General features: G+C 38.1%; 2 protein-coding genes across 6 annotated transcripts; one reads left to right on the forward strand and one right to left on the reverse strand.

Annotated features, from left to right (window-relative positions):
- Window positions 1–5,564: 5,564 nt before the first annotated feature.
- On the forward strand, window positions 5,565–11,903 carry LOC104593942 (Galactosyltransferase family protein). Its single transcript, XM_088888351.1, has 8 exons — window positions 5,565–6,038; window positions 6,334–6,398; window positions 6,505–6,698; window positions 8,836–9,093; window positions 9,225–9,312; window positions 9,817–9,942; window positions 10,386–10,495; window positions 11,566–11,903. Exons 1-8 carry the CDS (start codon window positions 5,721–5,723, stop codon window positions 11,724–11,726), a joined length of 1,320 nt encoding a protein of 439 aa, XP_088744477.1. The 5' UTR covers window positions 5,565–5,720; the 3' UTR covers window positions 11,727–11,903.
- On the reverse strand, window positions 6,651–57,832 carry LOC104593943 (ATP12 protein-like protein). Of its 5 annotated transcripts, XR_016076412.1 has the most exons (6): window positions 57,237–57,831; window positions 56,569–56,743; window positions 28,889–29,166; window positions 24,634–24,785; window positions 19,837–19,924; window positions 11,742–11,958 (listed from the first exon to the last, which is right to left on the reverse strand). XR_016076412.1 is itself a non-coding variant. In XM_019197164.2 (5 exons), the coding sequence occupies exons 1-4, from the start codon at window positions 57,702–57,704 to the stop codon at window positions 24,678–24,680; spliced, it is 1,029 nt and encodes a 342-aa protein (XP_019052709.1). In that variant the 5' UTR covers window positions 57,705–57,831; the 3' UTR covers window positions 6,651–6,673; window positions 24,634–24,677. The 5 variants fall into 5 exon arrangements, 4 of the variants coding, with proteins under 4 accessions (XP_019052709.1, XP_010252350.1, XP_088744478.1 ...); XM_019197164.2 differs by lacking the exons at window positions 11,742–11,958; window positions 19,837–19,924 and adding an exon at window positions 6,651–6,673; XM_010254048.3 differs by lacking the exon at window positions 19,837–19,924 and having other exon boundaries at window positions 57,237–57,830.
- Between the last annotated feature and the right edge of the window lie 14,257 nt (window positions 57,833–72,089).

Raw genomic sequence — 72,089 nt, forward strand, 5'->3', positions numbered from 1 at the left:
TTCTCATCAATGCCAAACATATACCTGGTAAGTTCTTCTCTATTTGAAAAGCCTGAGCTCAAAAGAGTGTAAAATGCTAGGACCACCCTGAGTAATGAGTACCCCTAATGAGGGGCTACTCCCTTTGCATATTCCCATGAACGAAAAAGTAAAGAAAAAAATAATAAATGACACTATCACTCTTAAAATCCATTCTGATTAATTAGGGATGGAAATTTCTACCCTACCTAGTGGCCCCGATAGGGTGGGATTTTTGCTTGAAGGACAGGTTTTGGGGTGAAGATGAGTTTTGAGATTCTACAACTCATACAGTATGGGTAGGGTATGATATTAGGCTAAACCCAATCTACACATTGTTGGAAAGCATACTTTATGTATTAAGTGTTGAATTTAATAATGTTTTAAATTTTATGTGAAGGATAATTGATAGCTTATGTGTTTTTACATATTTTAATCAAATAATTGGAAATTTTCTTGTTTTCTATGTTATTTTACTTATTTATTGCTTGTATATAATAAAAAATAATAAGTAATTAGATGTGGGTTCTAAACCCAATCCACCCCATCCTTGAATGTGGGAAGGGTAAGGTTGGGAAGGGTTTTGTATTTTCATGTGAAGGGAGGGTTTGTATTCTCAAAATCCAACCCACTATGAGTTTTGGGGTGGGTACTGGTTGAAAGGTTTAAGGAGGCAGGTAGGATCTAGAATATACAAAATCCTCCTTGAACCTGCTTCATTGCCATCCCTACATCAATCAACCCAAACCAAGATGACTCTCCACCTAGGGTGTACACGGATCGAATTCAAATTGAATCAGGCAATACCCAAATTCGAATCAATTCGAATTCAATTAATAAATTATTTTAGGTAATTAATAAATATATAAAATAAATATTTTATTTATATAAATATATAAATTATTTATATAATTTAATTATTATATATAAATTATAAAAAATTTAAATATTTTATATATTATGTATAAGAATAAAATAATCGGTTGAATTCTGATATTTATTGAATCAAATCAGATCATATCCAAATACAATTCCGATTAACTATTTAATATGAATAGAATATCCGAATTCAACCGATTAGATAATCGAATTATCTGAATTCTATTCAATTATATCGAATCTCAATTCGAAATTGGATTTTCAAATACGGTTGACACCCCTATCTCCACCACCGCTAGACTCCTCACAATTAGTAATCACTAATCAATATCAATTTTCCCTAATGGATCATTTATGACCTGACCCACTATCTAGATTATTGAACCCAAAAAGAAAGGGTATCTAAATTATCAAAATTGCATAAAAAATCAATATTAATTTCCGATCATTCTTGTGTTCTTATGATTGTGGTTAGGGGTGGATTCGAGCCAAGCCGAGCCGAATAGTACCAGGCTCAAGCTCGACTCGAGACTATTCTATAAGGCTCGAGCTCGAGCTTGAGCTCAGTTCGAGTCAAAAGTTCATAAGCTCGAATTCGGCTCGGCTCGGCTCGTTTTATATTATATAAAAATATTTTATTATATATTTTATAAAAATAAAAAATACATATAAAAAAATTATTTCATATTTAAAAAATTAATAATTATAATATTTTTATTATATATATTATTTTTTATAATTTTATTATATATATTAAATATCAAATATATATATATATATATATATATATATTGAGCCAGCTCGCGAGCCTCATGAGCTGAGTTCTAATAGGCTCGAGCTCAGCTAAAACCAAACTGAGCCGAGCTCGAGCAGCTCATGAAAAGCTCGACTCGTTGCCACCTCTATTTGTGGTTTCTATTATTATTATATCTTTCTATTAGGACAAATTTGTGGTTTTCTATTATATCTTTCTATTTCTTATTGCCATCAAATCTATATAATCATATTTCCATAAAAAACTAGAAATCTAGCAAAATTCCCCTTTCTCCTGTTTTTTTAGGGTATGGGTGATCGTGGGCTGGGCTAGATTTATCACTTATGATAAGAGCCTTAGCCCAGATATATTTAATATATAATAATTTATATTATATCACATATAACATATGTATAAAACATATGTCATGTTATAATCTATGTAAATATAGAATATTATATGTAATATATTAGATGTAAGAAAACTCATTAAGAAATTTTCCTCAATTTTATTTTATTTTTTCTTTTTTGGGCTTTTTAAGTTCACAAGTTCATTTCATTCATCAACTCCCGGTCTCCATAAAATGACAGCTGTGTTCACAAATGGGCCACATGTCTTGGATGCACCTGCAACTGCAAGGGTCAGGGGACCAGAATCTCGCCGGCATAGAAACCCTAATTCCGGCAACGGAACAGATGAAATTCCGGCCTTATGCTTCATGGGAAGGGTGGTTCAAATCTTCGTGCTCAAATGGGGTATAAATATAATAGGAGGCTTTCTACTAAAATGCGCTTATGAACTTTGAAAACCCTACTTATCCTGTCATCTTTAATACTAGTGTATCAACGACAGATCCAGAGTGATGTTCTTGTCAAGTCATCAGAACCACACATCTGGCATCTCAACCATGCCTGTGGGCCCACAGTAGTAGAAAGTAGAAACACCTCATATGAGGGAGGACACTTGCCTCATCGCTGCTTACTAAGCTCTGTATATAAATATAACCCATGGTTTTCAAAACCGGATCAGAAAAACCGGAAATCGGTCAGGCGATCGATTCTATTTTCAAAATTGTTATTTCGTCAAAAACTGTTGATTTGATTAGTAAATCACTGACCCAGGTGATCAAACCGTTAGAACCGTCTAACAGTTTGACCAATTTTTATTTTTTTTTTGTCAGAATGGACCATTCATTCGATTCAAACAATCAGACCATTCGACCCAGAAACCAGACTCTGACCGGTTTATTGTCCAATTCGATTTTAAAAACCTTGATATAACCATGGTTTTGAACGGATTGATTCTCTTCATATATGGCGCGTTTGTTGCGACATGAAAACCACATGATTTAACTGCCACTTCAAACGCTCTCAGCCGTTCTTCAAATGAGAGAGAGAGAGAATAAGGGTCTTGAGTCTTGTCTGAATAATCATTTATTGGAAGTTGTTTCAGTGGGAGTTCTTGCTTGAAGAAAGGTAACATCAAAATTGTGTCCATGTTTATCTATTTTTTTTTTCTCTTTAAACAATATTTGGATCCTTAGCTCGTTTTAGAATTTTAGAGCTTGAACAAGTTAGTATTTATCATCTCTGCATCTCTGCATCTCTGCATCTGAATGAACTGAAACAGGCTTTCTTTTTAAACTTCAGTTTTCAAAGGATTTCATGTCTGTGTTGTTATTATTATTATAATTACGAAGTGGACATGCAAGAAATACTAAAGTTAGCAAAATTAAATGAATCAATCAATCTTTGTGGACTATTTTGATCTAACTGATACTTGTGTCTTTTCCTGATACTGAAATTATAGTAATTATTCAGAGAAGTGGAAAAACAAGACATGTGAGTCAGAGTGAGAATGATAAGCTAAGGGCTACCCCAAAGAATATGTGAAGAGAGTTTTTTTCTTTATGTCATTTAGAGGAATACTCTAGCCCTATTGCCCTAAGGCCCTAAGGGCTACTTCTATATCAAGAGAGTTTTGTTAATACATGGGGTTCAGTGGTTATCCTTATGACCCTGTAAAGCATAAGTAAAAAAGTAACCTCTACCTATTTTCTAGGGTTGATTTGCTTTTGGAAGTAGGCTGCAAGGCTATAATTCAAGGAAAATGATACTGATAAGGCTCTGCATTTAAATCTTGGTTTGATGGACTCAAACAAGTTCTTCTGTCATCTCTGAAATGTAATCTTGCCTTAATGATACAATAAAAAATGGTTTGCTGAGCAACCCAAATGAGCATAGATGATCTTAAACCAAAAGCAGAGCTATAGGATCCAAATTTTGTTAGGGAAAGGAATTAATAAAGTATCCCTTTTGGTTATGATAGTTTAAAGTTTAAACCCTACTTTTAGTTAGAAGGAAAAAAAAAAAAGTGATATTTTCCTGAATAACCCCCCAATAAGCCTAAACGATCTTAACTCAAAAATAGAAGAAATCAATTAAGGTATCTTTTTTTGGGGGTGATTCTGATAGTTTTGACCCCACCTTTTAATTAGAAGGAAAATTGTGATGTTTTCCTGAATAACCCTAATTTGGGGTTCTGATAGTTTAATCTATACTTTTAATTAGAGGGAAACTAAAACAGTGATTTTTTTTCCTGAATAATCCTCACCAACCTACAAGATCATAAGCCCAAAATAGAGCCGGTAGATCCAAAATTTGCTCGGTGTCATTGTGGTTATGGCCCAACATGTGTGACCTAGAAATTATTGGGGCTCTTTGAATTAACCCATGGCACAATTCCAGGAACAAGGTGTAAATGAATTTGGATTAACTGAACACAATAGCTGTACAATGGGCTGTAGAAACAATGATAATGCCCCACGTCAGTAATAAAATATATGGACCCACGATGAGAAACTAAATAGTTGTGGGTCGAAACGTATTTTATTATTGGTGTGGGGAATTATCATTGGTTCCACAGCCTGCTAAACAGCCATTGTGTTCAGCTAATCCATACACAGTGTGAATAAGGTGACAATTTCTCTCCTCAATCACCAACTGGTCCAGCCTTTCTGGGTTTGTTCTAGCATTCACGTAAAGCCCGGGCTGCATTTACCATAAATCTTAGGGTAAATTACATATAGCCACCCTGTACCTAGTGGATGGTAACACTTACCTCCCCAAACTTTTGTTTTGCAACAAGGACCCCTGAGCTTCTAGATTCCAGCACTTTGCCCCCTAACCCATTAATGGGATTGATGGTGAAGGTAAAATTATTAAATTGCCCATATCAGCAACAAATATCAAAATGATGAAAATAACCATTCTAAAGCACAACTTGATATTATTCCCAAGTATTCTCAAGATGAACTTTATTGAAAGAATGTTGAGAGGCAACATGTAAGAATTAGGGTTAAAAAAAAACAGAATCAAAAGAGTAGTTTAGGGTTTTAAAAACATCTCAATCAAATATTTCAATAATTCATGTTAACTGATAGAATGATAACTATACGGGCAAAATGTTAGAACCCAAAAGTTGAAACAAAGTTCGGGGAGCTAAGTTTCATTGTCCCCTAAATACAGGGTGGCTGTCTGTAATTTAACCTAAATCTTGTGCTGCATTTTAACAGTCTTACCAAACAAATTCACAAATTCAACCAAACGAGTCTTGACCTTCGGGTCAAGAGATTTCCGACCCGACTAACCCGGCCCATTATTAATACCTATATGTTCTCCATACTCCAGAGTCCATATCTTTTTTCTTGAATACAGTAATTGCATGACAAGTCCTACTCTCACATGATATGTTCCACTGCACGTTTTGAGGTAACGATTTTGATGGCTATAAGGCCTTGAAAGCTAAACTTAACCACATTTTTCCTTTTTCTTCTCTGCCTTGTGTAAAAGACACATCTCTAAAGAATAATAGCTATATCCAGTTCTAAGCTATATTTGTTCTCTCTTATTTCCATCCACATTTTCATATACATTTTAAGAATGAAAAGTAAATATAAAATAAATGTACATACAAATAACTCTATGATGTTATAAATATGGACCCCTTAAGACTTGTGAACTCATCTTAGTTCAACTTTAACTCTTCTCTTGATTCTTATTCTTTCTTCATGAAAACCCTCATGAAGCTAGTTTGTGATAGGCCGCTGCAGCTGGAAAAGAAGCCGGCAGCCGGTGTCCGGCAATCGGTAGCAACAGTTTGGCCGTGGCAGCAGTTCGACGACGGGCCGAAGAAAATGCGGGTCAAGCCAATTCCTGGAAAGGCCATCTTTGTTCTCTGCATTGTGAGCTTTGTTGCAGGGTCACTCTTCACTAGCCGGACATGGGGCCGCAGCAGGTCAGAAAACAGAGAAAGGGTTCCAATGATCGTTGCAAATCATGTACAGAAACTCAGTACAGCCATGACACAAGATTGTGATAAAAAACCAGTAAGTCCATACTTTGTATTACCCATTCACCCTAGTCAATCTGTCTCGGGTTCAATCGAAATAACTATAAACATGACTCGTGGAATTCTACATTAAGAGTAACAATAAACCAGCTGAAGTGGCCGAACTGAATCACTGCTTAATGGGTGAAGCTGAAGTTTGGTTGGTTACTTCAGCCATTTCAGTGGTTGTTATCAAACAGACACTTGATCTTAGCACCACAGAAATAGTAAAATGCTTTGAGAGCTGGGTCTCAAAATCTCAACTTTTGTTTTCTGTAACATTTATCTACCAGAAATTGGTTGAAGGAAATTCTGGGGATATTATGGGAGAAGTCACAAGGACCCATCAAGCCATTCAGTGAGTACTTTAGACCATTTACTTCATGATTTGCAGTCTCTAATATTAATCTGACATCTGGTTTATATGATTCACGTTTTCTCTTTCAAATTAATCAAAAACACAGATCACTTGATAAAACAATTTCAACGTTGGAGATGGAACTAGCTGTGGCTCGTACCAGCCACATGAGTGGCCTGGGTTCACATGAAGGAGCAACCGGTCGCAGTTTACAGAAGGCATTTGTTGTGATTGGGATCAATACTGGCTTCAGCAGCAGGAAACGGAGAGACTCCCTTCGAGAAACATGGATGCCAAAAGGTCAGTTCATTCTCTTATGATCTTACTTCATTTACTCAGAATAAATTTGTTAATTAATCTTTTCCAAACTAAATATAACTTGGAATAACTAACCAATGCAACCTATTTCTCCAAAAGGAAAAGAAAGTAATTATATCAGTTTGACATCCAATATTAGTATCTGTTTTCACTAAAGGCCTCTGAAAATGACTTATTGCAATGATGAAGTTGAGCTGATTATTAATATACCCTCTTATATTTTATTCAAGGTTCAGAGTATCGACATGTATCGGTCCGTATCAGCCAATACATATCATTTTGGGAGCTCTCCAATATGCCCCTACAGAGGGTGTATTGGGGTTCTGACTGGTTCAGGGAATAGAGGAGCTTTAAACCAACCCCCCTGAACTGGTTTTGAAAAAAAATTAAAAAAAAAAGTACCAATATAGCCCGACACGCCCCTACCAGCGTATCGATATTTTGAACCTTGATTTTATTAGTTTATTATTTTATCCATTAAGATTGTATTTAATTGCAGTGCAATTTTATTTATATCAGTACAAATGCATGGGAGTGCAAATGAAAAGAATGCAAATTCTCGTTTGATTTTGTTTTGGGGTTTTACTTTACTTTTGCTTCATGTCTTAATTTACTTCATTTGTATTGCAATCAAACAAGATAAGCTTAAATTTAAAACAAAAATAAGTCAAAATTTATATTCAAATCATTTGCACTGTCATAATTTTGCATCACTATAAATTCATTTGGAAGGAGTACAAATACAAATATGTAAAGTGCAAAACCTTATAGTTTATATTATTTTGTATGTATTTTCACTGTGCATATTTGTATTTGTATTTGTACTCCTTCCAAACTGAACCTAAAAGAAAAAATATAAGTCATTCAATTTAGCCTCTTCAGTCGTTGCCAAATGCCCCCAACTTCATGGATTCTTGAGGGCACTTGAATGTAACATCCCTCCTATTAATAAATGAGTAACTGATTAAAAAAAAATGAATATAATTATTCATATTCCTTTTTCTCTTTGCCTAAGGCGGTGTCCATGTGTTTGTTTTCAATACAAATCTGAACCAGATACAAATTTTGCACCTATTTGAGTTTTGCATCCATTTGTTTATGACAATGATTGCACTCCTTGTTAATACAAAATTTGTACATTTTTATATTCGAGTAATCTGCCTAAGATGGGGAACTTGGTCCACATTCTGAAGTCAGTGACCCTTTTTTCTTGTAAAGTTCAATCCGAGGAGCCCATTTGTTTATTGGCCTAGAAAACTAGAAGACACCTCTTAGCTTAGCTATTATAATGAATCCCCTTGTTTACATCTTTCTAGCCATCAATAGTTTCTTGTTGGACTCATCTGCCTAAGATGGGGAACATTCATGGCCCACATTCTGAAGTTTATAACCCTTTTTTTCTGGTAAAGTTCAATACCAAAAGCCTATTTGTTTAATAGGCTCCAAGACTAAGGACACAAGATTGCATCCATAGATAATAGACTGAAATACTCAGAAGAAAGCCCAGTCCCCTTCTGAGTTGTTGAAAGAAGTCTGACATGCAAATTAGGTCCATTAACTACCCTGCCCATTCCATGAATCCATCTTTCTGTTGTTGATCAGCTTCATACTTAGGCCTCGTTCATTTTGCAGATTCTAGTAGGGGGGAAAGTCGGTCATGGGATTGTGATTCCCATTGGTCGAGTATCCCATGTTCTCTTTGACTTTGAGGACTTAGGTGGGACTCACAGTAAATATGTTTTTCCCAGGTATCACTTAACCGGGGAAGTGTTACCTTTCTCCCACTTGGGAAAGTTAATTCTCCCGAGCGGAGAGTAAATGCTCAAAATACAATATGCCAAAATTATCCATTAAAACAATATAATCCAAAAGACATGAATTTGGGCCCAAGAGTAAAAATGACAAAAGATAGAAAAATTAACCACTTACCCGGGAAAGTGGGTGAAACAAAAGAACATAGGAAAGTTGAGAAGTCTCGTTTACCTGAGTAAATTTAACAAAAAAAGAACAGGTAAGTCGGGTAAAAGGCCTCTTGGTAAACAAACAATGCCTTAAGGCACAACCAATCCAAAACTGGGCCCACACACACCAATCAATGACTCTCCATGCATGTATGCAGGAGCCGAACTTAAGAAGCTGGAGAAGGAGAAGGGAATGGTTATTCGGTTTGTAATTGGGCACAGTGCGACACCAGGAGGTGTACTTGACAAAGCAATTGATGCTGAGGATGCTGAATACAAAGACTTCCTTCGACTGAAGCATGTAGAGGGCTACCATGAGCTCTCCACGAAGACCAGGTTGTATTTCTCCACTGCTGTCTCCATCTGGGATGCTGATTTCTACGTCAAGGTAGATGATGACATTCATGTCAATTTGGGTAAGCTCTCTTCGTTCTCCTTTCCTTTCCTCCAGCATATATTCATTCATTCAACATGAAATCTTTTGGAAGGACTGAAATGCAACATTTTGTGGATAAGGCCATGGTTATGATTCTGGTGAGTTTTGTAGGAATGCTTGCAAGCAGACTAGCGCAATACAGATCCAAACCAAGAATATATATTGGGTGCATGAAGTCTGGACCGGTTCTTTCCCAAAAGTGAGTCAATACAAACAACCCATTTAGTTTTAAAAACTGACCTAGAAACAGAACCATTTTGGTCACCCTTTCCTGGATCAAACAATCCAACTGCCAAAACCGGACCCATAGCCATGACCGATTCCCAGGTCAACGTCTGATTCGTTCCGGTTTTCAAAACCATGCTAAATATTGAGAATTAGGACATGTGACCACTTTTGAAGGATAATACCCTTCCTAGAGCTGGCTCAATTCCTGAAAGTTGAAACTTAAGGCTATATTTGGTTTGAAGGAAAAAATAGGGAAAGGAAAGGAAAGATATGAAAACCTATGCAAGGTTTGTAAAGGCTTCCCTAACTTTCTTTTCCTTTCCCTACTTTTTTCCTTCAAACCAAACACAACCTAAGTGCATCACCCTTTTGAATGTGCATATTGATACTTTGAAGCTATCCCAAGCCAACCCACTTAGTGTTTGGTAATCTCATTGACATTGGCACCTGTTCTGAACTAAATAATAATGTGCAGGGGAGTGAAATATCACGAGCCAGAATTTTGGAAGTTTGGAGAAGAGGGGAACAAGTACTTCAGGCATGCCACGGGCCAAATCTATGCCATTTCCAAGGATCTTGCTGCTTATGTATCTATCAATGCGTAAGTTCCCCCCTGTAAACCTATCTTAAATCTTAGGAGATCACATCTCCGCCCCACAGCACATCCCTGTCATGTATTGGGAACATCTCCCAATGATGGCATCATCGGGACTGGTACTATCATCGAGAGATGTTCCAAATACACAGCGGGGATGTGCTGTAGGGCATTGTGGGGCAGAGATGTGAACTCAAATCTTAGTGCCCATTAGGGATTATGGTGGCTTTACCAGATGGGCCCATTCCAGACAGCCTACAAACCATGTTTGGTGAAAATCCCATAAAGCCCAACATAAGAAAGCCAAAAGTAAGAGGCTTTCTGCTGAAGCTTCTTTTAGTGGTTTCTCCAAAGCAGCTCAGTGAAAGCAGTTCAACCAAAGTTTCAACCCTCCCAAACGGATCCTTAGCTGTATATCTTTCTCACCTTCCTCTGATACTTTTTTGCAGACCCATTTTGCATAGATATGCCAACGAAGATGTTTCTCTGGGGTCATGGTTAATCGGCCTAGAAGTCGAACATATTGATGACCGTTCGATGTGTTGTGGGACCCCTCCAGGTATGGACAGTTCTAACAGTGTTTAAATTGAATTCCAAGCATGCTTTTTCTAATTGTCCATGGGAGCCTAGAAGCAACAAAGACACAAAGAAAGTTTATGCACTCACACATAAGAACCATCCTTGGGCACAGAAACAGAGTAAACATGTATGTAGTTATGTACTATGGGAAGTTTTCACTGTTCACCAATATGAGTTTTGATTTTTTTTTTCTTCCAAAAAATGCCACATCAGAAATTATTGAATATATGCTTTCTTAAAACAAAGCGAAAATGTTGAGTTTTCTACTAATACGTACAGTGCAAATACATACCAAAATAATACAAAATACAAGATTTTGTACTCCACATTTTTATTTGTACTTCCAAACTGAGGCTAAGGCACCATTTGAAAGGAATACAAATACAAATATGTAGAGTGCAAAACTTTGTGTTTTGTATTATTTTATATCTATTTGTACAGTACATATTTGTATTTGTACTCCTTCCAAATGGAGCTTAAGGCTCTATTTGGGAAGAGTGCAAATACAAATATGTTCAGTGCAAAACCTTGTATAGGGTATTTCTAAACCTTGTATATGTACTGCACATATTTGTATGTTGCACATTCTCCAAACTGAGCCAAAAGAAAAAAGTTTTCAATTTGATTTTAAATAAAAATAAACTTATTTCTAAAACTGGCAAAAGAGACACACACATCAACTAATATCCATTCAATCAGAATTTCTATCAGAAAATTGCACGCTTTCTGAAACATAAATATCAAAGCATGAGAGGAAATCATGCTAATCGCATTTCTAGTTTCAGTTTTAGAGAAAAGAAAATACAAAACCAAGAAAATGATTTTGTTTTAAGAAGATGATATTCCTAAGCCATTTGTAGGACCTAGTTTTCTCGAAATCACAATAAAAAAAAAAGAACAATTCATATGACAATATCCACTTAGCTTAGCATGTACTAAGAATAAGCACAAGAACATAGTACATAAAAGCATTTATATTTCTTCCTCTAAAGAAATGATCAATTAATTGAAGTTCTGTTTTACTTTTGCCTTTTAAATCACCTCCTGTAGACTGTGAATGGAAGACACAGGCAGGAAATGTATGTGTAGCATCCTTCGACTGGTCATGCAGTGGAGTATGCAAGTCTGTGGAGCGGATGAAAGATGTACACAATACATGTGGGGAAGGAGAGAGGGCCGTTTGGAATGTCGATATTTTCACAAAGAATTAGAGAGAGAGAGAGAGAGAGAGGCAAGTTTGCATGCTTTTATGTGTTTTAAAAGTACTGATCAAAATAAGGTTAGAGTTTATTTCTTCCATCCTTCTGCTTATTGCTTATAAAAGACTGTTGGAGGTTGAGCCACTAGCTTTTTTCTTAGTGAGCCAAACAAGGCTTTGGATTACAAAACTGTTGTTCCTCAAGATTTTGTCTTTTTCTTTTTTTGTCCTTGTCATGAACAGTGCTGCAAAGGAGAAAAGAACAAAGTAAAATGTTATACAAAAACCGAAACCAATGAAAAGATTTACGAGTAACGAGGACAAGGCAGAAGTATAAATTAAATTTTAACGAGTTAACCAAATAATGACCTCGTTCTGACCACTGTACATATAGAATTGTGGTTTGATTTGATTAGAAAACTAACTGGGTTGGAAATGGAATCAAAACTAACTGGTTTGAGAGATAAGATTTTTAACAAGTGAACCATTAATAACTTTATTATATTTAAATTAAAATTTTGTTTTTAACGATTTTTTCTTCACAAGGGGCAATGAGATATTTTAAAGATAATGGTTTTAATTTAGAATTGGATAACTAACAATTCCGAGGGGAAATGTTTAAGATAGGAGGAGACCCACAATCCGCATGACATTTTGTGTTCAGGCATCGCTGGCTACCTGTGAACAACATAAAACTATGGTTGCATTTGGATAAGATTCAAGATTTGTGCTTATTAAGTCTAAAAGCACAAAACCGACCATTTAACTAATATTTTATTGTTCTTTAATGTTAAAAATAAGTAACTAACTAGAAAGAATAAACTAGGATAAGGATTACCTAGTTAAGGAAAGACTAGGAAATCAGAGACTAACTCGGTTCAGTTCGGTTCGGTTTCGGTTTTTACATAAAAACCAAAACCAACTGAATTATCGGTTTATCCCTCTTCACAACCCGAAACCGACCGGTGGTGAAAAAAAAACGACCAAATTGGGTTGGGTCGGGCCGGTTTGGTCAGTTTGGCATTGTTTGTGAACAGCTCTACGTACCATCCCTTCAAAATGCAGGATGTACATTGATAGTTCTGTTTAAACTTGTTTTGATGGTAACCTTGAAGTCATTACAAGATTGTTAACCCCTTACCTTTTCACTTATACCACATGCAACAAACGTCCCTTCCTGTTTATAAGAAGAAAATACTTGAGAGAAGATAGAGGAGCCAGGCCACTCTACCTGAATCAAGAAGTATGGTAATACAAGGTCTTCAATGGAACCAGGCCACTAAAAAAGACCCATGCAATGCACAGAATAGTGTCCAAAGATCCCTATGCTCCACGAGGGAGTGGTTAGATTCAGTCAAGGTTAAAAGTATCAATATGATATATCCAATAGTGTTTCATATCAATTTTCAAGGCCACTGGCAGTCTATCTTTGTAGTTGTGTTATCTTAATGTTTTTAAATGATAAAAGACATCATATGGCAAAATGACAAATTGCCAGATCAAAATGATATCAAATCCTCTCTCTCTCTCTCTCGTAGGAGAGGAGTTTCCCTCAAAGAAAAACCCTAAGGTGAGCAGCATCTCACCACACTCCTTGTATAGCTACAGTAATTGCTAGATCATTTCCTCACATAAACTTGGCAGCTTCCTCGTATGATTTCTAAGCTCCCAAGAACCTTCTTGCTTGTTTCTAATCCATTCCACAAAAAATCACCTTCCAAGACTAGGTTGTGATAATTATGATTCGTTGCCATCTTTAGGCCTTAGAGTGCCTCCAACAATTCTGCTCATATGGAGGCCCTTATGACAATAGGCCTTCAGAGGCTAAAGATGTGTTCATTACCATCTCTCAACACCCCCAGTACAGAATTTCCAGGGTTGTTAAGGCTGCAAACATCAAAATTCAATTTAACTTGACCAGTCAATAGGTGGGACCCACATCATGGAAAGAAAGATCATCAATGAAGAGAAGTTGGCAACCACCTGCCACCCTCTACAAATATCAATAATAAACGCCAAAAAATATCCAATGGCTTCACCTGAGTGAGCAACCTTTATAGAGATGTATTTTTAATAATAGTCTCCTTTGAAAGGCTTTTATTCTTCTATTCTTTGAGTAATAAAAATCCTATTTTCCTTTCTGAAATTGTTTACTCTGATGTATGAGGGTCAATGGTCATACCATCTGCTTTCTATAGGAGGACTTTTTTTTTATACTTCTTAATACACATGGCTTCACTAGATGTGTTTTCATGATGAGGTATCCAAATTAATTTATCAATTTCATATGATGATGCTCACAAAAATCGATATTTGGATCAAAACATTCGAATCAAACAATGCTAAGGAATATATTGATAAGAGAATTGATGCATATTTATCAAATTATGGGCATTATACATCACAGCTCCTATGTTACAGCCATTAGAAGAATAGGGTTGCTAAGAGAAAGAATCATCACATTCTTGAAGTAGCCCACAATATCATATAATCCTCATGTTCTCATTTGTTTTTGGGGTAATATTGTGCTTCTTACTACTATTTATTAGATTAATAGGATTTCTTCTTATGTTCTTGAATATAAAACCCCCCATTAGTCTCTTGTATCCAATGGTGATCTATTTTCTATTCTGTCAAGTGTTTGGGTGCATTTGTTATGTCTATATCATGGTCCCCATTAAATCAAAGTTTGACCATAAGTCCAGGAAATGTGTTTTTCTTGGTTATCATTGCTTTGATCCTATCAGTGGTATCTTGTCCACCACCAGTCACTATTAAGATGATAGATTCCGGTACTCTTCCATCTTATACAACTCATTTAGCTGATCTCCCATTGCCCTCAAGAAAGGTAAATATCATTCTTCCAATGCCCATTGCATCCCCAAGTACATTTCCTATAACCTTTTGTCTCCTACATACAAGTCCTTTCTTGTTTCTATTTTTAACGAGTCTATACCAGAAATGTATTGAAAGCACCATGTATGTCTAAATGGAGGTATGCCATAAGAACTGAGATGGATGCATTGCAGAAAAACTAGATAAGGAATATTGTTAACCTACCTGATGGGAAGGAGCCAACTAGATGCAAATATATACTATAAAATACAAATCATATGGATTTATAGAGGTACAAAACCAAACTTGTAGCCAAGGGCAACTGCAGACATAGAGGGTGGATCATTTAGAGAACTTTGCTCCTATGGCTAAGATGAATTCAATGTGAGTGCTTTTCTCCCTTGAAACTTCCTATTCATGGCTACTTTACCAACTTGATGTGAACCCATCCAAGTCCAAAGCTCTGAATTCGTCCATGCTAAAGATAGGTCTTCCTATCTCATCTTCCTCAAAAATTTTGTCTTGGGGCCTTTAGTAGAAGATATTATTCGCCACTTTCTTTAGAGAAAGAAATTGCCTAATGACTAAATCACATTTCTTTCTTTCCTTTAATACATGTGTATTCTTTTCTTTTCTATTTCTTTCCTTCTTTTCACTTTGCTCTCTCCTTTCTTGGGGAGTTCACAGCTGTCATCACATCTATGCTTTTTCCACTTCTAATCAATGTTTTAAAAGGCATGGGAGGTGTACGCATGTAGGTGCAACTCCAAACAAAGGCACCCTCAAAACACCCTAAGGCATATGTCAAAGGTATTGATGCCTCTAAGGCGTGCGGATGTGGCGTACACCTCATTCACCTTTTGCATGAGGCGTGCTAGAGGCGTACTCCTCATGCATGCCTCATACAAAAAAAGGCAAAGAAAAAAGAAAAAAAAAAGGAAAGAAAGAAAAGGAAAGGAAATAAAATGAAAGAAAAGGGAAGGAATGAGAAGAAAAAAGAGAAAAGAAAGAAAAGAAAAGGGAAGGGATGGAAAGAGGAAGGAAAGAAATTTTGGGTTAGGGGCAGATGGCTCACTTGCCCCAACTTTGACAAGCCCCCCCTCCTCAACTAGTGTTGTGTATCTTCATTCTATGGAGATTCTGCAATGTTCTCAAGAAAGATTGGGAAGTAGCAGGTGGTTAGTGGAGATTCTGTAGTAAGGAAGCAGAAGGAGCAGTCCAAGTAGCAGGAATGCAGATTACAGGTCAAGCAGCAAAGGACTGTAGAATAGTCTGCAATGCTCTCAAGAATGATTGGGAGAAAAAGTCGACAGCCCCACCAAAAGACTGGAAGAGAATTGCTGAAGTGTTGTTAAAGAAGCTAAAGCTGAGCTGCACTATCATTTTAACCCCCTTTGACAAGCATAAGGAAGGCTCTTCTTGAGTCAGCAGGAGAGGAGATTGAACTCCATGCTGTGTGCTATCAACTGGATTTAGATTCAATGACTGTTTAAAAATGGACCCCGCATTCCAACTCCAGGGACTTGCATGCGAGAGACAATAATCATTCAGATCTTGGGTCTACCTTTTCGTCTTTGGACTTCAGAAGTATTTGATTCTATAGCTTCTCTGTGTAAGGCAAGAATGGATGGTTTTTTTTCCGTTAAAGATCTCCACTCAGCTGCAGTTTATCTGACTAATGTGAACCTGGAAGATATCCCCCATTCAATAAAGGTGCTGGTTGACAGAGCATTCTACTCAGCCTGGTTGGTAACAGCCACTGAAGTTGACTTGTGGAGAGACGGGAGTAGGAAGGAAGATGAGAAGGTAGAAGGAAAATTGTTATGTGGAAATTTGGGATTGACTCATTCAAATTTTGTCGAGGATTTCATTAATGTGACAAGCCTTGGGGAGAAGGAATTAAAAGGGAAGACACAAGCTACCAAATGGGAAGAATGAATAGGAGAAAAGGAAAAGGAGGCGTGTCACAGGTCCTATGCTCAGGTGCTGACAGATGCCTGTAGGCAAATGTTGGGTCAGCAATTTTCACCAAAGAAGTAACCAAACAGTCAAGGAGGTTAAATAGAGCTAAAAAGGGATTAAACTATCATGGAAGTCAGCTGGTTAGGGTGGAGGGCCACGTGGGCATGAGTAGAAAGGATGCTTGTTTAAATAAACTTTTGTTCTGTACTATGGTCAAAAACTGGTAGCCTGAACCACACCACACCCACATATGCGTTCTGCAAGGTGTTGGGTGTCGTGTGGTTCAGGCCACACCCTGTATTTTGATTCCAGGTATCTCATATACACAATGTGAGGTAATCTATGCCATCAATCAAGAGTGATATTTTTTGACGTTTTAAATTAATAATACAAATTGATTTAACATGTGATCAATTATTAACCATGACTAAACTCATTTATCAAAACAAAATTATTAACCATGACTAATACGAATTAATAAAAATTAGAATATGAATTGAAAAAACTAATATTGATTAAAAATTAAAGGTGATGGACCAACCCCTTTTAGGTTTGAGAATATGTGGCTACTTCAGCCAGGGATCACTGAGAAAATCAGAGAATGGTGGGAGCACTACAATCCTTCGGTAATTTGGGAGGGTATGAGATTCCACAAGAAATTGCAATATCTAAAATCTCAGATAAAAGAGTGGAACCTCTTGGAGTTTAGGAGATTGGAGGAAAGAAAGCAAAGTTTGATGGAGCGGATTGAGGATTTGAATACGAAAGAACATAGGGGATCTTTTGGAGAGGCTGACAAGGAGACTAGATGGAATCTGAGAAGGCAACTGGAGGACCTTTTGCATAAAGAGGAAATAAGTTGGAAACAAAAATTGATATGCAAATGGTTAAAAGAGGGAGACAAGAATACTAAATTCTTCCACTCTGTGGCAAATGGTAGGAGAAGAAAGAATTTTATTTCAAAATTGGAAGTTGAGGGTGCAGTTTTATCCGACCCGGTAGTGATATCCCAGGCCTTTGTAAATCACTTCAAATCCATCTTCAAAAGGCCTTTAAATGGAAGGGTTTGGATAGATGGACTAAAATGGCCGAATTTGGAAGAAGAGAGAAGGGAGTGGTTAGAGAGGAGTTTTGAATTGGAACAAGTAAAGGAAACAGTTTTCTCAATGGACAAATCAAAAGCTCCAAGCCCTAATGGCTTCACAATGGCTTTCTACCAAGACTATTGGGAAATTTTGATATAGGATCTGATGTCAATTTTTTATGAGTTTCATAGAAGGGGGGTAATTAAACCTGGGGTTGAATTCCACATTTATTACTTTGGTCCCAAAGAAGAAAGAGGCTTCACACCCAAGGGATTTTAGGCCAATCAGCTTGGTAAACAGTTTGTATAAAATAATTGCAAAAGTTCTACCTCTTAGGATTAAGAGAGTTCTCCCTTCTATTATTGCACCCAACCAATGTGCGTTTATGTAAAGACAGATCACTGATCAAATCCTAATTGCAAGTGAGAGTTTGGAGAGCTTTAGGAAATCAAAGAAGGGAGTGGTTTGCAAACTAGATCTAGAGAAGGCCTATGACCTAGTGGATTGGTCCTTTTTGCTAGAGGTGTTGAGATGTTTTGGGTTCGGGAACAAATGGTGCAAATGGATTTGAAGTTGTGTTAGAAGCTGCCATTATTCAATTTTGGTTAATGGAACTGTGGTTGACTTCTTCCCTGCCTTGAGAGGGATAAGACAAGGTGACCCCCCCTTTTTGGTTCACCCTGGTTGCAGATGTCCTAGAGAGACTAATTCAAAGAGCTAATTCAAGGAACTCATTGAGAGGCTGCAGAGTAGGAAGGCAGAAAGTTCCACTCACCCACTTGCAATTTGCAGATGATACTATCCTTTTTTGCGAAGGTGGGGACATAAATTGGATTAGAAGTTTAAAATTAGCAATACAACTCTTTGAGCAAATGTCTATCTTCAAACACTCGGTCATTCCTCTCCTTCCACAAGCACCAAATAAAGCCAAGGGCAGCAAATTCCAAAACACCTTACCTCTTCCACTAATGGCTCGAACATGCCAAGATGAAAACAAAGGAGCCTACATCAGGAGGGGTTACCCAAATCATTCCAAACAACTGCAGAGCATGAGATCACAGGCTGTAGGAAAAGCTACAAGAGACTGGGAGGTGCTCACTAGATTCCTCATCTGAACCACAGAGGTAGAAACAATTAACAAGGACCATACCTTTCTTCCTCAGCACATCAGCGGTAGGATTCTTTCCTTTTTAGAGCAACCCAAGCAAAGAAAATGGTCTTGGAGGGAGCTTTTGATTTCCAGATCCAAACCCAAGGGGGAGAGACAGCTTGGTCTTCGGCTAAGATATGAAGCAAAGAGTTAACAGTGAAGATACCAGATTTGTTGTGAGACCACCAAAGCTTATCTTCCTCTGAAGGATGGGGCTTGATCCTTTCCAGAGACAGCAGCAGGGAGCACAAAGTGTTCAAATCCCAATCATTCACATTTCTTCTCAACAAGGAATCCAAATAGTCTGACTTGACCTCACCTCCAAGCAAACACAAACTCTTGCATTTCTGTCTGTGCCTTGGGCCAGAGCAAAAATGGAGGGAAAGTCAACACGCATAAAGTTCACTGAACCTTTTTTGGGTAATTTACATCCAAGTACTTTCACACCAGTTGAAGAAGCCAATTCTGCAAATAGATAGAGGAATGCTATGACAATAGATGATAGAATACAGGGCTGGATTAAGGGGTGTCTTTTGAGATACAGAAGATGAGATATTAGCACTGTACTCGGGTCCTGTAGAGCAAGGAGACCCACTGACAGCAGAATTACTGGCTCTGCCTCAAGGGCTGAAATTTGCAAAGCAGTTTGGTTTTCAGTTGCAAGAAGTGGAAGGGGACTCTCAGCTGGTTATTTCCTGGACAAAATTTCACAGCCAAAACCCTTGGGTTTACAGGCACAGGATCAGGGAAATTGAAAGCCTAATAAGGTATTAAATGTTACTTTTTAATGGGTGAGAAGAATTGCAAATGGCATGGCAGATGCTTTAGCTAAACAGGGGGAAAATAGGCAGCAATTATTTTGAGCTAAATTGTCAGGCTGGGTATAAGGACTGCAGTTCTAGTTGTATTTGATTATCTCTATGGTTGTGGGTAACTTACCCCCAGACTTGTAACCTCAAGTTTGACATATTGCTTACTAAAATTTATCTTTACTGATAAAAAATTAAAAAAAAAAAAAAAAAAAACATAGATGATAGATACACTGAAAATTATGGATGTGAAACCTATCTACAGAGGTAACTGTAATATACCAGGCATTACATGTTATCCATATGGGGTGCTTTCAGCTGGAGAGATTCCTTCCCTAAATCTGTCCTACGAGTTTTGAAGGCCTGGCAGCTAGATGGAGCCACTGGACTTAATGAGAAGAGCACAATGATATGGATAATAACACAGTTATTTCTGCTGTATACAGTCTCAAAGCAATGAGAACATTTCCAAAGGCAGAGCAAATTTGATTGATGTGGTTGTAAACAGATTCAAAGGCACCTCGCGTTCATGGTTATCTACTCATAGTTTGTTTCAATATAAGTTTTTATATCGATACTTTATTTCAATAGGGCTCTGTTTTGTAAGGGGAAGGGTGGTTCATTGGTTAATCTTTTTTTGGTTTGTACAGGTCTTTGGTGTACAAAGGGTCTTTTGTATCCTTTGTTCAGTTCAATTCAATACAATACAATACTTGTTAAAAAAATAATAAGTTATCAATAAAAATTAGGGAAAAAAAAAGCAAACATAGAGAAAGAAAAGCGACCACTATATTCAATTAAAAATAATGCCAAATATAATCGATATTTAACCAAGAACGAAGACATAATTGCACTTGAAAATTATCATTGTATCTATGATACCCATATACCTGTACAAGAGTGCCAATATCATGTCAGATACTTCAAATTCTAGTGCAAATTCTGTTGGAAAGGGATGACGAGGATTATTCCTTGTGGAATCCGAGTCAGAATCTTTCCTATTTTTTTTAGTTATTTATTTCTTATTTAGGCTGTGATTATTTTCCTTTTTTAGGCTGTGATTTAGTTTCCTTTTTTCTTTAGGGTAAATTAGTGGGTTAGTTTCCTATAATAGCTCCTAGATTGATTCTTAGAAGTTGTATATATTTGTACAGATCTTCTCAATGAAATTAGAACAGAAATCTTCAACCATTTGTTTCTCTTTTCATGGTATCAGAGCCTGCGACGATGTCTGGAACGAGCCATTCTTCATCAACAGTGGACTCGACAGCAGTAGATTCAACCATGAATGCATCGAGATCCCTTGGAACCTCCTTCACCACCTCTGACATAAGCCATTCTCTGCAGATTACCCAACACAAATTAAATGGGTCCAATTTTCGTGAATGGTTTCAATCCGTTTTGTTAGTGATTCGAGGAAAAGGAAAAGTGGGTTATCTTACTGGTGAAATCCCTCCTCCAGCGAGCAGTGATGCGAGTTACAAGACATGGGAAGCTGAAAATTACATTGTCATGGTGTGGTTAATCAATTCCATGGAGCCGCAAATAGGACGCACGTATCTGTTTTACAAGAATGTTCACGAAATATGGAAGGCTATTCAGGAGATGTACTCAGATCTTGGAAACACGTCTCAGTGTTTTGAAATTCGTTCTCTCCTGCGGAACATAAGGCAAGGATCAATGTCAGTAACAGAGTACTACAATAGGCTGATTGATCTATGGCAAGAAATGGATTTGTTTTATACAATTCCATGGAAGTGTACTGATGATGGAATACTGTACAATCAAGTCCTTGAGAAAGATCGAGTATTTGATTTTCTTCAAGGACTCAATAAAGATCGAGTATTTGTCCAAACTTATTTCTCAATAAAGATCCTTCTACTTTCCATTGTGAGTCATGTGTTCTTGCGAAACAGTCCAAAAAAAATTATCCTATTCACAACTACAAACCTTCCAAACCGTTCCACCTTGTTCACAGTGATATTTGGGGAGCATCACGGGTTGTGGATTTAACAAGAGATGGTTCATCACCTTCATAGATGACCATACTCATGCTTGCTGGGTCTATCTCTTGAAGAACAAATCTGATGTCGGGTATGTGTTTCAGCAGTTCCATAAAATGATAAAGAATGTGTTCCAATGCAACATTCACATACTCCGCACAGATAATGGAGGAGAGTACTTTGCATAGATTCTTGGAGATTACCTCATTCAGAATGGCATATTTCATCAAAGCTCATGTACACCTACCCCACAACAAAATGGGGTTGCAGAACAAAAAAATCGTCATTTGTTGGAGGTAGCTCGATCACTCATGTTTGCTAGTGCTGTTCCACATCATTTTTGGGGAGAATCTGTATTAACTGCTGCCTATTTAATCAATAGACTTCCATCAAAACCCCTCAAATTTCGTACACCAATCAGTTGTCTCCAAAAAGAATTCCCTCATATTCGTTTACTCAACTATCTCCCACCAAAAATATTCGGGTGTTCTGTGTTTGTTCATAATACCAGTCCTACTCGAGGAAAACTTGATCCAAAGGCCATCAAATGTATCTTCATAGGATACTCTCCCACTAAAAAATGAAATAAATGTTACAATCCTGTCACAAAAAAATTATATGTATCCTATGATGTTACATTCCTGGAAGATCAATCCTTCTATTCCCATGATTCTCTTCAAGGGGAGAACTTAATTAAAGATAATCATTGGGATCCTTCGATATCTCTTCCTGTGTCTTTGCCCCAATCTCCATCAGTGTCCACTTTACCATCCTCTGAGTCTCCACCATTACCCCTACCAGATACAACCACAGGTCTCGGTCAAGGGGGAGAATCAGTCCAACAACAAAGTGAACTAATTGTTTACTCAAGGAGGCTCCGTGTTACTCAACAAAACCAATCATCGGAACCTATGGCGAATTCACCACAAGATTCACAAAGAGGTGCTGTTACAATTGATGATCTGGATGTTCCCATTGCTATAAGAAAGGGGGTAAGATCTTGTACTCAACATCCGATTTCAAATCATTTGTCATATTGTCGTTTATCTAACACTCACAGGGCATTTGTATCTCAACTGGATAATGTAACAATTCCTACAAATATATATGATGCCTTGAGAGATTCAAAATGGAAGGTTGCTGTTTTGGAAGAGATGAAGGCACTAAATGACAATAATACATGGGAAGTTGTAAACATGCCTGAAGGGAAGAAGTTAGTGGGCTGTAAGTGGATTTTTACGGTGTAAGTAGGCTTGGAAGGGAAAATAGAGAGATACAAGGCGCATTTGGTTGCTCAAGGGTATACACAAACATACGAGCTTGACTACGAAGAAACTTTTGCACCAGTTGCAAAATTGAACTCTATACAGGTTCTCTTGTCTATGGCAGCCAACTTGGATTGGGAATTGCACCAAATGGATGTTTCAAATGCTTTACTGAATGGAACTCTTGATGAAGAAGTCTACATGAAGTTGCCTCCTGGCTTCGAAGACAAAGAAAAACCAGGATCAGTGTGTGAATTGAAAGTCTCTGTATGGATTAAAACAATCTCCTAGGGCATGGTTCACTCGATTCAGCACAGTTATGAAAAGATTTGGATACACACAAGGATAGACAGGTCACACCCTATTCATAAAACAGTCAAGGGATGGAAAAAAATCAATCTTGATTGTGTATGTTGATGATATGGTAATCACGGGTGATGACAATGATGAGATTACGAATCTCAAGGGCCTACTACAATCTGAGTTCAAAGTTAAGGATCATGGAAAACTTTAGTATTTCCTTGGGATGGAAATTGCTAGAAGCAAAACTGGTATTTTCATTTCTCAAAGAAAATACATCCTAGATCTGTTGAAGGAAACCGGGAAGCTTGATTGTCGTCTAGCTAGCACTCCACTGGAGAAGAATTGGAAGCATAAGATCTCTGAGAATGATCCTCCAGCTAACAAAGAGAGATATCAACGTCTTGTGGAAAAACTAATCTATCTATCACTTACTAGGACCGATATTGCCTATAGTGTTAGCATAGTTAGTCAGTTTATGCATGCTCCAACCGAGAGACATCAGTGTGCTGTTGATCAGATCCTTAGATATTTGAAAGGAACTCCTGGCAAGGGTATATTGTTCAAGAAAAGTGATAACCAGTTAGTTGAGGGATTTGCAGATGCTGATTGGGTTGGTTCGGTTGAAGACAGTAAGTCTACTACAGGATATTGTACAAAGGTTTGGGGGAATGTTGTTACATGGCGAAGTAAGAAGCAAACTGTTGTGTCCAGAAGTAGTGCAGAAGCAGAATACAGGGCAATTGCACAAGGGATTTGTGAGTTAATATGGCTTGAACGACTACTGTCAGACTTAAATGTTCCACTTGATAGTCCAATGAAACTGTATAGTGACAGTAAGTCAGCAATAGCAATTGTACACAACCCTATTCAACATGATCGAATGAAGCATGTTGACAGAAATTTCATCAAATCAGAGATCGAAAGTGGAAAAATTTGTCTATCCTATGTGCCATCTGGATCACAGGAAGCAGACATCCTCACTAAACCATTACTTAGGGTCGGGTTTGAGACAAATGTATCCAAACTGGGAATGATTGATATACATTCACCAGCTTGAGGGGGAGTGTTGGAAAGGGATGACGAGGATTATTCCTTGTGGAATCCGAGTCAAAATCTTTCCTATTTTTTTTAGTTATTTATTTTCTTATTTAGGCTGTGATTATTTTCCTTTTTTTCTTTAGGCTAAATTAGTGGGTTAGTTTCCTAGAATAGCTCCTAGATTGATTCTTAGAAGTTGTATATATTTGTACAGATCTTCTCAATGAAATTAGAACAGAAATCTTCAACTATTTGTTTCTGTTTTCAAATTCCAGATCTGACACTGCCCTTGCTGTATCTGGGTAACATAGCTTTGCACTACTGAAACAGCTAAACCTTTGGTATATGAGAATCAGGAAATTTACTTATTATTCCAATTTCTCGATTGATACAGAAGTCATACTTCCTACATCACATGCTAAGATGCAGCTAAAGAGCTACAACAACCAAGAAAGGACATAAGTACAAACCTGAGAGCTAAGTTTAATTATATCAAGAACAGACAACAAAATTTTCAAGACCTCCGTGACAGTCCAAGGAACACTGCAGCAGATGCAATTTGCACCTTTAGATCAGCAATATCCACATCATGCCCACCTTCAACAAGCCCCCACCGATCAACCTACGTCAAATATGAAAGGAAGCTTACAACCAGATATCCTGATGTGTGTGTCTGTGGTCAAATATGCATGCATATGCATATATATAAAACTGATACTAAATGCACCGTACATCCTATCTGCTAGAAATATTAATATATGAATAAAATATATATATATGTGAATTTCTGCGTGTATATATTGTCATTATCATCAACATCGTAAGCCTTGTTCAAATGATATAGGATTGCCTACATGAATCCTGTTTGCCATTCCATTGTGTTCAGTACCATATCTATTGTTAAATTATGAGCCTTAAAATCATTTCACTATTTCAACTCATGCCCTTTTTGGTCTGTCCCTAGCTCTTCAGCCTGTTCAACTTGTAAGAATCAGTTCTATTTACTAGTGCTGTACATAATCTTCTTTGCACGTCATCAAACCATCTTAGTCTACATTGCCTCAGGTTCTCAACTATTAGAGTTACTCCCAAGTTCTTCAAATAAGTTCATTTCTGATCTTATCTTTTCTGGTTGTAGTGACAATGGGCCGAATGGGACTTAGTAGTTTTATTTCTTTTATGCTATGTTTTAAGTTTATGTTCTTTTAGTTATGGTCCTCTTTTTGTTTATTTTATTAGTTCTTTAGTGCTGGCTGTGGCCACCCTATTAAGGGAATCTAAGGAATTGTACTCCGTTTTTACATTAAGAAATAAAATATATCTTGAGAGGACTAGAGAGGGGATCGAACATCTTCTCTTCTCTCTTCCTCTTCTTCTTCCACAAGCTTTTGCTGAAACCTTTCATTCTTCTTTCTCTATTTTTCTGATTTACTGCAGGTGTCTTTCACAACTCTGGTTTTCCCATCCATAACGTTCATGTTTCTGCCACGTTCATTTTTTTGGACATGTTCTTCTGCCTAACATCTCATGTCACATGAGACTCAGGACGCAACCCTCCATTTTGCCCACCCTGCACTAATTCTATGGGTGATATCCTACTCAATTTCTCCCTTGTGGGTTATCAAACCAAAGTAATAAAAGGGGTCACATATTGATGCAATAGGGCTGAAACAAACTATCACAAGACAGAAAGAGAGAGAGAGAGAGAGAGAGAGAGAGGTTAGAGGAAGAGAAAGAGAGAAATCCCAAGGAATCACTCTAGGGTTTGTAGGAATTACTCCATACAGCAAACTTGCAAGAGAGCTCTAAAGAAATCTTCATTAGCTTCAAAAGGAAGAGAATACATCTATCTATAGAGTGACTTGTGAGGGCCAGAATATTGTTCACCATAATTACAAAAAGTCATTCCTTGTCTTGTGCATCAAGAAACATAATAACTTTCTCCCTACTAAGTACTAATGCAAATAAACTGAAAATTGAAAGAGAAGCACTACTAAGCTAGAGGAACAAGATGCTATAGCCCAAGCCCACATGGGACTGGTCAAATTGACGAAAATACCCCCGACCAGATCAGTCCAAGTCCCAAGAGTCTTCCCCGTGCCAAATCAGAACTTGTTTGTTGGCCTTCTTACGAGAATAGGTCTAATAGTGCCTGGACCGATCCCCATCACATATCTCTTGGTCTCCAAACCCAAGTGTACTCTGATTTCCATTCCTACTACTATTAGAATTACATCGCATATATTCTATTGCATCCTACTTGTTTTAGAACCTCTTTTCCTGAGGTATTTCTCTACAAATCAAACTTTGCATTTAATCCTTTTTTTAGTCTCGTCAATTAATACAATGTTATCAGCTAATAACACACACCATGGGAACATGTTTACTATGTAGAGAACAGTGTTTTAAAAAAGCAAGGGGTAATTTGTGCCTGAGGCACAAGGTGCAAGACAAGGCACGTGCCTTTCCGAAGCATGGCACAAAAATACAAAAAAAAAATGACAAAAAATTCAAAAAAAATGTAAAAAAATAAAAATAGCAAACATAATATTAATAAAAATGTAAACTTAAATTTTAAAATAAATATTTTAAAAAACCTATTATCTAAAATTAAAATACATAAACATAACATGTAAAGCATATTCAAATGAAAGTTTAAAAATAAAATCAAACATATAAAACATTTTCAAGCATGTAAAACCCACAATTTCTTTTTATCCTCAATTGCATTACTTCAAATAGCTAATGTGATGCAAAACATCTTGCATTCTTGATTCTATGGGCCGCCTTTGTACTAGGAGCCTCGAAGGCAAGCCCAAAAAAGTCCATGTTAGGCTCAAAAAAAACAAAAAGCGCAAAAAATAAAGAAGGCGCACGCCTAGGCTGAAGCAAAAGGTGCACCAGGCACGTGCCTTTTGAAAGTGCTGCACCTAGGGCCTAGGCGAGGTGCATTTTAAGGTATGTGCCTCACCTGAGCACCTGGGCGTGCCTTTCAAATCACTAGTAGGGAAGAGCTTTTTCTAGTCAAGTTGTTTAGTAGGCTTCCCTAAATGACCTAGGAATCTTCCATGCGGCACTCTTTTGTTTGGATCAGAGATTAAAAGGAATCTTCTTATTCCTTTACCCACCTTTTTTCACTCATGGAAAAGTTTTGACCCAGAAAGATGAAGCAGTTACCACCTATTCAAAATAGAACATCTTTTAGGGATAACTTTAAGGCTAAGTTTGGGAGTGCTTAAAAGTAATTGCTTATTCGAATAAGAACTTATTTTGGACTTGAACTGGGACCACACCAATAAGCACTTATTGGTGTTTGGGAAATAAGCCCAAAATAAGTGCTTATTCTAAGAATAACCGTTTATTCAAGAAGCCCAAAATTCCTACTTATATAGAAGTGTTTATACAATAAACACTTATTCAAAATTTTCCTTCCAAAACACTCCCTAATTATATTTCAAAATGCCAATATTGCCCTTTGCTTGAAGAACAAAGGATTTTCTCTATTTGGTGAGGCTTTCTTCTCTACTCTTCTTCTCACAAACTCCATAGCAGCAGCAGCACTACTCCAAGATCAAAGCTGAATCTCGTGCATCCACCATCCAGGTTGGTGAACATTCTTCTCTACTCTTTTTTTTTCATTTTCTCATCTTCAACCAAACAACCACTACATTTGCCCAGCTCTTTTACTCGTTCTTTTCTGTGAATACCAGTTTCTTCTTCCTAAACATTGGAGATTTTCCAAGCTCAAACCAAAAGCTCAAGCATCCAGGTTGGTAAACATTCTTCTTGATGCAGCACTCTTAAAATGAGGGTTAAATGTCTTTTTAAATGAACAAGTGTTTATCGGAGAAAAAGACCACCAAACACCCAATATGAAATAAGTGCTTACTTTTTAAAATGAGCACTTGAAAATTTTGGGTGCCAAACACAAATAAGTGCTTATTCGAATAAGCACTTATTTTTCAAATATTCACTCCTAAACTTGGCCTAAGTATGGGCCGCTATTATGGATTAGGCAAAACTCGTATACATGGTGAGTATATGGAAGATATGAACTATGAATTGAATATATAGCCAATTGAGTGGATCCAGTGTTTTAAAAGCACAAGGTGCAAAAAAAAAAAGCGCAAGGCGAGGTACGCACGCCTTTTTGAAGCAAGGTGCAAAAATACAAAAAAAAAATGTCAAAAAATTCAAAAAAATGCTAAAAAATTTAAAAAAAAAATCAAAAAACATTAAACATAATGCTAATAAAAAATATAAACTTAAATTTTAAAATAAATGTTTTAAAAAAAACCTATTACCTAAAATTAAAAATACATAAACATAACATGTAAAGTGTATTCAAATGAAAATTTAAAAATAAAAGTGAACATATAAAACATTTTCAAGCATGTAAAACCCACAATCTCTTTTTTTCCTCAATTGCATTGCTTCAAGCCTGAACAAGGCGCACGCCTGGGCTGAGGCACATTAGGCGCACGCCTGAAAGGGGTGCGCCTAGGACCTGGGCGAGGCGCATACCTTAAAATGCGCCTCACCTATGCGCCTAGGCGTGCCTTTTAAATCACTAGTGGGTCCTTCATCTAACGGTTGATCTAGATCATCTGCAAAATCCCTCAATGTGGTAAAAATAAGCATGGTCATTTAATAAATCTCCCCTACTTTACCTGGTTAAGAAACCTTTTATTATATGTATATAGAGAATGAGAGAGAAACAAAAACCTGCAAATCTTCTTCAAGTCTAATCAACTCAATGGCCTCCTCAATCTGCAACTTTCCACGAAAAATCCCAATAGAAATTATTAAAGAGTGTGATGCTGCAATCATTGCATCTATTGCAGCCAATTCACAGTCATCTGTGTTCTTCAGAACACTTTCTATTGCTTTCACGAGACCATCTACTTGCTTGCCACCAAAAAAGCTAGAATACACAACAGGCTTGAAACCAAATTCAGATTCCACCCAATTGAGTAAAGGATCAATTTTTTCCACCTGCCGTTCTGCAAATTAGAATGTAATCCAAGAAAAGGATAGCTGTAAGATCACTTAAGAACTCAGTAGAAACCTAAATCTAAAATTTGCAATTGGCAGAGATACTGTACACATCATTCAAGCTAAATGCCTGTGTCACGTCAAAATGTAATCTAGAGCTACAACAAGAATTCCATTACTAAGAATGTTTATTGGACAAAACATTAAAACATGACAACAAAACTAATATTGCTATCTCAGGATACTACAAAGCAATTCAGAATCAACTTGGAAAATCTGAGAAAGAAGCAGGACCAACATCCATGAAGACCAGTTTATGCTTAATCCATATATTCTTTCATGTGTTTAATTTCCATGATAGCTGTAAAGCAAAGATACACTCAATTTGGAACTTTCTGATAGTAAAGTAAAAAAACTTGAAATTGGCAGCAATGGGCACACCCATCTTTTTTCTTAAATGATGACAATAGAAGCTTCTATTAAAAATCAAAAACGACACAAACAAACAAACAAACAGCTTATCCTCCAAGAGAAGAGAAGACAAGACACAAAAGCAGCTTATGCAACAAAGTTGCCCATCCATAGAGTAAATTACAGGCAGCCACCCTGTATTTAGGGGGCAATGACACTTGGCCCCCCAAATTCTGTTCTGTGACAAAGACCCCCCATACTGGATTCCAGCACCTTGTCCAATACTCCATTAATTGGGTTGATTTGTGATGATAAAATGACAAAAATGGGCATGCTAAAGAATAGTATCTCTTTTGAACTAGGATACTGTGCTTCCAAACCCTTGTCAAAGAAGAAACAGAGTTCTTAAGATGAATGAGACACTCTGCTCTAGCATACCCATTTTTGTCATATTGACAGCTTTTGCTCTCAGCCTATTGAATCTCAAATAAGCAATTTAGTAATTTTTACCTTCACCATCAACTCCATTAACAGAGTAGGGGGCAAAGCGTTGGAATCCAGATGTTTAGGGTGATCTTTGTGACAAAAGTCAAAACAAAGTTCTGGGGGGCTAAGTGTCACCTCCCCCAAGGAAGAAAAAGCCCAAAACAAGATACACTCACTCTATCTATCTATCTATAAATAAAACATTGATGGAGTGTTTATAGGACTACTCCATGTATATGCAACCAAGGGCGCCCTAGAAGGACATTATAAGAAGTATCTACATCAATGACATTGAATAGGGTGTTCAAATAGCTCTCCAATTTTGACTTTTTAAAGAATGGTTCTCAACTCATTCTACCCTTTTTATTAAACCTTAGAATGATCAAATATGAAGGAGACAGTTGGCAAGGTGAAATACCCATGATTAATAATTTCTTCAAGGTCAAGAGGTTTACTGCATTTTCTGCAATCAATGTGTCACCTACTATGCCTGACATATACAAGAACAACTATGGTACTCTGTCCCAACCTGTAGATCTTCATCATCGAAAGAAACACATGCCATATATGAGGACACACCTTCAGAGAATTGGGTTGTAGTTCATCCCTAAATTGTTCAAGATTTAATTATGCCTGAATTAATGCTTTTCTCAACTCTAGAGAGAGTTGAAGGGCATTAATGGCATAGAGATATGTTTTAAGTGGGCAATAACATCATACTTGATATGTAATCTTATTCAACCCCCACCCAAAGAGCCATATATACTACATCGTATTAAGAATTACATAAGAGTCCCTTGAGGAGTAAAAGATTAAGAAGGAAAATACAAAAGAGCCCTTAGAGGGGCTGAAATAGAAATACAAAGAATATGAAAAGAAACAAGACTATGTATAGCAGGGACTATAGTAATACAGTACATCAGGTTTCTTCACACTCCCCCTCAAACTGATGCCGGAACATAAGCACCAATTTGCCCACAAGAAACAAATGTCTAGATCTTGTCATGCGCTTCATAAATATCAACGATTTGCAAGTCTGAAGCTACATGAGGAAGAAAGATGGAGCTAGCAAGAAACAAGTCTCAAATGAAGCGACAGCCCACTTCAATATGTTTAGCCCTCTCGTGGAACCCTGGATTGGATGCAATCTTTACGGCACTAGTGTTATCAGCATAGAAAGGAATAGGAATGGGAATATGGACACCAAGATCAACAAGGAGAGACTAGAGCCAAACTATCTCACTGCAGACAAAAGACATAGCCCTAGGCTCTTGTAGATGACTTAGAAATTGTCTATCGTTTTTTGCATACGAGGGAGTCTCCCATAAAGATACACCACCCTGAGGTAGATCGTCTGGTGTCAGGGCAACCTACCCAATTTGTGTCAACATAGGCCCTCAAGAGGATGAAGTAAAGAATATCCCTGAGGTAAAGTACCATGAACATAACGAATAATCTGATGTACAACAGTTATGTGGGGTTGACGAGGAGCTGAAGAAAATTGGCTCACAACCTGAACCGCATGAAAGATGTCTGGACGGGTCATGGTGAGATAAATGAGAGAACCAACAAGTTGTCGATATTGAGTAGCATCAGGAAGCAAGTTACCCTCTGTCTTAGACAAATCAACATTGAGCTCCAAAGGTGTATCAACCTGTTTGGAGGCATATTTCTGCTGACAAACAAAGTAGCCTCGATTATGTTGAATCTCCAATCCCAAGAAATAAGGGAACCCAAGTCTATCATATGAAAGGAATTATGAATTTGAGTTCCTGAATTCCATCATCATCATTTCCAAACAATAACATATCATTGACATATAGAAGAATTGTGATTCCTTGAGATCTTTGACAAATAAAGAGAAAGTGATCTGAAGTACTCTATTTATATCCTACACCAACAGCAACATCCCGAAATTTCTCAAACCATGCATGGGATTTGAGGCCATATAAGGACTTTTTCAACCAACAGACAAGGGAGGGATCACAACTGTATCCAAGTGGAGGTTTCATGTGCACCGTCTCCTTTAGTTCACCATAAAGAAAGGCATTCTTCACGTCTAGTTGATAAATAGACCATGAATGCATAGCAGAAAGAGCCAAGAGAACACGGAAAATAGTAATTTTGGCAACTACAGTGAATGTCTCTTCATAGCCAATATCATATTCCTGGGTATAACCCTAAACAACAAGATGAGCCTTGTACCGGTCTAATGAACCACCAAACTTCAACTTAACGGTGTAAATCCAACAACTCCCAATGACAGAAGCATTTGAAGGGGGAACCACTAGATCCCAAGTGTCATTCTCATGCAAGGCATGAATTTGCATCCATGGCTTCTCTCCAATGAGAACTGGTAATCACCTGCTTATACGAACAGGGAATATCTGTGGTAGATAACACAACAGACAAGGAACTATGGTTTGATAGAAAACCATAGAGATTAGAAGGTCTAGAAATACGAGAAGAACGATGAGGTACAATAGGAATGGAAACAAAATTTGAAGGAACATCACTTACAAAAGGATCAGAAGAGTGATTATCTGAACCGGTTGGAGGTGAGGTCGTAGGCATAGGATCTAGAGCACGTAGCTTTTTTGCAAGAGAAGACGAGAAAATCCTTCACACCAGCTAAAGATGAGACATCTTTTGAATCAAAATTCTACAAAACAGAGACAAATGGTGCAGATAACCTAGCAACAACAGCAAAAAAGGAAATATGCTCAAGAAAAACAACATTCCAAAAAACACGAATCCAATAGGCGGAAGGGTCATAGCAAAGAAATCCTTTGTGGTCTGGACTATAGCCTACAAAGATATACATGATAGATTGTGTAGATAACTTGGAACATTCACAGGATGGAAGATGAACAAAGCAAAGGCACCCAAAAACATAGAGAGTAGACAAGTTTGGAGTACAACCAAACAATTTCTGGAAGTGAGACATATTAGCTAGGACAGAGGAACATAATTAATTAAGAAAACAATCGTACTAGCACCCTTTACCCAAAAAGAAGGGGCAGGGGATTCTTTAAGTAAAGTTCTCACAACATTGAGCACATGTCCATTCTTACACTCAGCCACTCCATTTTGTTAACGTGTATCTAGGCAACTCCGTTGAATTTGTATACCATGATTCTTCATATAAGACAAAAAGTCTCCATCGATGTATTCTCCCCTTGAGTCTAATTTATGTCGAAATGTAGGATAGACCTCTAATTTATAGGGACTAGTGATCTCTTGAGGGAAAAAGGTGGGTCTGGATGGTGTCCCTTCCAAAGCATTGAGAGGATGATGGCACACCACCTTAATTTTAATAGAAGAAACCATTTGTACCTGTGGGATGAGGGAAAGCTTGAAGAGGTATTTCAGAAAGCGAGTCATTATCAATAAGGAAAGTTGAGTCATTATCCAAGGATGTGGGAGCTACTTTTAGAAGGATGGAAAATGTAATGGAAGATTCTTTGTCCAAGCAAGGGGTCGCAGGGAACAAGTGTTTTGGGCTGAACTGTGTGTAAGAGGGTGTATTCATATATCACAGTGGTAGTATCATAGGCTAACCATGGCCATTCACCAAGGAGCAACCATGGTCACTTCCTCATAAACTAACCGTGGTCCCTCACTATAGAATATAGGTGAAGGCTGAACTGTGCGACATTTGGTAAGATCGTAGAGGGAGTGGTAGTTGTAGTCTGTACAGGCTAACAAATGGTCCCCGCTCTACGACCTGGCGCATGTCCCTATTGAATCAACTTGGGCATTTGAGCGAGTAACTGCCTTTGGAAAATTTTGGAATCCTTTAGTACATGCATGTATAAGCTTTCCTCTTCTATAAATAGGTACTAGGTGCACTCTACGACCCGAAGCATGTCCCTATTGAACTAGGTACTATATATATTATACCATAGTTTTCAAGGCATCTAGGTGATTTTGGGCGACACTGGGGCACCTAGTCGCCTAGTTGCCTAGGCGATAAAAAATTTATAATATAAAAATCTAACTTTTGGCTAGTTCCCTAGTTTTATATACCATTCAGCATGTATGCTAATTGAAAAAATAGCAATTATTAAGAACATTAAATTTCCTCTAAAAATGTGGCAAATTATCACGTTTAAAAGATAAAAATCTTTTACATATATTAATTTCATTATTTTCAAAAACAATACTACTATAATAAGTATTTAATAGAGAAAATTCATATTAATTAGCAGCTAAAGATGGTTATCAACTTTATATGATAAATATTCAAGATGGAAAGTAAAATAGAAAAAAAAAACAAGGATGGAGTTTCTATTTTATTTAATTAGAGAGAGAGAGAGAATAGAAAAAATAACTTTATTATTCTATTCTTTCTTTCCTCTTTCTTTTCTTTCTTTCTTTCTTTTTCTCTTCTCAAAACCCTTTGTTCTTTTAAGTTTCAATAGTAAAACATTAAAACAAAGTATAATTGATATATATATATATAGCATATAATAAAATGTATTAACACATACATTAATAAGATACAACAATATAAATGATATTATAAAAGGCGCCCACCTTGTCATTTTTGTCGCCTAGGCGGGCGCCTAGTCGCCTAGAAGGGTGCCCAGTTGCTAAAAGTCAAGGCGTTTGGGCGAGGTGCCCAGCCAAGGGCACCTAGTCGCCTAGGCGATGCCTTGACAACTATGTATTATACTTATGGCAACTAGGTGCACTCTACAACCTGACGCATGTCCCTATTGAATCAACTTGGGCATTTGAGTGAGTAACTGCCTTTAGAATCCTTTAGTACATGCTTTCCTCTTCTATAAATAGGAGATATTATCCCTTACAACATTCTTCACTCTTCTGTTCTTTAGAAAATCCTAATCCCTCTTCATTATTCTCATCTCCTTCTCAACTTTAGAACCTAGACCATAGTTGTCAAGGCATTGCCTAGGCGACTAAGCGCTCTTGGCTGGGTGCCTTGCCCAAACGCCTTGACTTATGGCAACTAGGTGCACTTCTAGGCGACTAAGTGCTCACCTAAGCCCCAAAAGTGACAAGGCGGGGCACCTTATGTAATATCATTTATATTGATGTATCTTGTTAATGTGTGTTAATGCATTTTATTATATGCTATATAAATTATACTTTGTTTTAATGTTTTATTAAAATATCAAAGGGTTTTGAGGAGAGAAAAAGAAAAAAAGAAAGAATAGAAGTATAGAGAGGTTATTTTTTTCCTATTCTCTCTCTCTCTTCTATTAAATATAATAGAAATTTCATCCTTGTTTTTTTCCTATTTTACTTTCCATCTTGAATATTTATCATATAAAGTTAATTAACTTTCTTTAGCTGCTAATTGATATGAAATTGCTCTATTTGTCAAAGAGAGAGAAAGAGAGACTTTGGTGGGTGTGTCAAAAGTGACTGTCGACACCCTAAAGAAAGGTATTTATAATAATAAAAGGCAGAAGGACAAAACTGCCCTTAGTATACAAAAGATAGTGTACAACACAAACTACTGTACAAGAAATAAAATGAAAATACAAAAATAGCCCTCGGCTAACTCTCTTAATCTCTACACTCCCCCTCAAATTGATGCCTAGGAATAAGCATCAGTTTGTCCATGAGAAATATATGTCGAGCCGAGTCATTGCCATTGTCGATGTGTTTGCAAGTTGGAGACCGGAGGACACATGTGGAAGAGAAATAACACCTGCAAGAGGTAGATTGCGAATGAAGTGGCAATCTACTTAGATATGTTTTGTGCGCTCATGGAAGACAAGGTTGGATGCAAATTTGATTTCACTCACATTGTCTACAAAGAGAGGAATAGAGGTTAATGGCTCATTTAGAATGTCATGTGGGAGAGCTCGGATCTATGTAATCTCATTACATACCGAGGACATGGCTTTGTATTCAGCTTTAGTGGAAGATTTGGGTGCAGTGGATTGCATCTTGCACTTCCATGAAATGAGGGAGTTTCCAAAAAATACACACCAATCTGTAGTGGATCGTCGGGTGTTTGGGTATCTTGCCCAATCAGCATCCACATAGACAGTGATGCTAATGGAGGATGAAGAGGAGAAGAAGATGTCATGAGATAGAGTCCCCCTAACATTCCTAATAATCTGATGGACCGTAGATAAATGTGGTTGTCTTGGAGAGGACACAATCTGGCTCCAAGTTGGATTGCATAAGATATATCAGGTCGAGTCATGGTAAGATAGATCAGACTGCCTACTAGTTGACGATAGGGATTAGGATCTTCAAGGAGAGAACCATCATCTTTATTGAGTTTTAGATTTAATTCCAGAGGAGTATCAACTATCTTGGAGTCACTGAGGTTGGCCATTCTAACAAGGTCAATTGCATATTTATGTTGGTTGCAAAGTAACCCTGAGAATTATGGCTTATTTCAAGCCCAAAAAATAAGTCAGAGGACCCAGGTCCTTCATCTTGAAAGATTCACTGAGCAATTGTTTTAAAGTAGTAACTCCTGCATCATTTCCTGTAATAGTATATCATCAACATAGCGAAGTAGGACTGTCACCCCCTTCTCTTGATGTAAGGTAAAAAGGGAATGATCTGAAGAGCTCTAAATAAAGCCGACATTAGTTATAATATATCTGAATCTTTCAAACCAGGCTCTAGGATCTTGTTTGAGGCCATATAGAGATTTCTTTGAGTGACAAACGAGCTGAGGATTAGTGCAATATCCAGGAGGAGGTTTCATGTACATTGTTTCCTTCAATTCACCATGGAGGAATGCATTCTTTACATCCATCTGATGAATTGTCCACAGTTTGTTGTAGATATAACCAACAGAAGTTGTACAGTGGTTATCTTTGCTATAGGAGCAAAAGTCGCCTCATAATCTATCTCATACTCTTGTTTATAACCTTGTGCAACAAGCCTAGCCTTGTACCTATCTAGGCTTCCATCAAACTTCAATTTCGCAAAATAAACCTAGCGTCTCCTAATGAGAGAGGCTTTGGGTGGAGCTTTAACAAGGTTCTGGGTGTCATTCTCAAGAAGGGCTTGGATCTTAGAGTCCATGGCATCTTTCCAGTGAGGAACCGCTACGGATTGCTGGTAAGATTTGGGAATGTTTGTAGTGGATAAAATAGCAGAAAAAGAGCTATGGTTTGGTGAAAAACCATAGCGGTTAGGTGGGCGAGAAATTCTAGAGGAACGACGTAAAGTGGGTGCAATGGGTTCAGGTGGAGGACCAGATGAGCTAACATGGACAAATGGAGTGACTGGATCAATAGCTGACGGTAGAGAGGAGAGGGGCATTGAGATTGATGTAGACCGTTGCCTCCTGAAGTAAGTCAAAAGTTATTATAAGGTGATGTCGATGTACTTGGGAGTATCTGTAGAATCAAAGTTGTGCAACAAAGAGGTAGATGGAGCAGGAAATTTAACAACATGGTCAAAGAAAGACACATTCTCAAGAAAAAATACATTACAAGAGATCCGAATGTGATGGGCTGAGGGATCATAGCAAAGAAATCCCTTGTGATCAGGACTGTACCCCACAAAGGCACACAAAACTTCTTGTGCAGTTAGCTTTGTGCATTCATGGGGTGGAAGGTGAACAAAGTAGACTCAACCAAAGACTCTGAGCATAGAAAGGTTTGGAGGTTTGTGAAAAAGGGACTGAAAAGGTGAAGTGTTGTTTTGGACAGATGGTAGAAGACGGTTTATGAGATACACAACAATACTAGCCGCTTCCACCCAAAACTAGGAGGGTACATGGGAATCTTGCAGGAGGGTTCTAACTACACTCAAGATATGTCTATTCTTTCTTTCTGCCACCCCATTTTGTTGTGAGATACCATGACAGGATTTTTTGGATTGAATTTCTTGTTGTTTCAAGTAAGTTTGAAAATCCCCATCAAAATACTCTCCGCTTGAATTAGACCGTAGTACACATATCTTGGCATCAAACTGGGTAGCAACGTAAGCCTGAAATTGTTTGAATAGAGGATAAACTTCTGATTTCTTGTGGAGAAAATAAACCCAAGTAAACCGAGTGTAGTCATCAATAAAGGTTACAAAATGTTTGTATCCCAATCTAGAAATAACTGGAGACAACCATACATCACTATGTATTAAATAGAAAGGAACTGTAGCATGTTTAGAATGAGAAGGAAAAGGTAAAATATTGCTCTTGCATAAACCACAAGTAATGCATGCTTTATTAACATTTTTAAGAGAAACAATAGAAATCAGCAAACTACTAGAAGCAAACAAACGATTAGGTTTCTTAGAATAAGGGTGACCAAGGCGTTTATGCCACAAGTGTCAGTCATTATTTATAATTAAAAGACTCAAAATCAAAAGTAGTAGAAAGCAAACAAGAAGTAGAAATAGAATCAACATTCTTCTCAAACTCCAGAGCAAAAAGCCGACCCAGTCTAAGGCCCTTCCCCTTTACCTCCTCAGTTTGTTGGTCCCGTATTAAACAACCATTAGAGGAAAACAAAACAGCGTTACCATCTTCTATAAGTTAGTCAATCGAAATCAAATTGGTAGTTAACTGGGGTACAAGTAAGGTTTTGGGTCAATGAAAAGAATAAGACTTTGAGGTATATAAATGTAAATCATCACAACCAAGTATAGGTAATTTTTCACCATTTGCAGTGACAATGTGTTTATTAGGGGGCTGGGTCTTGGGATATTGACCAAAGGTGGCCCTCGTCATGTGGTTAGAGGCGCCATAGTCAATAATCCAAAGGTGATTGGTGAAGGGTAGTAGGTAGGAGACTTACTAGACAAACCAATTATAGAAAAGGTGGAAGAGATGACTGAGGACATGAGCGGCCGAATCTTTTCTTTAGACATACCACCAGAAGTATCATTCTGTCCAGCCACTGAAGTAATAGTAGAGGAGGCATTTCAGTTCTCTATGGAGGTCTGATGGGCTTTATAAGTTCCTTTCTTCTGATTTAACTCACCAACTTTTTGGGGTCGAGTGGGGCATTTTGTAATGATGTGTCTGGACTGTCTGCAATAGGTACAAGTGTTCTTCTTCTTGCAGTGTGAGACAACATGCCCAAACTCCTTGCATTCATAGCACTGTACTTGGGAAAAATCCTTCATTCCCTTAGGTTTTGTTGCCAGAAACACATCTGTGTTTGGATCCTTCCTTCCATCAAATGGTCTGTGTAACAAATCTGGTTTTTGCCCTCAAGGTTTCCCCAAGAATAGTATCTAGATCAGGAAGAGTTCCTCAGCTAAGGATATTGGATTTAACAATTTCAAATTCAGGTCTGAGATGCATTAAGAAGTGCATAATCTTCTTTCTATCGAAGTGATCTTTCATATACTTCACACAACAATATGATGGATCCTTTACCATATGTAGCTCGTACTCTGTCCAGAGATTAATGAATCCTGCATAGTATTCCTGAACTTTCCTTTCTCCTTGATAATATGAAAAGATATCAACTTCTATTTGGTATGGTCTAGAAGTGTTTGATTGTTGATATACTTTCTCAAGGTACTCATACATCTCATATGCAGTCCAGTATCCCCTCATAGGAATTGCAATGTCAGTTTCAACTGATCCTAGGATCCATGATGCAATTTTTTTGTATTATCAATCTTCCATTGATTAAGAACCTTAATATCCGAATCATTAGGTTTAATTACAGATCCATCCAGATATCCCCAAAGTCCCTTTGCCTTAACATGGAATTGAAAGTTAAACTTCCATAATGCATAGTTTGTACCATTGAACTTGATAGAGAGAACATCCATTGTTTCTGATGCCATTGAGGGATAAAGACAGCAATGCACACTTCCAAAAGAAAGATAGGCTTCAAGTTAGAAGGTAGAAAGAAGTACCTTTTAGTTGATGCCTAGAAAAGGAAACTGTAATGGTCTGCTGAACCCAGAAGTAGATCAAAACCCTTCTAGATCAAAGCCGATCCAAACCAAACCAAGTGAATCAATAGATCTCCTCTGGGCAACACCAAATCTAAATTTTCAGGTTGATCTGATGTTTCTACAAACACAAAGAGATCCAAGGAGAAAAAGTTTTCTGATGGCACAACAGTCCAGAAAACTAGTATGTAAAGTTTTGATCGAATCATCCCTAGAAAAGGGATTCAAGGGCACTTGAGGGCTTCCCAAATAGTGTTAGGGAGTCCTCAAGAGAACAGTAAAAACACAGATTGAAATGAAGCTTTATGCAGATCAGATTGTGACCTGTTCTGATACCATGTCAGAGTCAGATCGAGAAAGAGAGAGACAAACACTTTGGTGGGTGTGTCAAATGTAATTGTCGACACCCTAAAGAAAGATATTTATATTAATAAAAGGTAAAGGACAAAACTGCCCTTGGTATACAAAAGATAGTGTACAACAGAAACTACTGCACAGGAAAGAAAGTTAGAGTACAAAAATAGCCCTTGGTTAACTCTCTTTATCTCTACACTATTAAATATTTATTGTAGTATTGTTTTTGAAAAATAATGAAATTGATATATGTAAAATATTTAATGTGATGATTTTCCACATTTTTAGAAAAAAAAATAAAGAGAATTGCTATTTTTTCAATTAATATGCATGGTGGATAGTATATAAAACTAGAGAACTAGCCAAAAGTTAGTTCTTTATATTATAAAATTCTTATTGTCTAGGGGATTAGGTGACTAAGCGCCCCATTGCCACCTAGAATCGCTTAGATGCCTTGAAAACTGTGGCCTGGACCATAATTCCCATAGCCTTACACTGTGATTGTTCTGTATTGGATATTGTTTTGGGTGGATGGGTTACTTTCCAGCCTATTATATTCTCTCTCTCCGTCTCTCTGTCTCTCTCTTTGATCAGCAGCACAAAAAAGAGCAAATCATTAGAAATTAAAAGAGGGCAATACAACAAGAAGTTGTGAAAAAAACCAGAAAACCCAAAACATCCAAAACCACCCAGAAAGATTACAATTGTACCCAAAACATAAGTTATCTGTGAACCTCTTGCTTGGCTAGGCCATCTACCAAACTATTTTCAGATCTTCTCAGCCAACTCATTTGAATAGTCACCCCTCTCCCCTTTTCAACCATCCCACAACTACTTTTGAGTCACCTTCAACGATCAGCCTTCCAAGTTCCAAATTCCAATACCCATTTCTTTGGCCTTTTTGACCCCCAAAATTGTTGCTAAGAGTTTTGCTCTAACCACATCACCTTGCTCAATTGGGCCTGAATGCAATGCATGTATATTACCTTCTTCGTCCCTAATTACCCCTCCAATTCTTGAGGGACCCGGATTGCCTGCACAATGCCATCACAATTCAACTTCATCCATCCACTAATTGGGGGTGACAAATCCTTATTGAAGTACCCATGAGGAGAATGCGTACTGCCTATGAGATGTAAGCATACTTGGAGAAAATATATTATCAATGCAATATATCAAGACAATATTAGATTGAGGCTGAGATTTTTGCTTATTATCAGGGATAGGAAGATTCAAGAATATTATGCTGGTTTCCTTGATTTGTGGGCAGAATATGAACTTGTCCACATAGAACCCTTAGACTCAGCAGAAAATGTCAAGTATCTTTAAAAACATTTTGAGAAGAGGAAGGTGAATCATTTTCTTATGAGATTGAGACTTGAATATGAAACAATCAAGTCTAACATATTGAGTAGAGGAACTCTTCCAGCTTTAGATTTAGTGATGGGTGAACTTTTGAGGGAAGGGACTAGACTTCTTACTACTGTAAGTATTGATGGGAAATCAATGAATTCTGGAGTTGATATTTGCATTTGTTGTTCAAGGGAGTAACAAACCTGTTGCTAAAGACTTCTCAAAGACTCAGTGTTACGAATGTAAAGGATTTGGACACATTGCCTCTCACTGCAAGAAAAAGAATGTTTGCATGTATTATAAACAACATGGGCACATAATTCCAGACTGTCTGGTTAGGCAATCTAAGGGTACTCAGAAAAAGAACTAGCCACGTGCATATCAAGTATTCGAGGGACAAACCGTTGACATCTCTTCTAGCAAGGATCATTCTTCTGCTAAGGGTGAACCGTCTGCATCCATGGATGAGGAAAAAATTTGACAAATGTTATCCTCTGCTATTTCCTCTACCTTTTTTGCTATCGGCCTATCTGGTGAGTTTTTTGGTTATTGTTCTTCTCAGTCTCATTTGGATCATTGATTTAGGAGCAACTAATCATATGACTGGTGCTTACCCCAAACCCCCAAATAACACTTCTAAGACCAACCATAGACATCATTATGGCCAATGGTGAAAAACTGAATATCATTGGTTGTAATGAGTCTAGTGACATGTCCCTTAAGTTTTCACCTAATGCCTCCTTTCTCCTTGTGAATAAACCCTAGTTGATTCTAGGTCAAAGTAGAGAAGAAGAAAGAAGAAAGAAAAGAGAAAGAAAAAGAAGAAGGAGAGAAGAAGAGTATTCGGCCAGACTAGAAGAGAGAATATAAAAAATCACTCTCCTAGCTGACCCACATGAATTTTATTCATAAAACTTAGAGTTACAAGAAAGACAATTTTGTCCCTCATAGAAGATGGGACACATAACTTAAACTCAGATACAATAGACCTTTCACTTTCAAGAAGATACACCAGAATGACCAAAATATCCCTGACTCGAGCATTCTAACACTCCCCCTCAAGCTGGAGAGTATATATCATATAGTCCCAGCTTGTTACAAATGTAATCTATTCTTCCCCGAGACAATCCTTTTGTGAAGAGATCTGCCCACTGATTTCCTGAGCTCACATGAGATGTAGTTATTACCCCACTTACCACTTTCTCTCTCACAAAGTGACAATCCACCTCAATATGTTTAGTTCTTTCATGGAAGACGGGATTGGATGAGATGTAAACAGTAGCTTGGTTATCACAGTATAGTTTCATGGGTTTGTCAATTGAGAAACCCATCTCCTATAGTAAGTTCTTCAGCCATACTAGTTCACATGTGGTATGGGCCATAGCCCTATACTCTGCTTTTGCACTACTTCTTGCCACCACTGTTTGCTTCTTGCTCTTCCAAGTTACAAGATTGCCACCCAGGAAGGTACAATACCCTATGGTTGACCTCCTGTCTGATATAGAGCCAGTCCAATCAGCATCTGTGTACCCTACTATCACAAGAGTTCCTCCCTTTTGGTATAACAAACCACGACCTAGAGCACCCTTTAGGTACCTAACAATTCTCAAAACAGCTTCCCAATGAGGAACCCGGGGATGTTGCGTAAACTGACTTACCACACTCACAGTAAATGATATATTTGGTTGGGTAATGGTCAGGTAGTTCAACTTTCCCACCAACCTTTTGTATCTTCCAGGATCATCAAACTCTTCACCTGCATCCACACTTAACTTGGCATTGAGTTCCATAGGAGTCTCTGCTGGTTTAGCACCTAACAACCCTACTTCTTCAAGTAGATCAAGAACATATTTTCTCTGACATAGGTTGATCCCCTGTTTTGACCTCGCAACCTCTATTCCTAGGAAATACTTTAGCTTCCCCAGATCTTTCGTATTGAAGTGATCCTGTAAGAATTTTTTCAGCTGTCACTTCCATTGCTGTCACTTCCAGTTATGACAATATCATCCACATACACGACTAGCAAGATTTTCCCATCCTTTGAGTTATGGCTGAACAGAAAATGATCAACCTGGCACTGTTTCATTCCAAAGGCCTTCACCACTTCACTGAACCTGCCAAACCATGCACGTGGAGATTGTTTCAGTCCATAGAACGCCTTTTTGAGCCTGCACACCTTACTAGCCTCCCCTTGAGCAACAAGCCCTGGTGGTTGCTTCATATACACCTCCACAACAAGATCACCATGTAGGAAGGCATTTTTTATGTCAAGTTGTGCGAGAGGCCAATCATACATAGTAGCTAATGAGATTAACACCCGAACTAAACCAATTTTAGCCACAGGAGAGAATGTCTCCGTATAGTCCACACCATATAACTGAGAATAGACTTTGGCCACTAACCGTGCCTTCAATCGTTCCACACTGCCATCAGGAAGATGCTTCACTGTATAGACCCATTTACACCCAACAGTGTGCTTACCACCTAGGGAGGTAAGGGCTTCCTGTACAGTCTTGGGAATGGGAACCGATGAGAGTAATGATATAAACTTGCAATGAGAAGTAGAAAAGTGAGCAGTGGAAACATAGTCTGAAATGGGGTGAGAAGTACAAGTATGTTTACCTTTCCGCAAAGCAATAGGGAGATCAAGATTTGAGGGTGAAGGAGCAGTAGCAGGATCTGTCGACAGGTGCTGAAGTGGAGGAGGGGCCGAAGCACTTCTGCGGGTATACACTTGAGTAATTGGCGGCCTCTCTGTAGTAACATGCATATGATGTGCATCTGCAGTAGGAATGACAGCTACGGGAAGAGGGTCCACAACCGGTACAGGAAGAGGAACCACAGAGGGAGAAGAAGAGACCCCAACATCTGAGAAAAATGGAACTGATTCAAAGAAAGTGACATCAGAGCACACAAACGATTTATGAAATTTTGGGTTATAACACTTATACCCTTTCTGAGTCCTCGAGTAGCCAAGAAAAATCCGTAGCTCGAGCATCTAGCTTGTCTACTCCAGGCCCCAAGTGTTGAACAAAATAAACACAGCCAAAGACTCTTGGGGTGAGAGGAAATAGAGACAAAGTGGGAAACAACACGGAGAAAGGGGATTGACTTCCAAGGATTGACATGAGCATCCGATTTATCAAAAAACAAGATGTAAGAACATCACTCCAAAAATGCTTTGGGACATGCATATTGATCATCAAGGACTGAGCAGTTCCAAGAAGATGTCTATTTTCCCATTCAGCTACACCGTTTTGTTGCGGGGTGTAGGCACAAGAAGTTTGATGAATTATTCCATGATGTTCTAGGTATTGCTGAAATGGTGAGGAGATGTATTCTTTGGCATTATCGGAGTGAAGTATTTTCATATGAACACCAAATTGAGTGCGTATTTCAGCATGGAATTTCTGAAAAATAGAGAACAATTCACTACGGTCTTTCATAAGATAGATCCATGTCATCCTTGAAAAGTCATCAACAAATATTACAAAATACTTAAACCCATTGTATGACACCACTTTAACTGGACCCCATACATCAGAATGAACTAAAGCAAAAGGACTTGAGACACGACTATCAATTCTTGGACTAAATGAGACTCGATGATGTTTTCCCAACTGACATGACTCACAATCTAATGATGAAAGATGACTCAAGGAAGGAACTAGCAGCTTCAAAGCCTTGAGAGAGGGATGACCAAGTCTGCAGTGCCATTGGAGAGGAGTAAGAGACGACTGAAAAGCCATTGGGGGGCCACCACCATCAAGGTAATACAAACCACCTGCTTCATGCCCTCCCCCAATCTTCTTTCCCGTCTTGAGATCCTAAAACACACAAGAATAAGGATAGAAGGTTACAGAACAATTAAGGGACTTGGTTAATCTGCTAACAGACATAAGGTTAAAAGGGAACTTAGGAACATATAAAACAGATGCTAAAGACAAGGAGAAGAGATCAACATCACCAACACCACAAATAGGAGATGTAGAACCATTAGCAAGTGTAACTGTCTGAGATGTGGAGGAGCGAGAAAGGGAAGAAAATACATCAAGAGTCCCAGACATATGGTCCGAGGCTCCGGAATCAATGATCCAGGGTGAGGCTTTGGAAGCTAAGCAAGTCATACTTGAATGGGCAAGTGTAGCTGTGTTCTGCTGAGATGTTTGAAGGAACTGCTCATATATTGCCCGTGGTACACTCACCATTTCCTGCCCGGAAGCACAAGTGGGTGTGGAGGGGGTTGGGGCAGTTTGCTGGCTCTCAGTAATTGTGCTACTACTCTTAGATGTAGCATGGTTAGCCCAAGTGTTGGGTGGATCACGCAAATCATAGCAGAAATTAACTGTGTGCCCCTCTGAGCCACAATGTGTACATTTTCTCTGAGCATTACTCCTTCCTTTTCCATGGCCTCCCCCTGACTCTCGGCCTCCAGTCCGACCACTAGCCCGGTTAAACATGTGTCCACCACGGTTGCTTGGAGGGCCACTATTGCCACCACCACTTCTACTTCCACGGCCACTCCCTTTAGTCACTACCAAACCAGATCTATCAGAGAAGGAAGAATGTTCCACCGGCTCAATGGATGTCCTCTTAAGACGGGCAAAAACTTCTTTAAGTGAGGGGAGAGCTGATCCCCCCAATATCTGTGCTCTGACAGGCTCATACTCAGCCTTCAAGCCCACAAGAAACCTAGTCACATCAAGTTGTTCACGTTGCTGTTGTTGGATCTAGACATCTGATGTTAGAGGGTGATACACATTGAGCTCATTACGAATGTTCCTCAAACTTGCATAGTACTCTTCCAAGCTTTGACTCCCTTGCTTCAAATTGAAGTACTCTTGGTATAACTGATACACCCTAGTTGTATTGTCTTGTCCAGAGTACAACTTCTTAGCATGATCCCAGATATCCTTAGTTGTATCTAGGAACATGAAGTTCACACTAATCTTTGGTTCCATGCTGTTCCAGAGCCATGTCATTATCTATGCATCTTCTTGTTCCCAGTCACTAAACCCAGGGGAATCAGAGGAAGGTTTCTCCTCTCTTACATGTTTTACCTTCCTCTTGGCCTTCAAGAACACCTCCACAGATTTTGCCCATGGTACATAATTCTTACCATTCAACTTGATGGATGCCATTTGAACACTTAGATAGTCTGGAGAAAGCATGACACCTGTTTTATTATCATTCCCATTTTCAAATGAAGCCATCTTAATTATTTCACCTTCAAATATACAACACAACCTCACACTCTTTCACAAGGCTTATCTCACTTATAACACCACTAACTCCAGCTTCTTTAAATACACATTACACACCACACACTAAGGCTGAAATCACTCAGTCTTCACATCAAACACCTGGACTGCACACTACAGAACCATTCACCATCAACACACTAAGACTGAAATCACTCAGTCTTCACATCAAACACTTGGGCTGCACACTGCAGAACTGATTACACACAAGGTCCAGGAGATCAACTTTTAAATATTTAGAAACATAGATACACCAATCACCACGACACAACCACCACCAATCTACTGCTGTTGTGAACTTCAGCAGTCGACAACTCTTCTTTCAGCATACATATGAAGAGAAATGCAGAGGAACATGACTGAAATGCATATTAGTCACACCGAGCATCACCACAACCAACTTTTGAAGCAAAAAGAAAACATTCACAGTCCCTTACTTGGACAAGCAACAGTAGTGTTCATACCTGTCCACATTCAGCCCTCTTCGATACTGAATAGAGGGTTTAATATACCACTCCAACGACCACCACAACAGCAATCGGAGGCATTCTCACCTCCAGGCCCACAAAACGACAACTCCTTTTCAGCCCCTTATCGAACCTCCACTCAGGTCAGTCGGAAAAGAAGAAGATGACTGTGAAGGTTGGCAGCGAACCCAGAAAGAGAACATCAGCAAGAAAGAAGTGAGGATACGACCTTACAGCTCTGACACCATGTGAATAAACCCTAATTGATTCTAGGTCAAAGTAGAGCAGAAGAAAGAAGAAAAAAAGAGAAAGAAGAAGGAGAGAAGAGTATTCGGCCAGACTAGAAGAGAGAATATAAAAAATCACTCTCTTAGCCGACCCACTTGAATTTTATTCATAAAACTTAGAGTTACAAGAAAGACAATTTTGTCCCTCATAGAAGATGGGACACATAACTTAAACTCAGATACAATAAACCTTTCACTTTCAAAAAGATACACCAGAATGACCAAAATACCCCTGACTCGAGCATTCTAACACTCCTTTCCAAAACCTTTTTTGTTCCTAACCTTATTGGTAATCTGATTACTATTTGCCAACTTGTTGATGAAGGTTATACACTTACATTTTCTCATGATAGTTGTTTGATCTAGGATCAATAAACTAGGAAGGTGAAAGGGAAGAGACTAGGTTGGGCCGTCTTTTTGCATTGGAATTCGAGAATCCTTAAGCATCAACATCTTCTGTTTACTTTAGTTCATCTTCTTCTAGTTCTTTTGTTGGACAAATAAATAATATTTGGGATTTATGGCATAAACGATTGGGACACCTTCGTTCTGAAAAAATAAAGTTTTTATTTGGTTCTGGTTCTATTAAAGACAACGTTCCCTCTTTGCATACTTTTGATACTTCATGTGTTCCCTATTGTCTAAGATTCGCACTTTACCTTTTTTCACACACCTGAGCATGCCATTTCACTATTTGAGATTATACACGGTGATGTTTAGACTTCAATTATAGTTTCTCGGCTTGGATACAAGTACTTTGTTTTGTTTATTGATGATTGCACCAGGTACCCATGGATTTATTTTCTTCAACGTCATAAATGTACCTTATTGCCAAATGAAATGTCTCCCCCTTTTTGAAATCCATCTATTTCCTCCAAACCTCTCCACTTCTCAAAGGCTGCTCTGCTTGCAACATAACATTACTCCAACTGAAAAAATCAAAATTACACCTGTCAAGCAACTCCTTATCATCTTCACTCATCCATAACTGTCTGCCTTCACCCTCGTAAACTGCACTTTCATAGCCTGAGCAACTTTCATACCAAATGCTTGAAACCCTCATCCACCTCTATTATATATGATTAAGTATTCACCCTCTATTATCATTCATAACTCCCCTCTACAAACTGTTTTTTTAAGTAAATAAAGAAAAAGGCTGTATTAAATCAAAAGAAAATTACAATATATCTTGAGGTGATGAGGTAGCACGTCAATACAAAATACCTAGTTATCATAAGAACAAAAAATAATACAAGTTCAATTAGCTCAACCCTCCAACAAAAGATGCAAATCCCATGATCTGTTCCTCCTATCTACAAACTGTAAATATAAAAAATAAGGAATTGAAGCAGGGTCATCTGATTCAATTAACTTTCTAGCCACTAGCAATTGATTAAAATGATCCATTCCTCCTATATATTTATAAAAATCTACCATAAGCATTGCCAATGACCCAAAACTCCTATGTGCACCAGATGTGAAGGGGAAGACCCATAATGTATATCCAAAGCAATTTTTTAATAGAGAAGGGATTGAGCAAACCCACTGACAGATTCCACCTCCCTATTCTTAACTTTGAATCTAGCCATTGTTGACTTAGTCACTTGAATTTTCAAAATACTTTTTGCCTCCATCTTGTTTGCATGAATTAAAAGAAATAACCTTCCCCAAGCTTTCAAACCTCCACCAGTCACCAAGTGTTAACTCTCTTTTCATCCATGTGATGGCATCATTTACATCTGAATCTACTAAAAATGAGTCACTCTACAAAACATGCTTCAAGAAACTCATATCTTTTGTTGAAGATTAATCAGTTTTATGTTGTTTTTCTGAGTAGATGTTTTATGTTAGTTGTTAGATAGGAGGTGGGGACCACAGTAGTTATGTGAGTCCAAATTTTATTATGTTTTTGAGTCTTATATATTCTGTTTTATGTTTTGCCGCCCTATAAGGGCATAGTTGTCTTTGTATTACTCTATTACTTTTAGTATAAATAATACGTGAAGGGGGCGGTCAAATTACTGCTCTCTTTTCTTTTCAAGATCTCTTCTCATCTTCTCTTCTTCTCTTCTTCTCTTCTCTTCCTTCTCTCTTCAAGAAACTACCTTTTCTATTCATAGTTTTGAATTCAGCAGATTTCTACTTGGTATCAGAGCATCGGCTAGGATTTCTTGAAGCATCTCATGCAGCCCTAGATTGGCCAACTGCATGAAGTAATAAAGGGCTGATCGATCTGCTATAGATTGCCCAATTCTTGGATTTTTTGGTGGGATCTAATCATCAGGAAGATGATCTACTGTTCAGCATCAAAATCAGGAAGAATTGGAGTACAAGGAAGAGTCCCAGAAAAGTTGGACTCTTTGTTTTTTATCTGATCTTGGGCGCCCAGGTATTGTTAGTTTTCTTTTGATTTTCTGAAGAGGGCGGTTAAGTTTCTGGAATTTTCTGAGCCTCATAGAGTGATCAATTCACTCTTCTCTCTGTTGAGAGGCGTGGGGAGGAGAGAGATTTCTCTCCGTATAGGGTTTTCTTCTTCCAGATGGGTTGGTTTCTGTGTGTGTGTGTGTGTGTGTGTGATATTAAATTGTTTTTGAAAGGTCTCCAATCTATTTTTTCGTACTGCTGAACTGTTTGAAGTACGATGGAGAGTTGGAATACCGAGATGAAATCCACCGATACTGTGGGACTGAGTGTTGGAGGTAGTAGTGATATTTTTGGGTCTGGGATCATTACTACAGTAAAACTTGATGGTACAAATTATTTGGAGTGGGCACAATCAGCTAAGATGGCTATTCGTGCCCGTGGAAAATTAGGGTACATCACTGGGAAGGAGAAGAAACCTGATACAGACTCTTCCCGATGGGTGCAGGAGAATTACATGGTAATGTCCTGGATGTGTAATTCTATGTTACCTCATATTGCAAAAAAAATTCCCATGGGCTAATATTGCTAAGGAGATTTGGGATGGCGTGACTGAAACCTACTCTCAGAAGCAAAATGAAGCCAAAGCCTATCAGTTAAGGAATCAGGTGATAAGTATGAAACAGGGAGAAAAACCCCTTGCTGTGTATTTCTCCATGCTAAAAACCCTTTGGCAAGAAACAGATCACTTAGAAACTGTGGTATAGGAAAGTGTAAATGATGCAGCAACCTATCACAGACTGGTAGAGAGGAATAGGGTTTTTGAGTTCTTGGCAGGGCTAAACCCTGAATTTGACATTGCTGGGCAGCATATTCTTTCTAGGGAGGGTGTGACACTCTCTCAAGCCTATGCCTTTGTCTCTGGAGAGGAGAGTAGGAGGAATGTAATGTTGAGACAGCCTGGGATTGACCAGTCAGCTATGGTTAGTACAACCAAACCTAAGTCGAATGGAGACAGGGGGAGTAATGAGACTAAAAGGGAAGATAAGAAAGACTTGGTGTATGATTATTGCAAGAAGCCTAAGCATACCAGGGACACTTGTTGGAGGCTTCATCCAAATCTCATGCCTGCCCGGATAAGGAAGAAGAAGGGAAATGCAAATGTGGCCACTACAAGAGACTCTTCGGCCCCTCTTTCCCAAACTGATTGGGAATCCATTACAGTAGCAGCAATGAGAACAAAATTGGAGAGGTTTGGACAGCTTATGAGTAAGAAAGATTCACCTAGCTCTGGCCTTCCAGATGGACAGCAGAATGCAGGAGCCAACTACACCACTTCTTTTGCGCATATAGGTAGTTCATATGAAACTGCAAATCTTGCATCCACTTCAGGTAAGGAGGGATCTCCCTGGATTATAGACTCAGGAGCATCTGAGCACATGACTAATGCCCCTACCCTTTTCAGTTCCTATCAGTTGTGCTCTAGTAGAGACAAAGTCTCTACAGCAAATGGTTCACATATTCCCATTCCTGGGAAGAGGACAATTAGAGTGACCAATGATATAACTTTATCCTCTGTTTTACATGTTCCTAGACTTCATACCAACCTACTATTTGTTAGCTCTTTGACAAAAAATTTGAATTGTTCCTTGACCTTTCTTCCAGGTAATTGTGTTTTGCAGGATCTGGAGTCAAAGAAGACAAGTAGTCGTGAGGTGAATGGAGTCTACCTTCTGGATGAGATTCCGAGACATCAGGGCCACCATGTTAGCAGCAACAGTAGTAGTGGGTCAAAGTCAATGAACCAGATTATTCCTTGGCACAATCGCTTGGGACATCTTTCTTTTAGTTCTTTGAAATTTCTTTTCCCAAAGTTGTTTGAGTCTGTTCAGTTATCTATTTTGGAGTATGAGAGTTGTCAGCTAGGAAAGCATTGTAGACAGTCGTTTAAACCAAGTGATAAAAGAAGTACTTTTGCTTTTAATATTGTTCACACTGATGTATGGGGGCCATGTCATATCCCTTCCATGGGAGGAAACCATTACTTTCTCTTGTGTGTACTTCAGTTCTTGTGCATTTCTGGGGAGATGTAATCCTTACAGCCATGCATTTGATTAATTGTGTTCCTTCACGGGCTTTGAGGTTTAAAGTACCATTTAGTCTTCTTTTTTCAAATGGGGAGATATTTCACATACCTCTGAGGGTTTTTGGTTGTATTTCCTATGTTCACATTCTTGGCCCCCACCGCAAGATATTGGATCCTAAGGCCAAGAAATGTGTTTTTCTTGGGTATGCACAGAACCAAAAGGGGTATTGCTGTTATGACCCAGTGTAAAGGAGCAGATTTGTCACTATGGATGCTACCTTTTTTCAATCCACCTTCTTCTTCTCTAGTGGTTTTCCTCAAGGGGAGAGTTTTGGGGAGGAGAAGTTACAATCTGTTCCTCTTCCTGTATATTTGGTGCCTCTATTAGTTCCATCATCAGTTTAGCCAGCACCTCCATCATCAATTCAGCCAGCACCTCCATCAATTCAGCCAGCACCTCCATCAGTTTCATTACCTGAGCCACTATGGGCAGCCTCACAGAAATATCAGCGCCAGCAAACGATGGTTGACTCCATACATCCTCAACCCACACCACTCTCTATCAGTCCTTCTGAAACTCCAGATTCAACAGATACAGTTCCAGGTATTCCTCTTGAGCCTGAGCCTGTTATGTTTTCTAATGATAATGCTCTTGTACCTAACACCATTGTTGCAGCTAATCCCACTGATCTTGATCTTCCCATTGCACTTCGTAAAGGGAAGAGAAAGTGTACAGCCCATTGCATTTCACACCATCTTTCCTACAGTGCCTTATCACCCTCCTACCATGCATTACTTTCTTCCCTGGATTTTATGTCTATACCCAGGAATGTTACTGAGGCTCTCTCCAAACCTAAGTGGAAAACAGACATGCAAGAAGAGATGAAAGCCTTGGTTAAAAACCAAACTTGGGAAATAGTTGATCTTCCCCCAGACAAAGAGACAGTCGGATGTAGATGGGTATTTACAATGAAGTATGGGGCCGATGGCAAGATAGAGAGGTACAAGGCAAAATTGGTAGCAAAAGGGTATACTCAGACCTATGGTGTTGATTATCTAAAAACCTTTGCACCGGTAGCTAAGATGAGTTCAGTTCGTATTTTTTTATCTCTAGCAGCCACCTATTCATGGCCTTTGTTTCAGCTTGATGTCAAAAATGCTTTCCTCAATGGTAATTTACAAGATGAGGTATATATGGACATTCCAGCAGGTTTTTATGAAAATGTTGGTAAAGGAAAGGTGTGCAAACTCAAAAAATCTCTGTATGGACTGAAACAATCACCTAGGGCTTGGTTTAACAGGTTCAAAGGGGCACTTATCCGTTTTAGATACACACAAACCCAGTCTGATTACACCCTCTTTGTAAAGAGGAGAGGTGCTCTGGTGTTAATTCTAATTGTGTATGTGGATGATATAGTGGTTACAGGAAATGATCTGGAGGAGATTAATGATCTCAAAAAATCATTGCAGCAAGAATTTGAAATCAAAGATCTTGGCGAGCTCAAATACTTCTTGGGAATTGAAGTTGCAAAATCCAAGCATGGGATCTTCATCTCACAAAGAAAGTATGTACTTGACCTACTGCGGGAGACTGGGAAGCTAGGGACCAAACTAGCAAACACTCCTATTGATCCAAATCATAAAATTAATGATGTGGATGGTGAGTTGGTAAAAGATGTGAGGAGATATCAAAGGTGGGCTAACTGCTATATCTATGCATGACACGACCAGATATTTCTTATGCTGTCAGTGTTGTGAGTCAGTACATGCATGCACCTCGGGTTCAGCACTGGGAAGCTATTGAGAGGATACTTGCATATCTGAAAAAGCACCCTAGTAGAGGCATTCTTTTCTCAAATCATGACAATCAAAAGCTAGAATCCTATACAGATGCAGACTGGGCAGGATGCTTAGATGACAAGAGGTCTACATCAGGAGTGTGTACCCTTGTAGGTGGAAACTTGATCTCCTGAAAGAGTAAAAAGCAAGTGGTTGCGGCAAGGTCAAGTCTAGAGGCTGAGTATAGATCTATGGCTCATGGTGTCTCAAAACTTCTTTGGGCTAAATCTCTTTTGATTGAGATTGGGGTAAAAGCAGAGGAACCTATGATGCTATACTGTGACAATCAAACTACAATCAATATTGCCCATAATCCAATTCAGCATGACAAGACAAAACACATTGAAGTTGATAGACACTTTACAAGAGAAAGGGTAACGTCCGGAGAAGTCTGTTTGCCTAATGTCTCTTCAGAGTTGCAGCTGGCTGATGTGATCACTAAAGGGGTGGCAAAGAACAAGCTTGAACATGATCTACACAAGTTGGAAATGTGTGACATTTACTCCCAACTTGAGGGGGAGTGTTGAAGATTAATCAATTTTATGTTGTTTGTTTGAGTAGATGTTTTATGTTAGTTGTTAGCAGTGTCTTAAAAGGCATGGGGAGGCGCTCCCAAAACGCCCTGAGGCATATGCCAGAGGTGTTGACACCTCTGAGGTGTACGCCTCTTGTGCTTTTCTCATGAGGCATGCTAGAGGCGTATGCCTCTTGCGCCTCATGCACATCTAATATGAAAATATAGAAAAAAGAAAAAAGAAAAAAAGAAAAAAGGGAAAGGAAAGGAAAGGAAAAGAAAAGAAAGGGAAAGAAAAGGAAAGGAAAGAGAAGAAAAAAAGAGAAAAGCAAAGAAAAGAAAAGTAAGGGAAAGGAAGAAAAGATAAGGGGAAAAAAAATGGTTTGCACCCTGTCCCTTCGGCTCTTCGCTTCGACAAGACCCTCCCTTTGAACTACTATTATGCATCTTTATTCTTCTTAAATTAAAAGATTTTTATTAAAATAAAGAAAAAATGAGATCCCCCCTTCCTTTTCATCCTCCTCATAACCCCCCTCCTCTTAAGGAGGCTTACGCCTCCTTGTGTTCGGGAGGCTTACGCCTCTTGCGTTCGGAATTACGCCTCATGCCTCTAGGTTGTGGAACGCCTCGCACGCCTCCGCGTTTTAAAACACTGGTTGTTAGATAGGAGGTGGGACCATAGTAGTTATGTGAGTCCAAATTTTATTATGTTTTTGAGTCTTATATATGTTGTTTTATTTTTGCCGCCCTATAAGGGCATAGTTGTCTTTGCAATGCTCTATTATTTTTAGTATAAATAATAAGTGAAGGGGCCAGCCAGATTATTGATCTCTTTTCTTTTCAAGATCTCTTCTTCTCCTTCTCTCGTCCTTCTCTCTTCATGAAACTACCTTTTCTATTCATATTTTTGAATTCTGCAGATTTCTACTTATTTCTTTAAGCTACCATGCTCCAAAACTTTAATCTGGCATACAAAGCTCTTAGTACACTCACTCTGTTATCTCTGCCCAAAATCAGGTTGGGTCAATCAGGTTTTGGGTTCACAAATACCAAGTTGCATCCCTAAAGCCAACTAGGAAAGGGATACATGCATTGGACTTTACTCTCCCACACACCCTTATCATGCGCCCCTCCAGTTTTATTAATTTCCAACAAATAATTTCAAAAGGGAGGTGGTTACCTCACCCCTAAAATTTATAGTCAACTCATCCTATTATCAATTATCCTAAACAGGACATGAAGTTGGTAAACATCTCTAAATACATAATCACAAATCTCACAAACTGAAATTTTAATCTTAGATCTATTCTCAGGATATATTAATATTCAATTTACTTTCATCTATTTAATTTGCAAATTTTTTTGGAACCAAAAAGGGCATTATAGGCTATGTTAGGTTCTGTGGGCATTTCAAATAAACATTAAAAAACAGAAACGATTGGCTTTATGTGCATGAGGCGTTGGGAGAAACTTCAAATTCTGGTTTCTCCCAACGCCACAACATTTATTGAAATGAAATGCTTACCTGGAGCCCAACCAAACAACAAAAACAATAAATGTTTAAAGTAATGTTTTCAATTAAACATACAAAACACCCCATCTATAAATGCCCATGGAACCAAACACATACATAATCTCTACATCCACAGTCAAGTTAAAAGTGTCCATGACCAATTAACATTTTTGCATGGCCTTGTAGCAACAGAGTTTAAAGAAGAAAAGGAAATTTCTTAGAACTACAAACGGGTAACAAAATAGTAGGTCTAGTGACAGACTGAAAGTAATATTCAAAATCATGCCAAGAGGTGGTTTATCTCCGAAGTCCAGGCAATTTTCTCTTCTAGAAGAAAACCATTTGACAATTCTCGGCGACTCTGCTTCCATCAAGAATTTGAAAATTCACATTATAGATGATGGGTAGGCAAATTACACAGAAAAAAAAAAGAGAGAGAGAGAAAATCAATTGATAGAAGAACACATTGTTTTCAAACCCTCAGAAAGAAAAAAAAAAAATCATTCAAAATGTTCATCTGGTGAATATCAGATTGGAAGCATAGAACCTTCTTCACACAAAAATCCAACAAAACCACGTAAAGACTAAGAAGAAAAGAATATGATCAGAATACTTACCAAGAACTCCACTTGTTAGATCGTTGTCACCAGGAAAACGGCAGAATACCAAATCTTGATGAAACTTGTTCATCAGATGTTCAATAATTTTCATCCGCGTCAATGGAACTCTCTCCAATGCAGTACAAGCAAGTTTCATGAGAGGCATTGTAAAGGGTCTGATCCCATCTGTTTGCTATCAAAATTCATTATACAAGCTCCATTAGACAAAGGACAATAGAAAAGTAGAACCAAAACGCATATTAATTAAACAAAAAGACAATAAAAGACGAAATGAAATTTACATTAGAGGAAGATAAGATTGGATTTTTATTTTTTGATAAGTAACAAATTTCTATAATGGACAGGAAATATATATATAACATCCCATGCAGAGGTAGATATTACTACCTCTCCCAATTACAAATTACAATTGATTCCTATTAACCTCTTGCTTGCTTGGATAGTATATCAGCTAGCCCATTTGCAGATCATTGTAGCCATTGTATTTTTACCGATATGTTCCTTGTTAGCCATTTGATTTTTCTAGATTGGAATTTCTCAAAACCACTCTAGAATTATTGTGAATCAGAATTTACAACAAATCCAACAAACAACTAACCAAATTGGATAAATCTACCAAAAGGAATCAGATAGTTGTCACCAGGAAAGGAGAAGAAGAAGAGCACCTGATATTCCCATTCAGCTGCAATGGCCTTAGCAAGGGCAAGGGTAGGGAGCTTGAGGGGTCTCTTGGAGGGTGTCTTAAGGGTTCTATAATCGAGCATAACAGTCCACCCACACCCATCATCAGCTTCTCTTGTATTGACCTGTTTGTAGAACCGCTTGCCGACGATGGACCCTGTCATGAACGACATCGGCATAGTCACCGACGTTGAAGACGATGACGATTCCCGTTGGGAACTTGAACCCGGTGCCTTAACATAGATATTATCATCTCTCTTCTCCACATTTTCTCCTGCTCCGCCAGATGAGAATGTGAATGATGTCGAGGATGAAGTATCCAACAACTCCTCCTTTCCAACTGTTGAGACGACACTGAAATGGTAATTGTTAGAGTAACGTGTCGGAGAGAGAAATCTCCTGATCAGAGTGTTTTTAGATTTTAGCGTTTTCCATGCGCCAACGGCAGCCATTAACCCTTCTCTATCTTACCCAAGGAGAAAAATTAGAAATGTTTGAAATGGATCCTCTGTTCTACAACGTTGTCAAAAACCTAGATCAACCTCATCTCCCAAACCCCTAACTCGCCAACCTAAAACCCATTTAGTGTCCAGATAAGCCTAAAACAAGCTTTTTGTGATGTAAGGGTAAGTGTAGGTCCATTGATGATTCATCAAGGTAAGTGGTATTGATTATTGAAACATCGTCTCGTTGCCAAGAATAAGAGGAGACTATGCCAACAATGACTAAGATAAGTTTTTTAAACTATCCTTATAGTTTTAGTTAATTGACTAACTCAGTCCTTACTATTATTAATATATTATTTTTAAGTGTGTCCATTTCTAACAATTGACATCAAAATGAAATGCTAACTTTGTCATTTATTATTACTCAAATTTTCAAAATAAAATTCAATTAATAAAAATTTTAAAAAAGGTAATATAATGTCTGATGAATGATGATTTGGCCCGACCTCTTAACTAATTGACACGTGTGCGTGATTCAGCATATACGATAGCTCGGCATAGGCGGACCGGTACGTGGACATGACTCGACGCAGGTGATAGCTCAGCAAGTATCAGCTCGCCACAGAGTGAGCCCGAGTACGCCGATGTCCCAAGCTGCATTCTGAGTTAAGTTCATCCTAGTTCGCGAACTAGAACAACAAGTTCGCTCCAGGCTCAAGCAAGTGGGTCACCTCGAAGACAACTCGCCTCAGGCAAAATCACCTCGGCATGCCACCAGTAGCTCGTCGCAAGGTAGCTCGCTACAAAGTAGCTCACTACAGGGCGGCTCGACATTCTACGGGAAGTTTCTCATATGACAAAGCCGTACCTGCCAGACTGTTCTCGCGTCCCTCGTCTAACGGCGCAGCGCCTGCCAATTCAGAAGGTTGCGCCCCTGTCTCCTACCTGGCGGCGGCGTGCCTACAGGTTGTCTCCCAGCTGTCAGGATCGTACCATGCAATGGTCACTGTAGCCTGCCTGCTCTCGGCCCTGCCAGTAACGGCCAGCCACTCCGAGGTATGACCTGATAGAGGATCGCCGCAGCAGGGATTCAGGATCAACCCCACCGAACCTGTCAAACGCCAGTATATAAGCACTCTGACCCCTCAAAGGCAAAGGTATCGCATATTCACCACTCTCTAGCCCTCCAGTTAAGAAGACGAACTACACCCCTCTCAACGCGAAGGCGAGGGGAAATCTTAATGACAATTAAAGATGCACCATTTGTAAGGTGGCCACCCCGGATGAAGGGGACCCCACCACCAGGAATAAGAATATATATTGCCATTTCCATAAAGACCACGGTCATAGTACCGAAAACTGTAAAAGTCTCCGCGACGAGATTGAGGAACTCATCTGTCGTGGGTACTTAAAGAATTTTGTACAGAAAAGTAATAAAAGTCAGGCAGATCGGCAGAGGGAGTAGAGGAGAGACGCCCCCGAGTCCAATATTAGGCGAGCCGAGCAGCAAGAACCGCCCGAAGAAAGACCAGTCCGCGGGGTGATAAACACAATTACAGGCGGATCCATCGTCGCGGGCTGCACCACGGCGGCAAGGAGGACCTCGGTCCGTGAACTGGAGCATGAAGAACGGAACCCACCGAATCACCCACGGCCTGCAGACCCCATATCTTTCACCAAGGACGATGCGCGAGGAGTCCAGTACCCCCATGACAACGCGCTAGTCATAAGGATGAAGATCAATGACTTCGAGGTCAGACGTGTCTTGGTGGATTCAGGAAGCTCAACCGATATCCTGTTCAGAAGCACCTTTGACAAGTTATAGTTCCGGGATAATGACCTCCAGCCCGCGACACCCCCTAGTGGGCTTCAGTGGAGAGGAGTTAGGCCCCTCGGCCGAATCTCATTTTCTGTAGAGATCGGGACGTGGCCCAACGTCGCAAGATTTGTGCACACCTTCCTGGTAGTAACCACACCTTCCCCGTACAACGCCCTTATAGGAAGGCCCATCACCCACGCGCTTCATGCCGTGGTGTCCACCTACTACCTGACGATAAGGTTCCCCATGGACTTTGGCATAGGAGTAGCTCGAGGTGATCAACTCGAGTCCCAAAGGTGTTATGCGGCGGCCCTCAAAGGGAAAGCCAAGCTGACAGAATGTGTTGAGCTCGAGCGGCCTGTGGAATACCCTGAAGAACGAGCCACGCCGATCGAGGAAACGATCTCCATCCCAACTTCAAAGGAAGACCCGACCAGGACCCTCCAGATTGGAGCAACAATAGTGGAACTCCTTCGAACTCGGTTGATAAGTTTCCTACTCCAAAATTTAGACATATTTGCATGGTCCGCAACAGAAATGCCCGGCATAAACTCGAAAATAATTACTCACAAGATAAATACTGATCCCCTAGTCAGGCCCGTTAGGCAAAAGAAATGCAACATCGCCCCGAAGCGCTGGAAGATAGTCGACGAGGAGGTCGGAAAACTTCTCGCAGCCGATTTCATCAGGGAGGCCCATTACCCGAGCTGGGTGGCTAACCCCGTTCTAGTTAAAAAGGCCAACGGTAAATGGCGCATGTGAGTCGACTATACCGACCTAAATAGGGCTTGCCCAAAGGACTGTTTTTCGTTCCCCAAAATCAACTGTCTGGTGGACGCGACCTCAGGGCATGAGTTGCTGAGTTTTCTAGACGCGTACTCGAGCTACAACCAGATCAAGATGGACCCTGCCAACGAAGATAAAACGACTTTCATTACCGAACTGGGCCTGTACTGCTATAAGCTCATGTCCTTCAAGCTGAAAAATGCCAGGGCGACCTACCAGAGGCTTGTAAATCGAATTTTTGAGCCACTGATTGGCAATAAGGTTGAATGTTATGTAGACGACATGGTCGTCATGACCCAACTTTCGAACTATTTAATAAGTGACATGCAATGCGTATTTGAAATCTTGCGCAAGTATAATATGAAACTAAACCCGAACAAGTGTGTCTTCGGTGTCACATCGGGAAAATTTCTGGGCTACATAGTTAGCCGACATGGCATCGAAACCAACCCTGAAAAAATAAAGACCATCCTGGATCTAACCCCACCCCGCAAATTGAAGGAGGTTCAGAGGCTAAATGGTCGTATAGCTGCCCTGAGCCGCTTCATGTCTAAGTCGGCAGAACGCTGCCTGCCTTTCTTCAAGGCCATTAAGAAAAGTAAAGACTTCGAGTGGACTGAGGAATGCTAGTCCGCCTTTGACGAACAAAAAAATTACCCGACCAGCATACCGGTTTTAACCTAGCCCGAGGAGGGCGATGTTTTAAAGCTGTACCTCTCCACAAGTGACGAGGTAATCAGCTCGGTACTGATAAAAGAAGTAGATTGGGTCCAACGACTTATCTACTACGTGAGCAAAGTTTTGCAGGATGCCGAAACTAGGTACCCAGAGATCGAGAAACTGGCATATGCGCTGATCACTGCAGCTCGGAAACTTCAGTCATACTTCCAAGCCCACACGATTGTTGTCCTTACCAATCAGCCTCTAAGGCAAGTACTGCTCAAGCCCGAGGTATCTAGGAGGCTGACGAAGTGGGCTATAGAGCTCAGTGAATACGACATTCGGTACGAACCCCGAACAGCAATTAAGGCCCAAGCCCTGGCCGACTTCGTGGCAAAATGCACTTTCAGCACCACAACGCCCGAACTGATGGAAATCAAGTACGTGAAGGAAGCCTCCACCAGGGTGGAACCAGCCCCAATTAGAACGAAGTCAACTTAGGATGAAGAGCCTTGGATCCTCCACGTAGACAATACGGGAAGAGTGATGTTACATGCGAACGGAGTGTGACAGAAAATTAATGATAAGGGAGGTTTTAGACAATTGTTAGAAATAGTGGGGGTACTTTAAGATAATATGTAAACAATAAGGGTGAATTAGTCAATTAACTAAATCATAAGGGTAGTTTAAGAAATTTTCCCTAAAAACTATGCTAGGCACCAACTAGGCCTTGAACACACCCAAGTAGTAAGACATATGATAACTAAATTAACTTAAACATGGGACTAGCGATACCATGGTTATGGCTAACCCATATGCAAAGCCTCCCTCTCATACATGGTGGACAATGTCGATTCATGCATTGTCCCCATGAGCATATGTGTGCCTATGAGGAACTCTAGTAGCTATATAGCCATTAATTAGGGCCACCCCATGAGGGATGTGATGTATTGAGAGTGCCAAGGGTAGGCATTAGAGGAGGTCAACCACCGCTCATAGAGGGCGTTAAGCTTTTGAGATCCCACCAAAATATAACATTAGTTAAAAAAATCATACTAAAGAAAATTACAATAATGCCACTCAATGTAGCCCACTAAGCGTAGGTAGATTAAGCCTGCTTTTCAATCGTGATAGTTCCCCCACTCAATCAATTGTCATCCTTGAAAATGGCCTTCTTAGTGAGTGGGCATCTGTTCTAGCCATATCCATGTGTGCTCCAATTTTGTTGCTCGTTGTTGCAAGCAAGGTCGCCTAGTTAACCCAAGTCTTGCTTATGTTGGTTTATTTCTCTATCGCGATCCATTTCACCTTGTCGCCCCGTAGAGACTTCATCCAACTTTTTTAAGGTTATTCAAACCATAGTGGTTGTGCTCTATGTGTAATGGCCCTCAAATTTAACGGGTGCATGTTGCTTTGTGGTGGTCCATTTGTCTTTTCTACCTCAAGGTTCGACCCAATTGCTGATAGCTTTTTGGTGGTGCTACCAAACACACTATGAAGTGTAGGCCATTGATGGTTCCACTAAGGTCAGCGGCACTAGATCATGGCCTCATTATGCATGGTCATGGATCTCATTTGGCGCATGTTGATCCATGGCAAGTATTGCTTATGTGCCAAAATAGGGACTATGGAAAGTGGTTGTGCTAGGTAACCCATTAGCCTTGAACACACCCAAGTACTATGACACAAGATAGCTCAGTCAGCTTAAACATGGGGCTAGCGAAGTGAAGGGGCATGACTATGGCCAACCTATATGCAAAGCCACCCTTTCATGCATAGTCTGTAGTGCTGGTCCATGCACTATCTCCATGAGCATGTGTGTGCCCATGCCCTGGTAGCCATGTAGCCATTAACCAGGGCTGCCCCCACAAGGGATGTGAAGTATTGAGAGTGCCAAGGGTAAGAGTCCGAGGAGGTCAACCACCCCTCCTCAAAGAGGATGTTAAGCTTTCGAGATTCCATGATAAGATAACATCAATTTTCCCAAAATTCATATTAGAAAAATTTATAATAATGCAACTCAATGTAGCCCACCAAGCATAGGTAGACTAAGCTTGATTTGATCCTAAACATTCATAATTGGAGTGATGTAGAGTGACCATCTCAGTTATTGGGTCATCAACAAAAAATAAAGGATTAACCATCTATCCACCACATTCAAACATTTTGTATTTCAAAATTCAATTGAACAATATCTGAATGTTATATACTTATTCCTCTTGAATAAGTATGGCAAAAATGGGCTTGTAAATTGAACAATATTTATATTGATCTTGACAGGATTATAAATTGTAACTAATTTATTTAAAGAAAATTGAATGAAGTTGAAATAAAAAATAAAGTGACTTTGGCATCATAAAAAAATTGTGGGGAGTGGGGGTCCAATGAATGAGGATGGGGAAATCCTATCCTTGTTGGTTGGGGTTTATTGTAGTGATGAGATGGAGAGTAGCTCCTAAAGTGGGTTGTGTTGCCTGTGGACCGGCATAACCCAGCATGATATGGGTCGTGCCGGGCCTGGCTTGTCATCTTAGCAACTGGGTTGTGTTGCAGCCCGGTCCATACCCTTGAGTTGTGTCGGGCTTGGATTTGAGGCCCACATCACAACACGACGCAACCTGTTAGGGGCTGCTTTGGCTTGCTTGCTAAAATATAGCCATTGGGGGGGTCTCCCAATATCTATAAATAACTAGTTAGGGGGTATTTATGTAATTTGGCTTTAGGGAAGGAAAATGACAATAATGCCCCCAATAGCTATATAACAACTAGTTTGGGGGCATTTTGGAAAAGTGATAGTTAACTTTGTGAAAACCAAAATGCCCATCCAAATAATTATAACATGACTAAATTTTATAGGTATTTTGGTCAATTGAATTAATTCTAACGCCTATAAATACCCTTACCCTCCATCATTCTCATCACACCAATTCTCATACTCTCTTATACGCACTCTCACAAAACTGCTGCCATGTGAATGATTGAGCTAGGTCCCTAAGGCTGAGGTCTTTGTCTTCTAGGTCAGCACCCATGACCTAGGGCGACACAAACATAAGATGGTGGCACTGGACTATTGATGCATGTCTATGCTAATGGTTTAAAAGGCTAAACCGGTGGCTTGGTGACCGCCAGCATTGGTGGTTTTTCTTGTAGTGATCTCTTGTTCTGTAATCCCTAATTCTCAACTTTATTCAAGTTTCAACAAGAAGGCTTGCTCAAGTATCTTAATTTAGTAATTTGGAAGGCTTAGAAGTTTCATTAGTTGAAATCTAGTTGGGATTCCAAATCGACGAACTGGGTAAGTTGCAATTAAATTAATTTTCATGTTTTTAGGGTTTTAATACTATATATTTTTTTTAAAAGTAATTGGTTCCTCTCAAAGTTAATTCCCCAAAATGTTCGGCTTCGATGATGTACAATCACAATATGATAACACCAAATGGGTGCTAGTGGTTTTATGACTAATGTTGTTGGAGCTGCCACCCCTAATATATATATATATATATATATATATATATATATATATTAAAATTGGTCCGCCATGTCAGCATGTCTCTCCATTGAGAGAAGCTAGTTATCTACTTTCTCATTTTTTTAATTTTTTCTTAATTTTATTTGTTTTAAAAATATAAAACAGTAATCATTGTTTATCTTAATTAGATTAATAAAGTTGCACACTATTAGAGAGAGACCTTTGGGTTTTCAAAAGTCTCTTATTTTAATAATAATAATAATAATAATAATAATAATAATAATAATAATAATATAAATCAAATAATATAAATGGGTTGAGGTTAAATAATCAAAAAATTATTAATTTTAAAACCCACTAAACTTTCACTAAAATTAAATATTAACAAAACTTCATAAATATTTTCAATTCCACTTAAAAAACAAACTTAATAAACACTAATAAAAATAAGAAATCTAAATATAAAAATATTAATTGATAGTTTTAAACTGTTAATAATATTATTAGATAACTTATGAGTTGAGACCTTTATTGTGCATAATGGACTCATTGAAAATGATAAAAATTAATTAAAATTACTGAATAATAAATAAATAATACCAACAATTAATTAAAATATGAAATTTAAATATAAAAATATTAATTTTAATAATATTATTAGATTACTTTATATTAATGCATTTTTAATTAATTAATAATTTTTATGAGTTGAGACCTTTATTATGCACAATGAACTTATTAAAAATGACAAAAATTAATAAAAATTAAAATGTAGAAATTTTTTTATTAACAGTATTTTTCATTACTGAATAATAATAATGAAAAATACCAAAATTATTTAAAAATCTGAAAATTTCGGAAAAACATAAACATAATTAAAATACTAAAAATAATTAAAAAATATTGAAAATTAACAAATATTCTATATTAATAAGGGTATTTACTGAAAATAATTAAAAAGTACAATTAATAGAATTTTATTATTAAAAAATACCACAAATTATTAAAAAATACTCAAGCCAGAAATTATTGAAAAATAGCTATCTTTTTTATTAACTATGGTATTTATTTAGTTATTTAATTTATTTTTACTGAAAGCAAATGCAAATTAATTTTGTAGTGACTAATATGCAAAAATAAATGCTGAAAATACTGAAAATTATTGAAAAATACTCATATACACAAATTACTGAATAATAATGAAAAAACACCAAACATTAATTAAAAATCCAAAAATTCTGAAAAACCTAAGGCTTAGTTAAAATACTAAAATTAATTAAAAATAAATTACTTGTATTTTATTTCAACAAATACTAAATAATAATGAAAAATAATGCATTTTAATTATTAATAGTAATATAAATAACGATAATTATTTTTTAACTTTAATTAACAATAATTATAATTTAAGCTATAAAAAGTAGAAAATTACATTTAATTACCAAAAAGTTATATTTAATTACTAGAAAATTACATTTAATTAGTTTTAGCCAAGAAATTAGAAATATTTTTGAATAATAAATATAGTAATTTAGTAATTATAATATTTTTATAGCTAACAATATTTTAATAATTAATAAAAAGTAACAAATCATTTATAACTTAAGCAACTATTCGATCTATAAATTTGCAGGCTCAAGCAACTATTTTCTTTGGAGTTAGGTCTAGCTGAGATTTGCATCATTCCCACACATTATTAGGGATAATCAGATTCAAAGTCTAATTGGGTATCAAACTTTTGGAGTCCAATGATGGCTTTAGCGGATAGGGCCTAAACTAAATAACCCCTCATAAGCTCAACTTGGAAGTTATATGCATATATGGTAAATATTATTATATAATATTTTAATAACAAATTTTATATTAATATATATATATATATAGAAATGTTATTTATTTTTTATAATAGACTAGAATTAAATAAAATTTGTAAAAAAATATAGTTTTATAATTAACACGAGCCTCTTTATCAATAGAAAATGTGCAAGCCCGTGCCCAAGCCCGGCCTGACCATCGAGCCTAGATTTTGAGCCTAAGCCCAACCCCTATATAAAGCCAGAAGCTCGAGCCCAAGCCCGAAGCCCGATCTGTACGCAAAATGTCTTATTTTTAGTATACTTTTATAAAATAATATTATATTAATTTAGTCATAATTTAATAAATTAATAAATTAATTTATATTTCCTAATATTAAATTGATATTTATTAATAATTTAAGAAGTGTATATATGCTATATTTATTATATATAACATAAGTACTTTTTTTATATGTGTAATATTTTTGGGCCGGGCTTTATTTGAGAAAGCTTGAGCTCGAGCCCACGGGCCTGAAATTTTGTCCAAGCCTAAAAAATAACGGATCAGGTCAGGTTGGGTTGTCAGGCTACCCGACCCATGAATTGGTATAAACAATTGTATACATAAAAAATCATATGAAATAAAAAATTTAAACATCTTTTTCAATTTTTTTAAAAATGGACCTCTCATAGCTTGGCCCAGGCCGCAGCCTGGTCTGGCCCAAGGCTTGACCCATGGACCAGCCCGGTCCATGGCATAGCACGGGCCCGTGCGGGCTCGAGCCGTGGGCCATGCCGAACCGACCCCCCAAATTATCCCAGGGGAGGGAGGCATGGCCTAGGATGGCACGATCCACACTTTGTGCGGGCCACATGCAAGTCGTGTCGTGCTAGCCTTGCACGTCCCAATTTATACCTCTACTTGAACCCACCCAATGCTAGGGATGGGGCAGGGAAATTCGAGGATTTCTCCATCCTTGATGAGGAGTGGGGTATTGCCTTGCACTTAAACTCGCCCGTCATTGGGGAGTGGTTGCCTTGCCCTAAACACACCTGACATTGGGGGACGGGGTGGGGATGGAGTAGAGTGTTTTGACTATGGGGCAAGGACAGGGATGGGGTGCCCCGCCCTGAACCCACCACCCTGTTGTCATTCTTATATAATTGTTAATTATTAGTGAAATTAATAAAAATGTTAGTTTTTGTAATTATTTTATTTATTTAAAGCTAATCGAAATTTCATTTAAAAATAATAACAATTATTAAAATTACTACAAATTATTAATAAACTAAATTTATTAAGAAATATTTATTCATATTAAATTAACATTAATTATTTTCTATAAATCAACATTAAATGAAAATTACAATTATTAAAATTTTAAATATTAGCAATAACTTCGAATACTTTTAGTTAATTAATACAAAATTTGATTATTAATTTAATATTAATTAATAGGAAATAAAATTATTAAATCTTTCAAGATTTCCCGTGCATTGCATGAGTCCCCGCTAGTACTACTACTAGATGAAAGAAAAAGACAAAGTTGTCTAGCCCAGTCTAGGAAATGTTTAGGGGAAGGGAAAAAGAATTGTTTATAGAAAACGTAAGAATGATTTTAGTTATAGTAGCAAGGGTGATATTGGCTATTTGGCTAGACATATGGTTACTCATATGAAAAATAAAGTTTATATGGGAGAACTTGTGTAGGTACGACTTCCACTTCTGAAACATATAGTTCTAGTCATGGAAGAGAAAATTTTGGTCTTTAATAAATAAAGGAAAAATCAAGTGCCACTTCATTATGAAGTTCATTTATTGAACTTAATTTCTATTTACAATCTATTATTTCTAATTTAACAAATTCCCTCAACTTGGAGGACTTAAATAATTTTAATATTTTAGCCTAGTGTAGTGAATATGGAAAAAATTATCTAATTCTTGCCGCCACAACACATAATCTGCTAACCCCTCCGATGTTTATAATTCCATCGAAGTCTTGTTTTAGTGCAAGTACCAAGGTACTAGACGACAAGCGAAGATGCATGAACAATAAAAGCTTGGAGATGTGTATATGCTTAAAGGATTGGTTGAATGTTGGATAGACAAAAAAATGGCAATGGGGTGGGGTGGGGAGGAGGAGCCACAGGTAGGGGTGAGCATAATTCAGTTAAAACCGAATAACCGAACCGAAAATTTTGGTTTTGGTTTTTTTGGTTTGGTTTTTCGATTTTTGGTTAAATCGGTTTGGCTATTTCGGTTTTCGGTTTTTGGAATTAGAATTTCGATTAACCGAATTAACCAAACTTTTTATTATTATATAATATATAATATATAATAGATAATAGATAATATATTTATATATTAATATATAATATACTGAAATTCAATTTCATAATATATAATATATATATTATAATATATAATAAAGTATATATTATTAAAATTCAGTTTTAACCGAAATATGAATCGAAAATTTCGGTTTTGGTTTGATTTTAATTTTTTTAGTTTGGTTTTTAAAATTTTGGTTTATTCAGTTCGGTTTTTAACCGAATAAGCCGAATGCTCACCCCTAGCCACAAGGATTAGGGGCCCTGTAGGGCGGGGAGTACTCTCCCCATCCTTGCCTTTTTCTTGCCAACAGGGATGACAATTTCCCCATCTACGCCCCATTCGGGGCAGGTCCCCATGAGGATTGGGGAAATGGGGAAAATTGCCATCTATAGAATTGGCTACAAGATCAAGGAGGGCATGGCACTTCATTTGATTTTTCACTAGAAGCAGATGATGTAAATCAAGGTCAAGGAGATGGAGGTGGTTGAAGAAGATAATGAAGTCAGTATGTTTTTTGTATACTCAATAATTGTATAGCATTTTTAAAATGATTGTACAATTTGTTTTCAATTTTATTTAAAAGTTGTTACTTATTTGTTACTTTTTCAATACCATTGTAATTTTTTATTTTCAATTTTATTATGTTATTTTTATATTTTCTTCCAATTCCAATATTCCATTGTATTTTTAATTTATTTTTTTACTTTTTATTCATTAAATTCAAATGAAATAAAATTTCTAAATTTTTCTTTTCAATTTATTGTCTATCTTGTATTTTGTTAAGTTTTTATTTTTCCCAAAATTTGTATCATCTTTAGACTTTACTTAGCAAAAAAAAAAAGAAAAGAAAAGATAACAAAAAAGTCAACAAAAAAACAAAAATAGGACTGACCTGGCCCATGGCCCAACCCAACCAAGGCCCACAGCTCGGTCGGGCCCTTTCGGGCCTGGCCTTTTAGGGGTTCTGGGCTAGGCAAGCACAACCCACTTAAGCCTGTATGCTGGCATGACACGATCCGCTAAGGCATAGGAGGCCGACAAAAACATGTCATGCCGACACAACACAACAAGGCCAGCTTTATACTTCTATGCCCAATCCCCACCCTACCTCGTTTCCTCTTGAATGTATATACTTCATAAATCTAAATGTTGTAGCTACTATATTCAATTGGACGGTCCAATTTGATGAAATGGTTAGACATTTTATACTTCTTAATGTTATTATTTTATTTTTAGTTTTGCAGTTTTTAAATTCCATATCTATTTAGAAGTTCCAATCTCTTTTCTTTATTTGCAATAATCATCTATTCAATTGAACAATTAATTTTAAATATGTGCTAATGGCTTCTTTTAAATTTTCTTATATTTTTTCCCCTATGCAACCAAATGCAAATCTAGTTTCTTGCATGTTTCCACTATATATTTGCTATTGAGTATTATATATCATTATTTTGGTTGATGAAAAATAGAGTAAAATTGAATTTTGTAACCCAATGGGTTCAAAATTTATTCCCATCCTTGCTATGAAAAGGATTCTTTTTTTTTGGGGAAAAGCGTTTGGTTCATAAAAATGTTCTCATTATCTCCATTGCTAGCCAGTTTTGTCCATTCTAGAATTTTATTATTGGAAAGAAAGAAGAAGAATGAGAATTGAACCAAACATGGATGGAGCATGTGGCGCTTTTGGAGAATACAGGGATCTTGACCATATCCTTAAAATTAGCATCTATGCTAAGCAAATTTGAATGGCTATCAGCTAAAATTTGTTGTGCCTAGGGGATGAAAAATGTGCTTGAACCATCTTGTGAAAGAAAAATGAGTGCTTGAACCATCTCATTTCTCTAATGGTCATTGCTCTATGGGTTGTATTGCTAGAGACCATCTTGGTAAGGTCCTTGATGTGTTAAAGCTTATAGCCTCGGTTGTTCTTCTATCAATTTGCTCGAAGCTTGGGACCCTTTGGAGATTAAAGAAGATCTTTCATGAATGAGTTGCTTATCATCATGTTTATCATGAAGCCAATCAAGATACAGATTGGTCGGTGCATAAAGCTCATAATGATGTTTCCTTAGTCTCCTTTGGTCTTTAACTTTTATTTATTTCAGCAATTTTTGGTGGTGTCCTACCCCCATCTTTTGTAGCTCGTTTTCTTACAAAAAAAAAAAAAAAAAACCAACTTTGAAAAACCATTCTTTCAAAGCTAAGTGTTTTATTACCCTATAACCATAACCCCCCAGACCTAGCGACAATGGGATTTGATCCCACGTCTCCGCTACAAACTATCCAAAGAGTTCAAAGAGTGTATCAATTTAGTCCATCGTATGGTTCTTAGTCTACATAGATAAGAGGTTCATTCAATGCAGACAAACACTCCTTACGTGTCACTCAAGGTAGAGGACCAAACCTATGGAGTTGTAGGCTCTCCATAACATGGCTAGTGAGTCTTATGTGCACCCTATTCCGTCCATACCATGAGTTCCCATTGATGTGTTTTATGTAACTAACGCAATTGATGGTGGCTGAGTTGGCGGGGTCTCCGGATTTTTGTAGCGGAGACTCAGGATCAAATCCTATTGCCACCAAGGTTAGGGGGCTAAGGGTAGACCTGTTCATGGGCCGGCTCGGGCCGGGCTTTCACTTGTCACTAATGAAAATATACTAGGCTCGACCAACGGGCTTATAACTTGGGCCCGAGCCCAGCCCTGGTAAAAAGCCCGAAACCCGAGCCCGAGTCCGAAGCCCCGACCTAATTGAAAAAAAAAAAAACAATTTTCCCTATTCAAATTAGAATTAAAAATTTAGATAGTATTTTTTTTTCTATTTAAATGAACAATGGGCCTACAATATGGTATTTTTCCCTTTCTTTTATATTTTAAAACACAATTTTAAATTCTTAAATCAAATTTTTTTTTTCAAATTGACATAATCACATAACTAATTTTAAGTTTAATATTAGGTCGGGCCGAACTATTTTGACAAAACCCGAGCCCAGCTCGAATTTATTGCGGACCGGGCTTTTTGGCCCGAATTTAAGCCGATGGGCCTATAAGCATGTTCAAGCCCGTCCGGGGGTCGGGCCGGGCCGGGCCAGCCCACCGGGCCACCCGGCCCATGAACAGGTCTAGCTAAGGGTATGGGGATTGTGTATCCCCAAGAACATGAATACCAAAAATAACAGTCATAACTATTAATAAAATACACAAATACAAAAAAATATATATCAGTAGTACATGAAAATTGCAATTAAAGGCAGAAATCTATACTATATATAAAGCAAAGTTGTCCGTTATCCTCCTTAATCGTCTCTCTCCTTCCTTCTTTCCCCCTTTCCAATCCTCCCATGTAGCCACGTGGCACCCCTCTCCCATTCTCTCCCCTCCTCTCGCGTGCATGTGCATGCACACACACACACATAAACACGTTTCCAATCATCTAAATCATCTCCCCTCCTAAATTTTATTCTAAACTATCTCCACCACCTAAAATCTCCTCCTAAAACACCTCCGAATCTATATCACATGCCCAA

The sequence above is a fragment of the Nelumbo nucifera genome, chromosome 5, assembly GCF_055504915.1.
Source record: "Nelumbo nucifera cultivar China Antique chromosome 5, China Antique-T2T, whole genome shotgun sequence".
Lineage (NCBI taxonomy): Eukaryota > Viridiplantae > Streptophyta > Magnoliopsida > Proteales > Nelumbonaceae > Nelumbo > Nelumbo nucifera.

What these genes read in the sequence shown, in the direction of transcription:
- LOC104593942 (XM_088888351.1), top strand. Translation starts at nt 5,721, where the DNA reads ATGAAAACCCTCATGAAGCTAGTTTGTGATAGGCCGCTGCAGCTGGAA. An exon ending in TGACATTCATGTCAATTTGG is followed by an intron (nt 9,094 to 9,224) that starts GTAAGCTCTCTT and finishes TGAGTTTTGTAG; the next exon opens with GAATGCTTGCAAGCAGACTA. An exon ending in GTGTTGTGGGACCCCTCCAG is followed by an intron (nt 10,496 to 11,565) that starts GTATGGACAGTT and finishes CACCTCCTGTAG; the next exon opens with ACTGTGAATGGAAGACACAG.
- LOC104593943 (XM_019197164.2), bottom strand. Translation starts at nt 57,704, where the DNA reads ATGGCTGCCGTTGGCGCATGGAAAACGCTAAAATCTAAAAACACTCTG. An exon ending in CAGCTGAATGGGAATATCAG is followed by an intron (nt 56,744 to 57,236) that starts GTGCTCTTCTTC and finishes GAATTTTGATAG; the next exon opens with CAAACAGATGGGATCAGACC. An exon ending in TCTAACAAGTGGAGTTCTTG is followed by an intron (nt 29,167 to 56,568) that starts GTAAGTATTCTG and finishes TCTAATTTGCAG; the next exon opens with AACGGCAGGTGGAAAAAATT.